Here is a 72089-nt window from a genome sequence, read left to right on the forward strand (position 1 = left end):
CAGGAACATTGTATTTTACAAGCAGATCAATGCAAATAACAGTTTTAACAGGGCTTCCGTCGACAACAAGAAGACCTGAATCGTTTGTCAACGTTGTTAGATATTGAGTAATATGTTTAGTTCATAGACATAGTTGCACTACCTTATACAGTTCGAAGTGACAAATAATCATGAGTGCTTGAAATAGTATTGTATAAGTTTTCCTATCAAAGGTCATTAACCTTTAAATGTCACATAACTATATGCTTAGCAAACTACGGTTTCAACTTCTCCAGGCGAAGCTGGTATTTATGAAGTGTTGTTTCCGTTTTTATTCCCAAATCAAACAGTAACTATTATTTTATTCTCTTATATTACACCTTTATGGAATTTGTTACCAAATGTGTGCTAGTTAACATGTGTGAAATAACTTGTGTGAAATAAACTCATCATAAATACCAGGATTAAAATTTTATATTCACGCCAGACGCGCGTTTCGTCTACAAAAAACTCATCAGTGACGTTCGAATCAAAAAATGTTTTAAGGCCAAATAGTACGAAGTTGAAGAAAAAGACAAAGACAATTCCTAGAGAAAAAGTTAGGAAATTTTAAAAGTAGGGAACAGTTTTATAATGGTTCTCTTCTAACATTTATTATCTTTCGACCGATTTTGTTATCTTACAATAGCAATCAAAGGTTAAGGATAATAACTTTATACACCAGACGAACGTTTCGTTAAAATAAGACTAATCAGTGACGCTCAGATAAAAATAGTTATGAAGCCAAACAAGTACAAAGTTAAAGAGCATTGAAGGCCCAAAAATCAAAAAAGTTGTGCCAAATACGGCCAAGGTAATCTATACCTGGGAGAAGAAAATCTATAATTTTTCGTAAAAATCAAAGTTTCGTAACAGGAAACTTATAAAATGACCATATAATAGATATGCATGTCAACATCGAAGTGCTGACTACTTGGCTGGTGATACAAAATCTATCATTTTGCAAAGGAGTAAACACGATGATGACATATTTTTTCAATCAGTTTAAGTGAAGTCTGGAGCTGGCATAGTAAGTAGTCTGATGTTATTTATGTATTATTGTCATTTTGTTTATTTTCTTTGGTTACATCTTCTGACATCAGACTCGGACTTCTCTTGAACTGAATTTTAATGTGCGTATTGTTATGTGTTTACTTTTCTGCATTGGCTAGAGGTATAGGGGTAGGGTTGAGATCTCATAAACATGTTTAACCCCGCCGCATTTTTGCGTCTGTCCCAAGTCAGGAGCCTCTGGCCTTTGTTAGTCTTGTATTATTTTAACTTTTAGTTGCTTGTGTACAATTTCGAGTTTAGTATGGTGTTCATTATCACTGAACTAGTATATATTTGTTTAGGGCAGGGATAGGCACGATTACTGACAAATGTAATCGATTATTAATCGATTACATGAAGGATTTTTGTGCAATCGATTATTAATCGATTACTCAAATTTTCGTATGTAATCGATTACAGTCGATTACTTTATCAAAAGTAATTACATTACTTTTCGATTACTGTTAATTACATGCTTCAACATTTCAACAAAAAAATAACATGAGTAAAACACAAATTATATTGCTCAACATTTGTATAGTGGAAATTAAGAAATTTACCAAATGTATCATTTAAAGCATTGTTTCTAAATTATAAGTTAATAGCTGTTTTTTTAGATCAAATCTCTTAATGAAGATTAGAAATATTTAACAAATCTTAAAATTTTGACTGTCAACAAAAATGAAAGATGTCATCCCATTACAACAATCACTTATTCATAACTAATTGTTTTTCAAAAATTTTGCTTTCTTACTGACTTACTTTGGCTTTATTGTTTTTACTCTTTAAATAAAAAATATTATAGCATAGTTAATTATAATGATAAAGGAAATACAAAAAAAAGTAGAATAATTGATTAGTTAAGGTCAAAAATTATGTTTATAATGACATGCATGATTTAAACCTTTTGTTTGGATAACCACCCTAATTACAGATTATTTAACTACCACTGGAGTACAATTTATAACCTGGGCTAAATATTGTAAATTTCCTTCTTTATTAGACATAAGATAATTGAAATAAAAACAAAGTATGTTTGTTATTGATTAGAAGACTTTGATCATCTCATTAGTAAAGGCAAGAATGTTGTTAAGATTTGTTAACTTCTCCAATCAAATTATATACGAAATATATTTATAGTGTCAAAAGGATACATGTATCTCTTTCTTAAAAGAATTGCAATGCATTGCTATTGGTTCATTGTTAAAAGAATTTTGTGTTTAGATTGAATATGATGTTTTCAGGAAATTTAAGACAAATAAGCTTACTTTTAAAAATGTAGTACAGAACTTAACGAAAGACAGACACTTTTTTTATTTAAGATATATTTTATTATTTCAAATCTATTTTCTTATTTTAATATCAAAGCTTTTGAATTATTGACAAGCACATACATCCATTTGTTTCAAAAGCTAGATATAAAGTAAATTTAGGTAGGGGATTTGGTTGCTCATAATGCAGCTTGAGACAATAGATAGAAATAAGGCAGTTGCTTAACTCTCAAGTATTGTTGATGCATAATATTTTATCTGTACTACAAAGTGATAAAATACATATTTTCCTCTGAAATAAGTTATTTTTCATCAAGCTATTTTACTTAAGTAATCGAAATGTAAGCGAAAAGTAATCGATTACAGATTACTGTCGATTACTTCAAACAAGAATGTGTCCATAGTACACGGATGACCCACTCCCACTATCATTTTCTACGTTCAGTGGACCGTGAAATTGGGGTCAAAACTTTAATTTGGAATTAAAATTAGAAAGATCATATCATAGGGAACATGTGTACTAAGTTTCAAGTTGATGTAACTTTAACTTCATCAAAAACTACCTTGACCAAAAACTTTAACCTGAACTTTGCACTATCATTTTCTATGTTCAGTGGACCATAAAATTGGGGTCAAATCTATAATTTGGCATTAAAATTAGAAAGATCATATCATGGGGAACATGTGTATTAAGTTTCAAGTTGATTGGACTTCAGCTTCATCAAAAACTACCTCGACCAAAAACTTTAACCGGACGGACGAACGGAGGCACAGACGGACGGACGGACGAACGAACGGAGGCACAGACCAGAAAACATAATGCCCCTCTACTATAGTAGGTGGGGCATAAAAATATAATCAATTACAATCGATTACGATTACCCCATTCCTGGTTTAGGGGGCAGCTGAAGGACGCCTCCGGGTGCGAGAATTTCTCGTTGCATTGAAGATCTGTTGGTGACCTTCTGCTGTTGTCTGCTCTATGGTCGGGTTGTTATCTCTTTGGCACATTCCCCATTAACATTCACAATTTTAATAGTCGTTTCTTTGGGCCGTCTTAGATTTTTATTTTATACTTTATTGTAGTTTTGGCATGGGTAGGCATTATATTCGTGATTATTTTTGCTGAATAATAGAGAGGGCTGAAATACGACGAATGTTATGCCTACCCTTGTTTAAACTACAATAAAGTATAGCTTGCATCAATTATTTCGATTCTGATTAGGATAATAACTTTAAATTTTATGTCCCATATGTATAAGTGTAGAGCATTTGTGCAGGCTTTTCCATTAATCTCCCTTTTCTGTTTGTAAACAATGAGATGAAACACAACATTTTTTCTTCAGACTAGAGGGAGGGGTTTTGACTAGCCAACATGAACGTTCCTGTATCTATGATAAAAATGTCAATTGCGAATTGCAACACATTGTAATAATTGTGTATGTATAAGTTACAACATGTGCATCATTTAATAGTTTGAACGTATTTTAAGGTTACGAAATATATTAAATGCATGCTTATTAAATAAAATTCATTTTTCTGCAGTAGTCAATATATGAATGTGCAAACAAATTTTAATGAATTTCGAACATGGTTTTGTTCACAAAGCGAAAGAAGCACGTCATATTAGAAATGGTAATTTGGTAATTTATTGTACGAAATTTTGATGTTCCATTTGCCTCTCATAAATATAATATCAAATGAATTAATATTATATTTTATACACAGGTCTCTATACTATTAAACGAGAAGACCTAATTTTGTGTGTCGCTTCTCTTCCTTTCACGATAAATTAATCATCATGTCTCTGTATTCTATAGGTAACATGCGAAGTCGCATTTGTCATCCATTCTTATGATTATTCAGAAAGAGTTATTTTTGGAGAAAAACGACAAATAAGCAGTCCGGATATTGATTCCGTCATCAGACTGACTTTTAGTAATAGATAATACTTCCAGTTTGAAAGATTCACAAGTCCAACCAATCGTATGATAGATAACAAAAATGAAAAATAAATATGCCAATCAGAGCGTTCTCTATATCATGGTGTTTAGATCGTAGGAACCACAACTATTTTACCTCCTCAGAGAGGACAATTATTTTTCGCGTTTATCTACATGTAAACTACGATTATACTACTTTAATATATATAGACTCTCTGTATTCTGTCTACGTTTTCTTTGAATTGTTTACTATTTTAGGGGTCATACCAGTTGCATATATATTAAAATAAGTAAAACATGTGGAAACAAGAATGTGTCCATAGTACACGGATGCCGCATCGGCAGTATATTTACTAAGTTTCGAGTTGATTGCACTTCAACTTCATCAAAAAATACCTCGACCAAAAACTTTAACCTGAAGCGGGATAGACGGACGGACAAACGAACAAACGACTGGATGCACAGACTAGAAAACATAATGCCTATAAATGAGGCTTACAAATTTATTGTTGAAAATGAAAATAGGGAGAAGGGACGTCGGGATCGTGTGTTTTTAAGTTCGGGATTTGGGGATTGATCCTTACGGGATCCGGGAATATATTTTTCGATTTCGGGGTTTCGGGATATGAATTTCTTTAAATTCTGCATCTCGGGGTTTCATGTTTTTGAACCCTTGATTTCGGGATCTGGACCCTCCGCCACCCCTCAAATTAGCCTTAGTCGGTCTTAGTCATTTATACAAGATTAATATCCAACCATTGGCATGTTAATTAAGCTTTCAAACGAAAAAGCACTGATTGATTGTCCTAGAAGCATAGTTTATTAGACTAATATTTCATGTTTGAAGCGGTGCAAATGTTAATCTAATTTAACTTTTACCAAAAGATGCATTGTAGCAAAGGAGAAAACTAATTGTGGTCTTAGGCCAGAAACACGAAAATAATTGATTTTGACAGAAAGGAAACAAATATCGGACTTTAGAAAAAGGGAGAGGGCTTTTGATACCTTTTTTTAAATTCTCCATACATATCTTTTACAAAAAATCATTCTACAGCAGTTCACAAGCTGTATCTGCCCGCGATTTCGCGGGTGTGTTGTAGTTACCATTGATAATTCAATACAATTTTATCTAATATATTTCAGTCTTAACAATTTTAACATCATCTGAAATTTCGTGTCCTTAGACTAGACGCTAATGTTTGGTATTATATCAGATATTTAAAAAATATGTTACTAGTGTAAATAGTCGTTTGCAGAATCAGCCAACGAAATGATTCTTCCCGATGGTTAATTTGTTTCAGTTTTCAAAATCAACATTCTTTTCTTTTTATCAATACAAAGACTGAGCATATGCGTAACACCTTTTCACAGTTTAGAGTCAAATTGACGTTCACATGAATACGGAATCAATATTTATTTTATTGACCTGCATGATACCATGATGTTGTTTAAAAACTAATTTAGACAATTTTGGACAAACTGACTGATAACTACAAGATTATCATATTATATTTCCCAATTCCTACGTAGTTAATGGTCTCTTAAACATTATTACCAATTTAGACAATATCAAATAGTTTCTTGTAATAAAAATAATAGCTATTTAACAGGTATATGACAGCAACAAAATAATCTGAAAAAAGTCTACACAGGTCATGATTGACTGAAAGTGGGTCTACACAGGTCATGATTGACTGACAGTGGGTCTACACAGGTCATGATTGACTGAAAGTTGGTGTCCAAACAACATTGAGTTACCAATAAAATGGCTAAAAGTAAAGAGAACGACTAAAATTGTATATAAAAATTCATTGTTTAGTCCTTTTAAGACTAGTTCAGATTAAAATGGTCGTTTCAGTTGCAAATGAGTTTACTTGTGATAAAGCTAAGATAATTGCCCTTTAAATATATCATTCTGATGACTGTTATAATTTTACATTGTTAGCTCGATCATAATGTCTTGGCTTATTAACGACTTAGATCAGTTCACTAATTAATAATGCAAAACCAGACTAAGCGTTCCATCTACTAGTAAAAGTTCAGCTTTGTAAATATTGACTTAATTAACTCTGAATTAACAAGAACAAAGTTATTTTTTTCTGAAATGTTTACGAAATCTGCAATATAAAATATATATCTCAATCGTGGATCACAGATTATATACAACAAGGAGACACATCAACAGGTCGATCATGTATTGAGCTTGCTTTGGTTCAAATATTTTATGAATCGATACATTTAATCATTAAGCTTGATACTGGTGTTTCTATCCACAATTGTGGTAGAACAGATATTTCCATGGGTTTTGTTTTAAGCACTTGTTTCACAATCCTTCCTTTTCGGTTAGATGTGTTGACGTTGTTTGTATTTTATCTTTGAAGGTTTAAATTTGGTTATTAAATACTTAATAATTAACGATTGGTTCCTTTAAAACACTATAGTTGTTCGAATGCCGTTTTAGCACATATATATATTTTTCACTTGTATTCCATGGTACACTGTATCGTTTACCGTAGTTGATTTTCTGTATTAGTTTTATGTTTGTCATGTCGTTTTTCTCTGATTCTCTTTGAATTTCCATTGAATGATCTGTTATCAAAAAAAAAATGTTATATATAAACCTTTTTGATGCAGTCAACTTAACGTATTGGTAAGGTAAGATATTTTAAAGAGATATTTTGAATATGCATAGAAATATTTACAAAATTAAAAAAGTTGCTGAATTGAAATTATTTTGATATCAATCGACACAGTCTTCTTATTCATTCGTAAGAAATTGATAAGTATTTTTTTTATCTTTATCACCTTTGCGTTTTGACTTATAACTTTTTATACATTGTGACTTGGATGGAGAGTTATCTCATAGAGTATATCATATCTCATTTTGTTATCTATATTAACCAGTGATTTTAAGAAGACAAGTCATATAGGCGAGCGCCAAAACAAGGATTCGGAGGTTTTTAATGCACCTACCTAACACACGGCTATATGATATATCATTTGAAAGGTCTTTAATAGTACTATTAGAATTGCCTGGTCGTCAAATTGGGAAATGGTCACAATTTTCTAAAAACGGCAAAAAAGGGGGGAAAATATAAGTCATAATTTGACGATATTGTTCGAAAAATGCAGTTTTAAAAAATAATTCATCTGCAAAATAAGATAAAATATATCATTTAATAAACTATAGTCTATCTAATTTTTGTTTCTGAAATAAAAATTAAAAAAAAAGTGGTTAAAATGAAAAAATCTCGGATTTTTGTGAAAATCATAATTTTTACAGGTATTGACGCAAAACGCTCGGTAATATTTAATTTTGCACCGAAAACACACAAATTCTATTGATTTTATATTAATAACATATATAACTAGTTTTATAAGTTATAATGTCTCGCCTAGAATGTTTTTTATACCGACAAAATATTGATAAAACTATATTAAAACACAACGTAAAACTGCTTTAATGCGCACATTTACTATGTTTACAGGACAGTTAAAAATCTATGTTATTTTGGTCTCCTGTTAGTTCGACAAATATAAATACATTATGAATTAATTGTCTTAAGCTTGCCAACCACGTCAAGGTCGCAGATCAAAAGCAAGGGAGTTTTTTTTTTTTTTTTTTTTCTAAAAAAATATTTTCAACTACCATTTTTATCGCATACGGAATTTAAGTACACAACCATTTATTTCAACTGGTAGAGTTATTACAAAAACACAAAATTGATAATAATATACATTTTTACATTGAATAACAGTGAGGCAAATTAAACTTTATGTTGCCCCTTTGCTCAAATGCTCTTTCGCTATTAGTCACTGGTATCGTTTTCATCTTCATCATCGTCATTCATTTGATCTTCGAGGTCGATGTCCTCTTTACAATATATATTTTGGCAGGTATGTATATACCCTGACATGGACAAAGCTCAGTGGAAGACATCTGCTGCTCTCGGCAAATACATGACGTGCTACATATATATTTCCCTTTGCAAGAAAATAGTAAATCTTGCAGGAAATCGGACGTCATCATGCCGAAAAGGTAGACTGGATCCGGGCCAGGTGAACTCTTCTTCCATCCGTATTCATAAGGAGACAAATGATTATGGTGATCGAGATGTGAGGACATCCACATTTTCTTTTGAAGACATGACCGCAAAACATGTTCCTTGAATGCAGGTTCGCTTGGTGGCAATCGCAACAAACTTGTGTCTTTGCATGTTGCAAGTTTAACACATAACTTGTTAAAGTCAACATATGATGAAGCGAATTTGTCTTTTGGGTTATACAAGCTTGAAATAAGTTCTCTGGCTGCTGACAATGATGAGGAAAAATCAATCGTGTCAAAGTTTTGGAGATTTGTAAACTTACTCGGAGATTTTCTTATCAACTTGAATACAGTCTTTTTGCCGAAAATAATTATGGCGGTAGTGGTTTCACAACCAGGTAAAGCATGAACTACAGGGAGAATGTTAGCTAGTAAAAGTGAAAGAGATTTACTTAACTCATGGATTGGTATGTACCTTCTACAGTCCCTAAGAGAATTAGTTGACCCCGTCAAAAAACACATATGTTCAGTCGACACAAGAACCTTGAAATAATGAACACAGAGCACAAGCACATCTGTATCGGAACACTTGATTATGATTCGTCCCCTTATATTCAACTGCTGAAAGATTTTATCAGAGTGTATAACATGAAGCAAGATTCTTGTTTCTACTTCTTCGTGCGAACAGAAAAGGTCTGTGAGAGCGATTACATGCTCATTAGAGAGTTGTTGCACTATTTGTGGATTGGAAAATGCACCGGCAAGAACCAATTATTTTCCTCCTTGAACATATGAGACAAATTTCTGCTCAGATAATCACCAAGGAAAGTAATCAGAGCTTGATTGATTTTGTTGCCTGATAGAAATTTTGTCCAGTCTGGAACAGTTCGGCCTTCAGCGATTTGATAAACTTTTGGCGTAGTTGTTGTTGCCGATCGTCTATGTCGCTCTACTGATTTTATGTAATGTTCAGTGTCATAGCGATCAAAGACATCAACAACCTTGTTTGTACCTGCATAATGTAAGATTTGGTCAAGTCTCCGAATGTGGACATCCTTTTAAAATCAAATGACTGAACTAAGTTCATGCCATCTATTATTAGTACGGTAACACTGTGGTCGAATGGAGGAATGTAAGGGACTGATCCTACTAAATTTTCCAATTCATGGGCAAGATCAGACTTATTTGTCTTCCTCAAAGTTCCAACGTCATGAAATAATGCAGTGGGAATGGAACAAATCGGATAGGACAAGTCAGTTTCCACAGATACGTCATCTCTACATTTAGTAATAGATAGTGCACGTCTTAACACAAGCTTGGGATTCAAATGACCTTTTACAACTTGCCCAGATTTGCATTTTAGTTGTACTTTGGGGTTCATATCTTCAAAGGTCTTCAGTCCTGATATTTTGATGGGATGGTAAAAGCTACCTGCATTGTCTGTTGATAGAGATGACTCAACAAATATCTTCATTTTAGTTCTTCCAGTTTCAACTGATTTTAACAGTGAATATTCAATGTCGTGACTTGCAAAGAGACCAGTTGAAATGCAAATGAGCTGACGGGGGTGATTATCAACGTCAAATAGATTTGTCATATTTTCTGTTATATAAACAATTAGGTCTTGTACATGTTTTTCATCCCTTTTCATTGCAGCTGGTTTTGCTGCATCGTGACATTGGTCATCAACCTGGACAAGACACGAACGTGCTCTCATTGCCGATGTTATCTGACTAGGCACATGCCTTGTAAGATTCCATCTTATCAATGTAGCCTTCTTCCTTGTTAAACCAACAATGCCTCTAATGTATTAACCTCACTCAAAAACAACCTAAACACATCATCTTGTCTTTTCCTTACAGCATTCATTAAGGTTGTAAAACCTCTATCAGTTGTCATACTGAGAGTCTCTTGTGTAATATTTTGACATATTAAACAGCGTTGCCAATTTATGGACATGCGACCGCGCTTCATTGGAGGTGACGCATATTTCACAGGACTTGGACACTCATCCATGATGAGAAATTATGATAATATTTAAGAATATACTATTCTACAAAATGCAGTCTGCTGCTTACATATCACATGCCAATATTGTTAGTAATGCTTAAAATGGTCTTTCGGTAACACATATACGAATATTGATTTAGTAATATGTTAAAACACGACTTGTGTTTTGGGGCAACTCAAATGTTACCTGTGCATATTAGACACTCAATTTATATAAATTTTGAGCTTGCGGGATAAACACGATACAGATCCGGAATACCGTTTGAAAATGCAGATTTTAGAGAAGTCGTCAAACATTTATTATCAGTCATTGAGCTTTGATGTGTGTCTTTTCAAGGTATATGGAAATTCTAAAAACAAAACATATGAGAGATTTAATAAGTCATTGACACTGACAATCTTAAAAAATATGGTATTTATTTTTACATTTTAGGGTTGGTCTGACAGATGCCTCTGAATTAACTATTTTTTTTATAAAATCTTCTTTTTTTTTGATTCGATGTCTTTTTAGAATGTAGTCAAAGCTATCTTAGATAAAAATGAAAAATATATTTACAACAATGCCGATATATTCAATGTTAAATGTCACCGTATAATCCAAATCATTTCGATATGTCTGTGTTCTCGCGAGCTTTGCAAGAAACGTGACCATAGGGAACTTTGACGACCACCCAAATCGTACGCTCTAGAAGTTTTTCTTTCAATTGATACCAAAATTAGCTGTGTGTTAGATAGGTGCATTAAAAACCTTAACGAGAGGCTTATTCTCAAATCGGCGCTCGCCTAATATAACGATTAACGTTAATCAACTATGAGCATCAAATTATTGTTAAACTATGTCATCAACATTAATCATTTCTGTCAAGTATTATATTGATGCTGAGTATATTTAGAAAATGTTGATGACAAGCGAAAGATACTTAATGGACCTTTACACACACAGGTCGACGACAAACTGGCAAAGTCATGAAAATAAAGCGAAAAGCGTAACTTTGAATCATTTTTTTGGGCAATGTTAACCTTGAATGGCTACATTATAGGTACCTTTGGATAATTTAACTATTCATGAACACATTATAATAAAACAGATTATAATTAGGAACTTGAGACGACCATGTTCTCAAAAAACTCATCAAATAGGCCAAATTAATTCTGAAAGTGAAATGCATTGAAAACCCTAAATACCAAATTTTATGTGTATGCCTTTAGTTCAGATGCATTTGATTGCTTTCATTTGGACCTTTAAGATTTCCTGATGAAGGTAATTCCAGAGGAGTGAATCGGACGAACGAATTAATATTGTTATTGTCTGTTTAAATATAAAATCAAATAAGCTGTTTTGTATTTTATATCCCATTATCAAGTGTGTTAAGTTTATTATTTGTTAAGCAATCGAAGAAACATAGTACATCTTATTTTCCAAAATTATCTTTAATGAAGTGGCATATGTAGCGTTTCTTTCAATTATAATATACAAAACGACAACATTATGAAGAAGTTGAACTGCATTGATAACCCAAAATATCATTTTATATATATATATATATATATATATATATATATATATATATATATAAATATCATCAAATGTTATATAATTTGTTTATCAATATGAAACTTTCTAAACTTAGTACCTTTTTGTTTCGAAAACAATCTTTAATGAAGTGTTGTACTTAGTTTTCTTTCAATTCTTATATCAATCCTATTTAGTGTATATGTTTTCAATTAATGAACTTCTAAAAAGTTAAATAAATACAAAAATCCAAGGAAATTTCGAAGTTAAATCTGAAATTCCATTATCAAAAGCTCAAATACATCAAACGTAGAAAAAAAACTGAAACCATTATAATTTTGACTTATTACTTATGAAACAAATGGTAGGTTAAACCTAGTTTTATAGCTAGGTAAACCTTTGAAATTTTACCTTTGTAATCAATTTTGTTACACATAGAGTAAATTGTCTTTTTCAATAATTATAGATTATACTTTAACTAAAGATATATGTATTACCTTATATTATGATCAGTCTGGTGCCTTTTAAGATTTTGGTTTATAAGGGTGGCCTTATTTCATGTTTTAAGTTATTCAAAGCAGACGTAAATTATTTATTTATGTGAATTACCATTACATTTGGTCATTATTTTTTTTTTTCGGAAGGTAAGTCTTTAATTTGAATCATGGATTACAAATATAATTTTTTAGTTACATTACGGTTCATTTGGACCATTTGGACGAGCATGCCCTAGATGAATAAAATTCGAATACATTGTATATTTTAGAAAAAATAAATCTTTTTTTTTTTTTTTTAACAACATAATAATATTTATTCATCTAATCTTGCTTGTTACAAGTTTCACCAAGAGTCCAAGCTTCTCTTGATTTACCCTGTTACACTCCACTGATTATCCAGGGAAATAAACAGCTGATCAAACTTATTAAGTTATAAAAAATAATATAAAGTTGTATAGTTGTCTTATGCAGAGATTTATCAATGCTAAAAATTCTTTCTAATTGACAATAATATTGGACATCTTGATTTATATGCATCTATTCTTTTATTAAATTCATTTTCAAAAATGCTAAAGACATCAACAGTTTTTGTTCTCTGCTCGGATACATAGTATGACTTATATATAGAAAAACTTAATACTGTTAGTATATAATTCAGAAAATAATAATTATTATCTGTGATTTTATATCCAAATACCAGATGTTGCAATTTAATATCAAAATCTATTTTTATTCTTCTAAAGAGCTCATAGATTTTTTGCCAAAATTTATTCAAATATCTACACTTCAAAAAATAGTGAGCATAATCTTCTTCTTGCTTACAAAAATTACATTTATCTGTCTTAGTTACTTTTCACTGCAATAACAGTTTTTTAGTTGGAACAATATAATGTAATAACTTCCATCTAAATATTTTTAATTTATTTTCAGTCATATATTCAAAAATAAATTTGTACAATGAATTCATATTAAGAGTTTCTTGTATTGGTAGGATTCTAAGCCATCTGTTTATCCATATTGACGACTCTAGTTTTGTATTTACCAAAGAGTTGTATAACATTTTATTTGTTAATAATGTAGTCTCAATAAAATTATTTTTCCATACGATTTTATTTCTCTGAATATTTATTGTAGTTTTGACAGAACTCTCTTTTTGAACAATTTGAATCCATTCTGCTGGTATAGATTTTTTTAATTTTTGAAATTCGGCGATCAAGTTTATTTTTAACTTTAATTTGTTTAGAATGTAGATTTCTGATAATGACATTTTATCATCTAAGATATCATTTATGTAAATTAAATCACTCTTAATCCAGTTCTCAAATATGATTGGTTTATTATCAAATTTTATAGATTTATTTCTCCATATTACTTGCTTTCTAATATCAAAAAATGTGTCTGGTTGTTTTGTTTGCCCCCCGCCAGTCAAATTCCAAGACTTTATTACTTCTTTATAAAACACAGGAATATCTTTAAGATATCTTAAAGATTTGATATCACTAAAATTCATATTAAATATTGACAAAATATTGTTTGAGACATTTGGTCATTATTGGTGCAAGTAAAGTATTGGAATATTAGTCTATTTATATATTATTTCTGTAATGTCCAGTGATTTTCTCAGATCTTGAGTAATGCTTTGGTTAATTTCTTTCTAATCTCTCAAGCTTTACTTGTTAAATTCTGAGCATTGTGAGTAGCATGGTATTTGTTTTTTATAAATCTTAATGAGGAAAACTGAAGTTAGGGCACTGAAACGAATTTTTCAGACGGATAAGGGGAAGTCACTCTAAAATGTAAGAAATTCAATCTACTAGGTTTTTAGTATCGTGTATGAGTTTAATAAAGTAAAATTTGCATGAAAGGGCGAACGAAGGGAAAAAACGAACGTTCATGAGTTAAACTGTATGCTCCCTTAACTTAGTAACGGGGCATACACAAATCCAAAGCATTGTTATTTTTCTTTTTCTTCCAATATTCTATTGAGATTTTGATTGAATGGTTGTTGTTATTAATATTGAACTCCGTGGAAAATTCATCACGGAAAGTCCAAAATCAAATGGCAAAATCAAAAGATGAAACACATGAAAAGAAAGTTATATCCTGACTTGGTATAGGCATTATCTTATGTAGAAAATGGTGGATTAAACATGGATTGAAAGCGCTAGTATGACAGTTGCATCAAATGCCTTCCTATTAATACAATGTGTAAATAAAACCAACAGACACAATAGGTAAAAATATCACAAATAGGTGTACAACAGCAACATGGAACCCACAAAAAAATGGATTGATTTCGTGTGCTCCGGAAGGGTAAGCATGTCCTGTTCAACATGCGGCATCCGTCGCGTTGGTTATCTTATTATAAAGCCGGTGAATAGTCAAACTTGGTAGTTACACTTATGAAAAGGGAACGGGATTGTAAATACGACATGACATAAGGCCGATATCCGATATCATCCGTGACATGGATATTCCACAACGACCAACCAACCTGTGATGACGTCCGGAAAATTTCAAAAATGATGAATTGAACTTCTCGATTTGGAACTCTTGTTTTAAAAATTAAAATTCACAATTGAAAAGCCGAAATCATCTCTTTAATGCAACTTTCTGCACTATATTTGAAATATTGTTGGTGCCCAGAGAGAACAGCTGACATTTGATAGGAAAACTGACACTTCTCGTCATATGAGATTGGAGTCTCACGTGCAGGATTTGAATTCACAAATTAAGTATATACATGCTGGTGATACAGATAGCGCGAAATGTATGCATGCGGTTTTATTTAGTTAAACATAACAGTTTAATGCATCATAGGCTCTTTTAACTTTGTAATACATTATTCATTTCATGGGAGTTTGGCAATATATATAATGGCAATAAACAATAAGACATTAATAGTCAAATTGTTGAATATTGTTGAAATTGAGGTACCAATTAAGAAATTTCCTAATAAAGAAAAGTGTACCAAAGGTCATTTAGATATTGGACAGAATGTGTTAAAGCTTAATGTGTTAAAGCTTTACATAATGTATGATCCAATTTGATTTAGGAGCACTAATCAATCAAAATCAGTAACGATGCACTGACTACAGCGGAATGTATATTTACTAATTGGACAAACCGCCTACTAGTAGTGTTATTGGTGTGGTATTAATACAACGTAACTGTGCCGATAGCATAGTGCATGGTTTTCTTTATGTTTTAATCTTCATAAAGAACCCGCATTACATAATTTGTAGATAAAACCTATTAATCAAATAGAACGTAATATTAAATATTTGGAAGGCAAAATGAAAAAAAAAAAAAAAAAATTCCGGACATTTGTTCCAAATACGGCTAAAGCCTCTATGCCTAGGATAGCAAACACATAATTATATCTAATTTCAAATAAGACAATATTTAATGAACAGTACATTTACAGCAAAAAAACATATCCATGATAGTTCATCTCAAAAGTACTTCTTTTTTATATTTACTACTAGCCTTGTAATACCACTGGGGACAACGATTTATCCTGTAATGACATCGACGTAGTTGTTTTAAAAACTTATCAATATACTTTCCTTGGTACGTAATACATGCGTTTCGTCTGCATATGACTAACAAACCCAAAGGAATACAAAACTTGGCAAGTGGAAGAAAGATACTCTGTTATTTCAAATAAGATATTTTTTTACGTTTAATCACTTCAATCACGTGAAACAATTGAGCCTAAAAAATGTTTATACATACATGTGATATGACATTAATAGTCTGACTAGCATGACTATTAGACATTTGCGGATACTGTTACATGTATAAGTTCGACTTGGATTTCAATCATATGTCTTTACAATGTGTAAATATAAATTGTCGTTTAAAACAAAGATTAACTCCTTTGATGTTGTATTTGATAGTTGAACAAAGGTTTTTTAAGAGATACCTATAACAAGATCTTAACATGGGGACTGAGGTTGGATAGTCTTCTGTTCTTTTCATTTCGCTTTCTTTGGATTTTGCTGCTATTGTATCGCATATTTCACTAATGCTTTTATATCATTTATTGTGCATTGGGTTTATTTTGGTTTACCATGCTGTTAATGTCTCGTCCGCCTTTATACGGATGGAATTAGTAATACGTAACAATGAATGATTGATATTTATAATTTGCTAATTTTTTTCATTATATCGTCATTGCTGAAAACACAGATAAACCATGGAAGAATGACCTACCCTAGGCCTAATGCTAACGCCACCTTATGTAATGCATTCAATTCATCACCTGATGCTGTTCCTGGTAGACAACCGCCTAACCAATATGTCACGATAAGGGAAAGAATTATAGGCTATGATGTACGCTTTGGAATGTGAAATATATAATTACATTTGGGGCAAGCAAACGATACTCCTTTTACAGGTGCAACTCCTATAAATGCTTTGTCATGTTTTAAACGAGGTAAATATGTTTTGCATACAGTTAACCGATCGAAACCATTAGCTATCCCCGTGAAACAGAAATAATCCTTTATGCTATGGCTTCCATCGGACTTGTCTTATCATATGCTTCTGAAATAGATGATATCATTTTTGTTTTTACTATCAAAGAGTTAATACATTCACGTATAACTATTTTAAGAAATATTTGACCGTCCAATTGTTGGTCTTCTGTGTGTGATTGGTAGAGCTTAATTGCTGGATGCTAAATTTATAGTAGAGGCAAAAGATGAACCTTCAACTGAAATGTATTGGCCGATTACTTGGACAAGCATTATTTAGAACACAGACATTATCACTGCATTCACACTTAATAATTACTACCGAATGAAGACAGGATGATTCATGCTGTGTGCACATTTTTTTGGCATCACCAATATATATTGATGAGTAATATATAGAATAAAGAATACCTTTCCCGAATGAACTGTTTTTGCTAGACGACAAATGTACACAAACAGACATCTAGTGTTGACTATTTATACAAGACAAAGTGTAGAAACTTAAACAAACATATTATGTATCATAGAGTAGATGCAAAATACAATGTACGCCGTCGGAAAATTGAAAACAAAACTCAACGACCTTTAGTGCGATACAAATTTTTTTTGATCTTACGCAGTGTAAAAAGACGTACTTACATGAAGGAAAAATCTTTTAGTTAACTATGTTTTACAATTGTTCATTATTATTATTATATCTAAAAATGATTCATGGTTTTTAAATCCGCTGTAAACGTTATGCTTAGTGTAATCCCAGGTAAAGACCTTGTTTTTCCAAATGTCTCTAATGCCTATGTGGGTATTAATTATATCTACTCTGCGATCTACCTTTTCTTTAAAACTTGGAATTATTATTTTTGTTTTTAATAATTATATTACTCATATACCGTATGGGATTGATACTAACTTTGGTGTTGACTGATTAGTGATACAATAGTTTGACTACTTTTTTCTATTAGACCACTCAGCCATTGAGGTCCCTATTTATAATTAATATCTATTCCTGCAATATCAAGCAAAAATAAACACTAAATGCCAAACAATATTTAGTTTTAACAATGTCGAGAGAGGCAAAGTAGTAGTTACTCCAGAAATGATACAATAACATGCTGCATAATTTGCTCTTCTTGATAAAAGGCAATCAGTATGCTTATCGTTAGAATGTTTGGTCATATTTTGAATAACTAAAATGTAAGAAATTATTTATTTAAGATTTGGGTACTGGGAACGAAAAATCATGAATGTACATGTGAACCAAGTAAAGTTTTTTATCTTGAATTTTATAAATGTCTGCAACTATAGATAACAGATTTCACACATAAGTGTATAAATATAAGTGATATTTTATGCAATTGGTCAATTACAACCATGAATATTGGGTTGATACGAAAATATCCAGAGGGTCGTGAATAAATAACATATTGAAGTGAGGAATTATTTCTCTATAGCTGATTACTTGACAACCCTTTATTATTGTCACCTTTTTAAACATTGATTTGAGTGATAAATGTGTACTGAATTTAGCCAATCAGTTATGCTGAAGATTAGGTTATAATAATTTCTGCTTAGCAAAGTGGTATCCGAACAGAATTTTCCAATTACAATTACTTGTCAATCTCTTTTATATACTGAATAACAAATGTCGGAAACATGCAATTAACCAATGCAATGGAATAAGACATTAAAAATCTATATAAAGGATGAGCTGAATGTGGCATATTGAAATACTGACATAATTAAGACTTGAAACCTACTTTTTTTGAGAAGTGCACAACTGCGTATTACAGTCTATCAAGTAGCAGATAGACGTAATTGAACTCGAACATTTTACAGAACGTGTAATACAACTGCTGAGGTGTAAGCAGAAAGAGCCCCTCACACTCTTTTGTCTCATTTGTCGATAAAAAAATCAATGACAAATTAAATCCACGAAATTGTTTGATCAGTACACACGGCACTACTCTTACAACAACAATCCTTCTAATCAGAGCAAGATTCAGGTGCTTTCAAAGGGAAAGCAATTCGTAAAATGACAACTGTCGATACTTTCAATTAAAAAGCCGGTGATTTTGTTAAGTAATGAATAATTTATACAGGACCTAATTGTGGTTACTACATGTGAAACATATTCATAGTTTTCCCAGACAAAGGCATTGCATAGTTAGACGTATCAATCATTTGACACAAACTTCAAAACAAAGATATCAATATTACAATAACTTATCTTGTTTCATATAGTTCTGAAAGAGAAAACAAACATAATGACTAAAACCGCAACACCTAGGAACAGTGCATCAATTGTCAGAAAAATTCTGGGTAGGTGCTCTAATAATGAGATTCTGACATAAGAAAACTTTTCAATCATTTCGTCATCAGTTACATTTCAAGATGTAACCCTGATTTTCAGTTCCTATATGATATTAAATATAACGTAATAAAAAAAATACCTGTAAGCATGTTTCTCATTTATGTTATACTGTAGTTGTACTCGTTTGCGAACATATGAGTTTTTGATATTTCCGTATGTTCCCGATGTTGAGAGGTGTCTGTTTGCTATAACGTTTGATACCCTTTTTACTTATTGTGCAAGTCCCAAAGTAAATTACATATCATAAGAGAATTCAAAAATGATAACATTGAATTGATATTAAAGCAGAAACACATTGTATATTGCAAATCAACTTATACTTATCGCCACACACAACAAACAACTGAAATTGATGGCTTCCTTTTAACATTAAAGGCATATTATATTGAATGATTCATTTGATGAACGTCCACATCACCATTTTATAGTAGTTTTGTGTCAGGTACTCACGTATATTTATTCTCGACTGAAGGAATAAGAAAGTTGAAGCACAGGGTATATATATATTACTGCTTCGACACGCGAATTGAAAATACAAAAATGAAATCATCTAAATAATGGGAATTCATTAATTAATATTCTATATCTGTCGAATAATGTTACCTTAGCTAAGGACTATGCCTTTATTGCTTTGTTTGATAAATCTACCACTCCCAACGTTGTCCGTACCTACACAATGAGTCTTCAGTAATAAATTAACATCAGTGGCTCTTCTCTACTGTTTTAAATACTACTCTAACAGAAATAATAAATTAAATAAAACCAAATGGCATGTTGTATGTTTCACAAGTAGGTTGGTTGACTAAAACCGATGAATTTATATGACGTCAACGTTATCGATGATCATAGACAATGACAGCAATAACGTGTTCTTCTGTACAAAACATTTGTATGCAGATAAAATAACCACCATAATTCCTTAAGTTTTTAGAAATTTCGAAAATAACCTCAGTCAATAATCAGTTCTTTTTTCTTTTTTTTTTTTTTTTTGATTTATTAGTAAAAATGAATATTCCATAATGAATGTGTCCACAAAACGGAAAACAACATTTATTTAATTATTAACTTCTTGTAAATCCTGATCTTCTGCACCATAATTATGGCAGCAGTATCCGGCATACATAAATGGACAAACTTGAAAGTTTTCGTTGTAATCGGAATAACGTCTGGCGTTACCAATATCTGGTGAAGTTTTCTCGGCCAAGCAAAAACATTTCCGTAACGTTGTCTTAAAAGCTTTCCTAAATTTGCTAGATATTAATCCATAAATAACTGGATTCCCTGCACTATTCAAATTCATTAAAATTCTTGCAATGGAAATGATATTCGTATAATTAACTAAGCCTAAACTTTCCTTCGATTCGGTTGATCCAAACACTGACCAAAGAGCAATTATTCTAATTGGAAATAAAGATATGTAAAACAGTGCTATGATAGCTATAATCATGGCAACGATCTGTTTTCTATGTCGACTTGGACGATTTTCGTCTAATCTCTGAGTTAAATATATTGTTCTAAGAATGAAACAATAAATTACAGTAAGAACTATCAAAGGCAGTACAAAACACGTCAAAAACAGTAATACAATATAAAACTGGTGTAAAGATGTCTCAATTTTTGTTCTACAAACCATAACGTCACTTCCATCATAAAACGTAGCCGGTTCATGGTGTGTTAGGAATACAAATGGCAGAGAAATGGCACTAGCGGCAATCCATATACACAAGATAGATTTTCCTGCTGTCACTGTGCCGACACAAGAACTGTTTTGCATTGCTCTACAAATGGCTTGAAATCTTTCACAGCTTATTACCCACATGGTTATAACTGACGAATTTAAAGAGGCGTTTTCTAAAAATGGAATCAGCTTACCTGGAAAAGAAATTGTAAATAACAAAATAATACGAAATGTCTTCAGGAAAGTAAAAGTTAAATACTTTTTGAATATAACAAGTGTTTCTATTGTTTTATTTTTTTTTCTATCATTTGACAATTTCGAGTTTAAAAATCTTGTCAACTGACTCAAGTTAACAATGATATTTATAAAGAATATTACAGAATGACTGTAAACATAATGTCTTACTGCTTAGATTCTCTTGACCAATATCGGTATATACGTAGTTTTTACCAAACAGGAACCTCCTGTCATAGGCATTGTGATAATTAATTCGTTGAATCAGGTGATAAAACTTTTAGTTTTGATTACAAGTCATGCACGTGTTTTTGCTTAAATGTGTCATTTTGTTTCAAATTGATTTTTTTCTTCAAAAATCGAAATTTAGATATATGCACATGGAAAAAAGTATTGCAACACCTTGATTTTTTAAATTTTTTGGATGAAATATAATAAAATATTTGTATAATATTATTGAAACATAGTTTATGATAACATTGGCATTGAAACGAACAAAAAATGTTAGAAAAAAAAATGATTTATATAACCACAATTTTAATAACAAAATGAAGTGTTTTTTTTGTACAAAAAAAATGCATTTTACAACTTTTACTGTAGTCAAACTTTACAATGTCAGACATTTCACAATTAATCTTCAGATGACTGTTCACATCATGGTTGATCGTTATACGCCAAAGAATTAGTACTTTGTGCGCAGCCTCCATTCAAACGGATAACCGCATCTAAACGTCTTCTGATTCCTGCCAAAAATCGACTAATTTGTTGCTAAGGTAGCAGCAACCATTTCTGATGAAGGGCATTTTATTTCATGATGTGTTTGAACTGGGGTGTCCTTTCGCGCACGTTCCGCCCAATAGTGTCCCATATATGCTCGATATGGTTCAAATCCGGGCTACGATTCGTCCAAGGAAGATGAACCGAATTCCATTGAAACAATGGATCTTCCTCCACGATGCTAATTTTCAACTTTAGCGAGCTTTGCACTACATTGGATACGGAAAACTGTGTGTCTGTTCGTAAGCAAAGGTCTCCGAAATGGTCTTATCGCACAATAACCAGTAGCGATGAGTCGATCTCGAACAGTTCTTGCTAAAAGGCTCCCGTATGCCCACCACTCTCTTTTTAGGATTGTATTGTATGCAATGGGTTTCCTTCTGACCAACCTTCATTATGCTTGATTTTCCCTAGCAAATGGTATAGGGGTCTTCGTTATCTCAGAAGGTCTTTAACATCGTTTAGTGCCTTATTTTTATTCTCAAAACGACTTATAGTGGAATGGTGATGACCAAAAATACGTGCAGTTGTTTCAGCGACATCCCTGCTTCTCTCATGCTGATAATCTGCCATCTTGCTGCAGTTCAGAGTTGTCGAGGACCCATTACAAGGTGTCAATCACATAACTTTAAAAACTTGGTTATTTAAAGTGTTGAAAACAATGAGGATGAAAACATCTGTTTTGCTGTTTACGGGTACAGTAGCTGCATGTGCAGATAAAAACTTATCAAGTCCATATTTATTGATTAAACTCAGGTGATACTTAAATAATGTTTAATAAGTTCTATTTTACCAAATTATATCACAAAAAAATAAAAAGTGTTATTTTAATTTCAATTTCAATTTGGTGTTGCAATACTTTTTTCCATGTGTATATTTGTTTCGGTATATACGTTTGATAGCATACTTATGCCAGCATTTATTTGAAAAATTTGAAGGTCGCTCAAAGACGTCGGTTATATTTAGTCTTGGTTCAAATATACAAATATGGAAGTAAACACAAAGTGATAATACAACTATCCATTGTAACAAGGATATTTTACAATGGATAGTTGTAAATTTTGTACGATTATTTACGTTTGAAGTTGGATTCATAACAAACTGGACATATATATATTACAGTTAATTGCTATTAATAAGTATTGCAATATGCATTTTGTTTAAATGAATTATCAGTATTTAGTTCTAAATCAATCCTAATTCTATCTCATTTTTGAATGATAGTTTTTCATATGTGACGTCATGCTGTTTCTAAATTTTATAAATTCAAATGCGGCATAACGTTTTTGCCTTTTCGCCATCGTATGTGACGTCACAATTTTTTTAATTACGTTGACGCTTGGACTGATTCGGATGTGTGTCTATTTTGTGATAAACTTGGGTTTAGTTTTCTGTAATTAGTTAATATTTCAGTTTCATTATGTATATCTCTTTCATATTCATTAGTTAACATTTACTGTTTGCAATAGCATTAAGTATTCTATATAATAAGGATGTTCTTATCCCGTGCATAAAAACAATGCCGTATTTGTCAAAACCTTTTCAACTTTTAATCTTCAGTGCTGTACAACTTTGTACCTTTTTCACGTTCGATCTTTTATATCTAGGCGTTATGTATTCAGGTTTAGTTTTCTGTAATTAGTTAATACTTTAGTTTCTTTGTGTATATCTCTTTCATATTCATTTGATAAAATTTACTGTTTGCAATAGCATGAATTGTTCTATATAATAAGAATGTTCTTATCCCGGGCATAAAAACAATGCCGTATTTTGCGAAACCTTTTCAACTTTTGATCTTCAGTGCTGTACAACTTTGTACTTTTTTCACTTTCGATCTTTTGTATCTGGGCGTCACTGGTGAGTCTTGTGTGGGCAAGGCGCGTTTTTGGCGTATTGAATTTTAAACCTGATGCTTTTTGTTATCTATTAATCATGTTTTTCTGTGTCTAATATGTTCTCCTATTTATTTGTATTGTAGTCCTGTAATATTATGTTGTCATTTCAATGTTATATTTAACTTTGCCATTAAAGTGCGAGGTTTGGCATGCCTTAAAACCAGGTTCAACCCACCACTTTTATTCCCCTTTAAAAGTGTCCTGTACCAAGTCAGGAAGATGGTCATTGTTATATATTGTTCGTTTCTCTTTGTGTTGCATTTTAACGTTGAGTCGTTTGTGTTTTCTCTTATTTTTGAGATATTGAGATAAGACGTGGCACGGTACTTGTCTATCCCAAATTCATGTATTTGGTTTTCATGTTACATTTGTTATTCTAGTGGTGTTTTGTCTGATGATTGGTCTGTTTCTGTGTGTGTTGCGTTTCGATGTTGTGTCGTTGTTCTCCTCTTATATTTAATGCGTTTCGCTCGGTTTTGGTTTGTTACCCCGATTTTGTTTTTTGTCCATGGATTTATGAGTTTTGAACAGCGGTATACTACTGTTGCCTTTATTTATAGAATGCAATCAGCAGCTCATTGACTTAATACAGAAATATAGAATTGATATTTGTTTGCTTTTCTCGTTTTCTAACATATAAATGACCATTGAACTTTGCAGCAAGTTGTCTTAACTACAAAATTATTTTGCTCGCGTAAGGACATAAACCATATCTGGATTCTTTAAAATTCTAAAGAACTTCTGGATAATTTTAAATCTTGGTCTGTTTTGGAAATTTGTTTTAAAATAATTTTGATTTTTAACCTTGTATACCACCATTCCCTTTGTGAAATTCTAATTTGTTTGAAAAAACATTGAACGGCAAAATTATTTTATATTTCTTCATATGTGACGTTTACATTTTATGACGTAAAACACGTTAAGCAATGCATGTGTTTTTTTTTAATTTGATAGATGCTTTTTATGTTTTTGTTAAATATTTGTTTGTTGTAAATATAATGGAATTTGATGCGACTGTCATATAAGTGATAGACTAAGCGCTATAAAATCAGGTTCAATCCATCATTTTCAACATTTGAAAATGCCTATGCCAAGTCAGAAATAGGCAGTTGTCGTTTATTCGTTTGATATATTTTATCATTTGATTTTGCCATTTGATTAGAGACTTTTCGTTAAGAGGTTTTTTTGTTATTTTACTTTTTAATTATAACACGAGTATAAATACAGTTTAAGTTGTTTTGAACATGACAAGCTCAAATCGACAAACTGACATCCAGTTTGTTTTTGTTTAGGGACTTAACTATATTTAATTGCATTGTAAATTGTTTTTTAAATGAAATAAAAGTTTTCTAGAAAAACACAAACCAATAAATGTTTTGTTTTCATAGCCAATTGATGGCTTAACAAATACAATACCATGACATTCTTAATTTAAAACCAAATGCGCCAAATGTTACATTCTGAAGATATTTACAAACATTAAGTTCAACGCTATACAGACGATTTTTTATTTGTTAAATTAATGATGTTGCATGTTAGAGAACCATAAATGCATTTTCTGAAAGAATTTACGCTAAAATAAATTATCGAAGAATTCCCATTTTCAGTTACGTTTATATTTACTAGCTTATTGTGTTCATGTCTCTGTCCACCAATTGCTCCCTCCAATTTAGAACGTATGTAAAAGTAACCCTACTCTGACACAAAATAGTGGTTTTGATGTCCTGTTTACTTAAACGTAAGCCTCGGTCACACCTTACCGGATAACACGAACGGACGCCTAACGGATGAAAATAAAAGTTGTCTGTTGACAAAATTGTTATCCGTTGGGAGTCCGTTGATGTACTGACCGAATAAAACGGACGTGTAACGGATGCATAACGGACACACACCGGATGTGCAACGTACGAGAAACGGAAACGTACCGGACAAAACGGATGTCGAACGTACATCCAACGGACGAGTACCGCATAAAACGGACACCTAACGGAAGCGTACCGGATAAAACGGATGAACAAGATATACGGAAAAATTAAAGGCAACAATAATAATACATGTAAATCGCATAAATATTCAAAATTTTTCTGTGTAACTGTATTTGGTTTGTTCTTAAATATGCCGACAAAGGGCAGTGTCTGGCCTTAATAAGAGCTACTTGATTGTGAAGACGTGCCCTTACTCTGAGATCGATTATGAATAATAAGAATTCATGAACCTTAAGAAATCTGACATAGCAATAATTGGCATTTCTGACGCGAAATTTCCAATTGGCATTTATCCGTTTCAAATCCGTTCATCATCCGTTTTATCCGTTATACGTCCGGTAGAAGTCCGTTTCTCATTCGTTCAACATCCGTTTTATCCGTTAAACGTCCGTTAGAAGTCCGTTGGTGAATTTATCTTCCAGACCTCCAACGGATGTATAACGGACACGTAACGGATACAAAACGGAAACGAAACGGACGAGTACCGTACAAAACGGACGCCTAAAGAACGTTCAACGAACATTTTATCCGTTGGACGTCCGTTCACAGTTTTGAAGATGCTCAAAATTTTCCACCGGACAGAACGGACGTCGACGGATAAAACGTACGCTAAACGGACATGCAACGGATTGAAAAAAAAGTTATCCGTTAGGCGTCCGTCCGAGCTATCCGGTAAGGTGTGACCGAGGCTTAACCGACAAATTTGCAGGAATGAAACTTTTGATGAAAGAGAAATATATTTAAACCATTTTGAGCCAAAATTTGATGTTTGATTTTATGATATTGGGTGGTTTTACCCATATTATCCAAGTGTTCCCCATCGCTAAAATTTACATAACAGTTTTTAAATGAAATAATGACTTGTATTAAAATTTTTGAATCGGTAAATTCAATCAATCTTTACGACTATTTTGTATATGTCTTCCATCATGCTTCTTCCCTTCACAATGCATTGTGTTTAATTGTGCCGATTGTTAAAGACGATTTGTTTTGAAGGTCACTACATACGGATAGTTGTAGTCAATTTAGAGCAATAAAAACAAAAACAAAAATGTAGTATGTATCTGAAGAGTTGGATACAATTGATGTTGTTCAATGGATAGTATATGCACATGTGTTTTATAATAAAGTCATTCAAGTTTACTAGTTACTTAAATTTAAAGGTTTCTCTGACATAAACAATGTGCTGTTTGCCATTAACCGGCTCATAACTGTCGCACTTTTGTACATATTTATACTTTTGATGTATGCATTGGTTTGCAAAATTTTAATGTCGTTCTTTATACTTAGCCTTTGAATAATTAAAAACAAGTAATTGTAAAACACACCATGGTGAAATCAGTTACAATGATAAAATCAGAATCTTCATGACGTCATACAGAAATACCATATTAAAAAAATTTGCTTCTCTTGGCTTTCAATATTTAAAAAAAAAATCGAGCTTTGCAGCGAGATGTCTTAATTATATGTAGGAATTACATATTTAATTATTTTAGAGCTGCTTTGGTTAAATCAAGCTGAATACAATATATATAGATTGTCTTCCAATCGATGAATTGACATATTTTTTGTTTAACTAGGGATTAAACTGTATCAAATTGCATTGTAAATGGTTTTATATGAAATATTCTCAAATTTCCAGAACACTGCAAACCAATAAATGTTTTCTCCTCATTGACATGTTGTGTCTATACAGATATGATACCAAGATATTCGAATTCTAAATGAAAATAATTGAGCCAACAAATGACATTTTTGTAGCCATATACAAACATAAGATAACACTAAACGAACGAGTTGAAAATACATTTCAAAATTAACGTACAAAAAATATTAACTTTTACAGAACATGAAATGGTTATTAAACATCGGTAGTGATGTTGAAATTGCAAATAGTTGTATTAAATTGGAACTTTAAAATGTATCAGCAGAGAGATGTATAAATACATTATAACACGATCCTATTTCCAGTTACTTTTAGGTGTAAAAGATACTTGTGTTCATGTCACTGATAAATTCATCTATATATATATATATTAAAATCAATTTGATAACACATGAATTCAACCACGTCACGCTTCCATCAGGAGAGTCATAGCCTTTCAAAAAATTCTCTTTTAATATAAATATTGCATAACAAATAACTGGTATATTAGGTTTTCGCACGTTGCTTTCAGTGAAAAAGTATCGCAAATGAAATAATGTTCAACTATTCATAGGATATCAAAGTATACGACAAGTATCAACATTCGTAATAGTGTAGCCTTTTGACATTCAATCTGTTGTGAACAAATTTAGAAGAGAACTGGAGTATAAGGTCACACGTCTCCTGTAATAATATGAGTTTCTTCAAATTTAGCACTGTTCTAATTAAGTTTTGAGGAGAGAAGTATTTTTAACGCTCCTGCTTCATCAGATAATGTGAGAGAATACTAAATTATGTCCATAACGGATGTGATGGGATGATTATATTTGATGAATTGTGTAAGTGTTTCCGATAAGAAATATGATCGAATGTATATCATATAAGAAACAGGAAGAATACTTATTGTAATGAAATAGTTAAATATAGTTAGGTTAGGGAATTTGCACGACTTCTTCTTTATCTTGTATTACAAAAGGAAGTTATTTTACCTCATCATTCTTGAGGAGACGAGGTGAATAAGTATTTATCTTGTTGGCCAGTATTATAGCATTCATATGCATGAACAGAACACTTTATAATTGTTTGCTTCCGAAGCAAAGATTAGCTTTCAGTAGAAACTGTCGAAGCTCAAAGCCCCGGATAGATAAGTATGCAAACTCTTTATAAATGTCTAACTTTATATGACCAAAGGAGATCTGAAAATGACAACCAAATCTTTTGAAGGTCTTCTTTGCCTAATAATTTTGTAGCTAAATAATGTATAGGTTTATAAATTGAGATTTGAGGAAAAGTATGTTTCTGATCATGTTATCAACGAAACATTGATTATTAAGAGGATGATACATTAAAATGTTTCCTAAGGGACGTATGGTAACAAAAACCAGCTGTATCTACCAAGTGCTTGAAAAAATATTAACATTTTATACATTTTAGACGGTCATGTTTCCTCAGGGACGTAAAGTAAAAACAACATGTGTATCTACCAAGTGCTTGAAAAAATATTAACATTTTATACATTTAAGGCGGTCAAGGTTGGAAACACTTACACTTCTAAAGCACATGTTTTGTATAAAAAGTAAAATCAGAAAAATTACTGAACTCAGAGGAATATCAAATCGGAAAGTCCCGAATCAAAGGCAAAATCAAATGACAAAACACATCAAAAACGAATGGACAAGCACTGTCATATTCCTGACTTGGTACAGATATTTTGAAATGTAGAAAATGGTGGATTAAACCTTGTTTTATAGCGCTAAACCTGTCACCTTGTTGATAATCTCATTTGTTAATCTTTAGTGAGTTCAAATAATACATGAGTTTCTTGTGATAATAATGTTTGGGTAATTTTTAAAACAAAAGAATGCATAAAATTTATTGTGAAGAAATTATTCTGTCCTGGTGCTTGACATTTATAACAAATTCCTAATTATTAATCAACAACAACAATTGTATTCAGTTATTGTTAGCCGAAAATGCTGACGTGTAATTAACTTTCTGGTTGATCATTATCTCAATTTCGAATGAACATAGAATTGTGGAATACGGGTTCAATAATAAGAGAGATAATCAATTGATGACATTGGAGGTGTTTTATATAATACTAGAACACACCCGTGATATCGCGGGTCCGTGACTGAATTAAAGTATTTAACTATGCGCAAGCCTTATCTTAGTATTAGTACTGTCATCTGATAAAGTCATGCCGATTATAAGATACACAATTTTCTCTGCTTTCAAATCTTTCTGTTTGAACCCGTCGAACTGGAACTTATCAATTATTGGTAATATTAAATATTTGGAAAACAAAAGGTCCTGGAATGGAGTATTTTTTAATCAACAGCATTGTCCAATATTAGTTATAAATAAAGTTGAATTCTTTGATTCGCTGTTTTACGTCATGCCCGCTAACAAATTGAAACTTATTTTTAGGCCAGATTTTTAGTATTCGTATTGTTATCTCAAAAAAATCTTACGGATTAAAATACTACAATAGGTAACAATTTGACAATTTAGTAGTGTCAACCCTGTGATTATGACCCGTGTATATAGCATATTAATCCTGAATACATCGTTTGGTGGTGCGCCTGTTAGATGCGGAACGTACAGATAAGGTAATAGGTAACAGGTGATTATACTATTGATATCGATATCGGACTCGACCCGGAACTTCCTAATTATTGGCGATATTAATTACGTGGAAAACAAAAGGGCATGGAGTGGTGTAATTTTTAATCTACACCTTTGTACTATATTAGTTGTATATAAAGTTGAATTCTTTGATTCGTCGTTTTTACGTGATGACGGCTGACAAATTGGACCTCGTAATTTTAGTATTATAGATTATCGTCTGTTAATAAAACTTCTCCTTTACAAATGTTTAATATACTGATGTGTTAAAATTCAGAATCGGTTAATGGCGTTGTTTCTTTTTTTTCCATTTATAGTTTAAGTTAAAGACAGATTTAACCTTCAAGTAAAAAAAACTAATAACAAATAGAAAAAGAAATAAGAAGATGAGATATGATTGCAAATAAAACAAACCTTCACAAGCGTCCAGATGACACAGAGTTTAGCAACTATATGTAACTATACAAAGGCCTTCACCAATGATATCTTTGCGACAAAAAAATAATATGACAGAGACAAAAAAAAAACATAACCCCCTTCTAAATTAAATGATTTCTCCCTTAATACTCTGGGTGATTTCTATTTTCTAAGCTCGATTAAAACTTAAGGATGTACTTAGGTGAGGTTTTGGCATTTGTATCAAATGTTCGGACTCCTTGGCGTTTTTCCATTCAATACAAGGTAAACTATTTCGCCCGATAACACCCCTTTATTTTTTTATACAATATTTTATAGCTCATACTGGGTCATTTACCAAAATTATAGCAGATTGTTAATTTTCTTTCTCTTGATTTGAGACCCAAATAATACCAATGCAAATATAAGGTAAAAGTCCGAGTCAACCTTTTCCCGACATATTTTAAATATCAAATATCTCGAAAAGGAGGTCCATGACCTATCAAAATTTTTTGCTTATTTCGATTCTTAATCAATGCTCTTTTGACTTATAGTATCAATTTTTAATTCTTGATTTTTTTAATTTCACAAACCCTCACCTAAGTACATCCTTAAGGTCATTGCATACAGAAAAATGAAGAATGAATGGAGAGAAACATGAGAAAAGTAACATGGCGATCATTTCGGAGAGTCTCTGAAAAATTAAAGATTTTTATCTGAATGTTAAATATAAAACATATTCATGGTTTGTGTTTTATTGGAAGGTTATTTTTTTATGAATTGTTGGTCATTAGCGGGAACAGAATTGTAGTCTTTTTAATTTTCATCATTCGATTTCTTTATACATGTAAATATCAGGTTTTTTCATTGTCTTGTTTATTATAACATTAATTTTACTACAAATGCACATCTATTCACAGCGGTACTAGATAAGAGATTTATAAAAAATAGAAAAATATGATTTTTGTTTGTTCAATCATTTCTTAAAGTGAAGGAGTGAAATGACAAATCGCTTATAGCAGGCAGGATGGTTCAATTTTGTCAAAAAAGCTAAGAAACATCGAAAATAAATCTTTAACTTGCAAGTGAATAATTCGACCTCGTCGATTCCGTGTGTGACTTTCAATTCGACCCCTTACCTGAGATGGATTACGTATGAATTATGTGTGTTCAGTTATTAATAGAAAATGAATGTCAACATTGAAAGGGAAACAAAGTTAGATCATATAATCGTGTTAATTGACTATTTTGATCTACCAAAAACCCATTCTTATACAGGTACAACGATAATTTACTTATAACATAATATCAAACAGACATAGACAATTCCAATTGCACAAGGTCGCTCTCCGATTTTGTTGTCATTATATTTTATATTTTATTTGCATCCAATGGGTCGATGCAACTGCTGGCGGAGATTTATTTCCCCGAGAGTATCACCAGCAAGAAGTCAACACTTCTGTGTTGACTTGAATTATCATTGATATGTTCATAATTGTAAATTAACTATTAAAAAAACTTTGAATTTTTGAAATACTAGCTGTATTTGGCAAAACTTTTAGGAATTGTTGGTCCTCAATGCTCTTCAACTTCGTGCTTTATTTGGCCTTTTAAATTTTCTTTGATTCGAGCGACATTTACTGTAAAAAAAACATTGATTTGAGCGACACTGATGGGTCCTTTGAAGACGAAACGCACGTCTGGCGTAAATATGAAATTTTAATCCCGGTATCTATGATGAGTTTAATTGTCACAAAATAAGCTAAAGCAATTTTCAGATTGAAATTAAATTAAAAAAACACTTTTTTATTTTATTATTATGTGAACATTTTATTTTTAAAAAAGTATAAAGAAAAAATACCAACAACTAAAGTGTGTTTATTCAATTGTGTGAAAAATACATGCGATATAAACTAACCGAAGAGTTGTATATCAATACTAAAATAGAAATCAGTATATAAGGTCATCTTCCCTTATATGGTGTGCCTAAATATTGAATTACATTAGGGTGGTGCTATCATTGCAAACATCTTTTAAAAGTATGTACCATCTTTTCGTGCCAATGATTTTCCAAGGTCAAATCCAATCAAAGACCAATAATTTTTGTATTATTTTCATTAATTTTGTTGTTCAGACGTGGCTTATTTGAGCAATTATAGCCTCGATCTAATCATGTAACCTTAATCACGCATGCAGTCAATCAGGCTTAGAAAAAAAGACATTAGTGTACCTTTTGGACTTCATGAGATTCAGTATTTTTTATGTTATTTTTACACACATTTGTAAAAATGTGTTTTTGTCATGAGATTTATTTATCAGTACACTATTACCTCTACTTTAGACAATCATATTTCAATTATTATAATTACTTATATTTCGGGCAATCTCAGTCCCCATGTATTGGCAATTAAATGTTCTTCAATCATTTTGATATGGCATTTTTACAAATTATTTATTTCCGTTACACAAATATCCTACATATGGCAATAGTTTTAACATTAATTATAAGTCAAATTTAGAATTTCTAGAAGATTATTTCTCATTCAATTCTTAGTTAGTAGTATAATCTCCCGGATCTTTATCCTATCAAGTTGAAAATATTTCAACATGTTAAGGAATATCTTATATTCTTCAAAACGAATGCACATGTTCTTAATCGAATTTTTCGTCTGTTTGTTTTTTGTTAACTTGTTTCACATTTATGAAATATTTGATCACGCACGAAAACTCACATATTGCACAAAGAAATGAAGAATGATAAGTCCGAATTTTAAATAAAATTGAAACATAATAAATGTTAACAACAAACTAAAGATCAAAATACGAACTTTAAATTTCGTTTCAATGAATCATATTAATAAAATTTGATTACAACTAGTGTAAGACATTGCTTATAGTTATCAAAGCTACAAGGCTTATAACTGAAAATGTCAGACGTGCGTTGTGTCTACATACGAATCAGTGACGCTCAGATCAAAATAGTTAGAAAGCCAAACAAATACAACGATGAATAGCATTTATGACCCAAAATTTCAAAAATTTGTGCGAAATGCGGATAAGGTTATCTTTGCCTGGGATAAGAAAATCCTTAGTATTTCGAATAATTCATACTTTTGCAAACAGTAAATTCATAATAATTACCATATAATTGATATGCATGCCAACACCGAAGTGCTGACTACTACATATACAAGACAATCTTAATTCGAATATTCTTTATGTAATATACCCTTAAGTATCGTTAACTTATTATAAACTTTGAAAAACATATTATGTTTTTTTAACTGGCATCGCAGTGGCATTTTTTTCTGGTAAAATACAAAAACATGATTGAGTGCTGAAATCAGCACACTTCGCTTTAAATAATGCAATTTTATCTAATATAGCTTTTGAAAGTCTCTCTACAACACAAAGCTTATCGTTCAGCATGAATCGAGAGGTCCGCTCCTCTACTTACACAACTAGGTTTGTTATATGGCTTTCTTATCTGTAAACCTTAACTTCTATTTATTGTTACATGGTTATTTTGATCGTTTTTCTTAATCTTAATTTGATAAAATACGTACAGGTGATCACATGACAAGAGCACAAATTCAAGTATGTATCATAACGAAAACAAATTAAAATGAACTGCAAGATTATAATAAGAAATACAATAAATAAGGGGGATATATTTAACAACATAGCGTCTATTTATAACGAATACAACTGTACGCCTTTCAAAGGACGCAATAAATCTGGCTATATATTTAACTATGCAGAGTTTTCGTATTTTGACGAACATAAACGAAATCCTGAATTAATGTATTGTAAACAAATGAAAATGAGGTCGCCATATTTAAAATAAATAGCAGTTTATCTATTGAATTTGAAATCGTCTATTAGAATTTTATTTATCATAATGCCAAAAAATGTATAACAAGTCCTTGACACAATTTCAACAACAAAAACAAAATCCAGTTATGTCATCATAATGCTTTGTGTCTGTCACATGTCATGCAAAAGTCATTTCAAAATAATAATCGAAATATCATCAATTCTCAAAAACATGTTATACTGATCGTTTTTTTTTTTTTTTTTTGTTAACAAACTCATTAACAAAACAATTCATTTTTCACCAACAATTAATCATTGTCATCGAATTGTTGTTTGTTTTCATTTTTGATATATCAGTAATAAGTTCTGTTTCAACGAAACTTAATTTGAAAACTTTTTTAAAAATAAAAATGATATGAAAGAAAGATTTCGTTTCAATGATTCAATACAAAGTGACATTTTTTAGTTGACGAGGTATTCCTTTGATATTTGTTTTTATAAAATCCATTTCTGTATAACAACAAGGAGATGTGATATGATTGTCAATGAGACAAATCTAGTTCAAAGTTCAAATGAAGTGGAAGTTAGCGAGTATATTCAACCATGAAGTATCTAACAATGAGAAAACCTAAACAGTACACGTATGGTCGGCTATAAAAGGCTTTTTATGAAGATATGAAATAATTCAATTGAATAAAATATCGACCTAACATATATTAAAACTGCTCTCGAAAAACAAATTTGACAAACATGAACCAACGACAACATATGGTATATCCATACAACAAGCCATGGCGTTGTCAGTTTATTTTCAATTTATGAGTACAATGTGCTTGAATTGCAGCTAATCAGATTTCATTTTGGTAAACCTTAATCAAAAGAAAATTTTCAATGCTCTTAAAATTCTTCAAATGTGTCTATTAAGATAGGCATGACGGCTGCAAAGCTACATATATGGGTTAACGCATAGGTCATGTTTACATGGTTGAGAATTGTCTCAATTACAAGCAAACCACATCATCTCACTTTAAACGACACCATACATGTACATGTACGTGTATTTAGAGCATTGCACATGTCTTACTGAATGGTTTATATTAAAACAAACAGTGTGATTGCCAATGAAACAACTCTCCACCAAATGACAAAGAAGTAATAAATTATAGAATTAACGTAAGAATTTCAACTATAAGCAAAACCCTTTTTTTCAATATTTTGTTATGCAATGTTGAAGGTATACATAACATGCTATTGGCAATATAATCTTCTTGATATTTCAGTTTTTGATAAATAAACAAAAACAACAACTACTGTACACCTTTCAAAGGACAATTGATTCACGTATAATTCATAGACAATGCTATGCTTATAAATTGGTACGAACATCATGAACGCGTTTTGTCTACATAAGCTACCATTTGGAAGTTCAATGCAAATACAAAATTACACACAAATACAAACCTGAAAATCCAAAAAAAAGTCTCAAAAACAGCTCAGGCAATGTTAGCCTGTGGGGTTAAAGGCTTCATGTTTCAAATAATTACAAATTTCATCAACAGTTAATTTACAGAATATAACACATCCTTGATATCTTTCAGTAAATACAAAAGTGCTGACTACAAACTCATTATCGTCGTTAAAGTTACATTACAATATAGCAAACAAAATATAACTTTTAATAAAGAAAACAAAAACTATATGTTGATTGAGTAAATTGAGCAGATTTGTTGTTGTGCGTCTTATTTCTTGATCCAATTCAAGAATCATCTGTTGGTTGGTCCTATAAACGTTTGTACTGTTAACTTTGTTTTTGTTATTCCTGTCATCTTATTTACTAATCATGAGTGTCAATTCTTTTCGATGATGTATAACATATTCATAAAGATTTTTTTGTAATGAAATTTCTCATAATGAAGCAAGAAATCTAAATATGTAAATCTAATATTACTTTGGACGGTACATTTTGGTATTTCTTAAGTGGATTAATAAAAGGTTGCGTCTAAAGGGGAATATATTATCAACAAAATGCTAAAAGACATCTTCCGATTACTTAAGATAAGTAGTTCAGTCATTCCATAGTGTGTGCCAATATACACCGGTGTATAAGGAGATGTTTAAAGAAGTGACACTGACAGATTAAGGGGAGAGAGGTTAAGCTACCTATAAAACCATGATAAATAATTGTTTACATAGAAAATGCCTGTACTGAGTCAGGAGTATGACAGTTGTTATACATTCGTTAGATGTGTTTGAGCTTTTGAATTTCACTAGGGATTTTCTGTTAAGAATTTTTCTCGATCTTCGGTATTTGTTCTCTTTTCTGTTTAGGAGATGATAGCACTGATCCTATAAATGTTCTTTGCTAACCCTATTTTCATTATGCAGTATTTTCTTTTTAAAACACATTTATTACATTAACATTTTTATGTTTTTTATGATGTTTTCTAATATCGTTCTTTTATGATAATTATTGCAAATACCATGTGATGTATATGAGTTGTTTTATGTGGCGCTTACATTCATCCCAATGTTGACGATATCATACATCATTCTTACCTTTTACATTCCCTACAGATATATATAATATGAAAATAAAACTTATACATAATCATATCAGGTAAATTTGGTAATTTCTAATGTGTATATGCTTGTGATGTCATTAACTCTTTAACATTTTTACTTCATTTTTAAAAGCAAATCAATATCTAAAGATTCATAAAGGAGGGACAAAAGATAACAAACTGATATATAATATAGCATTTCGAAATCGCTCTGAAACCACATTTAACATTTTTACTTCATTTGTAATATATAACAAATCCATATCTAAAGATTCCTAAAGGAGGGGCAAAAGATGCCAAACTGATAGATCGCTTATAGCATTTTTAAATCACTCTGAAACCAAATTACCAACCTTCAATACTTAAAATCACTAAGATATTTTACTCTGATACTTTTGCTGTCTCGCGTTTGCGTTAATTACATCGAATGCGGGAGGTTGTGGCTGCGATCTCGATCTGAATCAACCAAATTATATTAAAATACTAGGTAAATAATGCCTTCTATTAAGTGAAGTCGATTTATGAGAAAAAGTAAAATCAAAATAGTCAGCTCGAAGTGAGAAGTATGTTTTCGAATAGGCTTACATGTGTTATCTTGTAAACTAGAATTTGTAAATCCTACAAAGTGCATCGTTTTCATCCAAAGCATAGTTCACATTTACACCGTATTAACATGTTCTCGGACGTCAATTTGAACTGCAATTCATTAATGTATTTGTGAGTTCAATCATGCTATAGTTGGGAAATGCTTTACAAATCTGTATGATTTACTGTAATTACTCTTTTTTTCGGCCTTGATTTATTTCTTATTTTAGTATTTTCTTTTGGCATTGATATGACTCTTGGTATTCTTGTTCTTCGCGTTGACTTATTTCTTTTTGTTTTTTATAGGCCCCTTGATAGGTTCATGCATTGCAGCATAATTGACTGCATAATTATTCGATTGACAGTTGTTGTGTATTTAATAAGATTGGGTGTTCTATGACAAATATTTGTTTGGTTATGATGATTGTTAATTTTTTTATTTCAATTACTATTTTAGAATTTGTTTACGATTATTATGTTTAGTTAAACAGTGTAACAATGCAAAATTTTACTATGTGTTTATAGGCAATGAGAAAAAAACACAACAGATTTCAAAGTACTAAATGGATGATCAAAAGTATCAAAAAGTATGATAAAAAACAGAACTTCCAGACGAATGCACAAAAGACTATTTATCAACGAAACAAGTGATAATAACCTCAGTGGGTAAATGCATTTTCCGCTTAAAAAGGAAGCAAAACATTTTACTTGTCTGGCCGTCGCTTATAGTTCCGTAATCTTGACAAATGTGGGTGAGAAATCGAAATGGATATAATGATTAATGTGACTCGACAATAACTGTATTTCAACAGCCACAACAGTGCAAACATACATCACAACTTACTTGCACATTCGTACAAGTATACGCATGAATCTAAAAATCTAAGAAACACGCCAACCAGCCGTTCGTAGTATAAGATCTTTAATTTGAAAAGGACGTCATCCAAAAACGCATTCATTTTCAATTTACGTTCAATTTATAGTATACACTTTCTTGATTAAGTGAAAATTAATTGAAATATCGTAAACCAAAATAAAAACAACATTGTTATCACACTCTGGTATCCGAATAGCACGTCAAGACCACACCAGGATGTTTTAGGTGAAAACCCAAAATAGGGATACATAAATAACAAGACACGTAAAAAGTCATACAACCATCAGAAATATAATATCACGAAGACAAATTACGGTTAAATAAAAAGTAATTTAAAAAGAAGCACAACGTTTGCATCTCAGGAACAATCTGCATTATTAGTAAAAATTTATTTCTTAGGTTTGGTACTCTCCGAAAAACCTTTGGAAGCACTTGAACATAGTATGGGTTGTGAAATGTAATCATACGCGAGTAAAATGTGTGTGCAAAAATGTACTGCTATTACGGATAGGAAATTTTATGGATTCATCATTGAAATTGTCTCGTTTGTCATTGATAATGGTTCTGGGATGACTGTTGTTGTCAATTACAATGTAAGTATCCAAAATTGTGGAAGAGTAAGTTGTATTTATGATTTCTGAAATCTCTATATAATTAGAATATATGAAAGGTGATATTTCATTATATTAAAAAAACAACGTTGATTTTTATTACATCTGACAGGATAAAGACAAAAGGAGAATTTAAAATTTCGTAAACCATTCTTAAAATGTAAATGGAAACAACACATCCTTGAAATATGTAAAATATCTGCTTTATTGTAATCCCCTTTAATTGATTGTGCTAAACGATTGATATTCCAAGACGATCAATTTGCAAAAACTGTACGCTATGTTAAGGATTGAAATGAATGTCAGTGAATTTTACCTTAAATATGAGAAATAGAATTGTCTTGAACTAAATGAACAATTTTTGAAAATATTTATTGCTTATAAACAAAATTGAGTTCTTTATACTTGAAATATTAACAATTAGCACGCAAAATTGTAAACTGTCTATGTGCATGATTGAGCATAATGATGGTAAAATGCAAGTCCTTGATACAAGTTCTTTATGTAAAACAACAAACATATCAATTGTGATTTTGTTTCCTGTCACATTCAGTAGAAACCCAATTAAAAAAATCATTATCTGTAGAAAACTGATATATTGATTGCTATATTTATCATACTTACACTTGCTTATTTTATACAATACAATTAATTTATGTAGTCAATATCGTGCTTGATTTAACAAGGTGACGTTCTATAAGTAATACGATTTTGTTTCAACTTTATGTCTCTTGAATGACAACTACTTTAATTATAGATTTGATACGGATCTTCTCCTACATATTAAAGAGGACGAGCTTGTCCTTTGAATTTTATCTGATGTACTTAATGTTTATATACAGTTTGTTCATTTTACGCCTTTTTCGTTGGAGTTCATTTTATCACGGTTCGGTAGAACTCATACTAATTTTAAAACAAATAATGCTTTTACCAGGTCAGGAATATGACAGATGTTATCAAGTCATTTTATGTGTTTGAGTTTAAACTCTCAGACGTTTGGTGCATATACATGTTAAAATATGCTGCATAAACTTTTCAATTAAGAAGAACACCGTATCATATTTCCATTCTTAGATACATATTTTTTACGATTCTTCAAAGTAAGAAGTGCACAGTTTTAGCCGCAACAGGAATATCTATGAGAAATTGTCTATATTTACAGAAGTGAAACCGCTAGTTGGCGGTACATTAATGTGTTCAGAAAAAAAAACAGCTACAATATTGTTCAATAAACAAATTTGCTTTTGAAGAATAGTGTTTTCATATCTCCTGAATATGATATAAGATTGTAAACTTTGTAATAAAAACAAACATTCTTAATATAACCAATTATTGGCCCTTGAAGGTTTTTAAACTCATACAATGATTATTATCTTTTATAAGATAAAGACTATTTGCAATATGTTTCTCTCAACGAATCATAGATACCAGTATTGAAATTTTAGATTTTCGCCAGACGCGCATTTTGTCTACACATCACCAGTGAGGCCCGTATCAAAAAATGTTTAAAAAGTCAAATCAAGTACGAAGTTGAAGAGCATTGAGGAACATAGATTCCTGAAAGTTTAGCCAAATACAGCTCAGGCAAATTTTTCCTGAGGTAGAAAATCGGTAGTATTTCAACAATTCGAAGTTTTGTTAATAGTTAATTTATAATTATAAACATATTTGAAGTCAAATCATAAATGTTGACTACTGGTCTGATGATAACCTCGGGGAATTAAAACTCCACAAGCAATGGTTCTTGGATTTCTGTCTCATAGAAATCTAGTCTGAAAAGTACTTTATCGTAATCAAAATTAATGTGCCCATTATCTTATATCCCAGGATAACATTCCATTGGAAAAGCTAACTAAATATTACTAAAGTGTTATATACATATACATATTCATGGATCTACAATCTGTCGATACCTGTAACTTGCCATTGCACAAGGTCATGTTTTTCTCTGGCTGTTTATGACGTCTTTACTAAATCCATTGGATGTTGTATGTGTACGGATTGATAGTTTAGTCTTAGATGACTAATTTTTTTATTAGTTGTTAGTCGCTTTGAATTAGCTGTCAGATAACTGCAAGTACTCTCAAATCTGTTCATTGTGTCTTTTTGTCTCGGGATGTATAAGTACCCGGCCACGTCCACTTGTATTTTTGTCCATCTGATGAGTTAAGCCTTTTTCAACTGATTTTAATAGTTCGTTATTATGTTGTACTGTTATACCACTGTCCCAGGTTAGGGGAGGGTTGGGATCCCGCTAATATGTTTAAATGTTTATTTATGTATGTGCCTGTCCCAAGTCAGTAGCCTATAATTCAGTGGTTGTTGTTTGTTTATGTGTTACATATTTGTTTTTCGTTCATTTTTTTTATATAAATAAGGCCGTTAGTTTTCTCGTTTGAATCGTTTTACATTGTCTTATCGGGTCCTTTTATAGCTGACTATGCGGTATAGGCTTTGCTCATTTTTGAAGGCCGTACGGTTAACTATAGTTGTAAATGTCTGTGTCATTTTGGGCTCTTGTGGACAGTTGTCTCATTGGCAATCATACCACATCTTCTTTTTTATATTGCCTGTTAAAGACGAGATAATTTACCGCAATTGATAAATGAACAATTACAGCAATACATATACATTAAAAACAAAGACAATTAATTTGAGTAACAGAAAATACACCAACGATAGTATGCTTATATAATTTGATAAAGACAATTTACAAATGTTTTGTCAAAGTAAGGTGAATCAAGTCAACTAGAATCAAACAAGTTGAAAGGCCAAATTAAGCAAGTCTTAGAAGATGAATACAATTAGAAATCGGAGATTTCAAAACAGCTGTGTCAAATACATCGTATGTACATCTGATTGTGTGTTATCATTCAAAATTTTATCAATGGTAAATTTATATCAAAATATTTTTTTGACATTTTTAGACAGAACAAAAGTGCTGGCTCTAAAACATATAGTATTCTACAAAGTTACACTGGAAAAATTAAGCCTAAAGTAAACAGACTAAAGACTGTGTATGTACTATCCTTTGTTTTGGAGATAACCTTGTCATCTTAATTTAGCATTTAAGCTTATTTGTTAGCCAATCGGCTTTTTTTATTAACTTTGAAAATTAAGGCAAGGAGGTTATATTAGAAGGGGATTTAAAACTCTGCTTGATACAAAATTAACATCCCCAGGATAGCAGTTCGATCAGACAAAAATGATCAAAATATAAAGAAACCGACATGTTTATCACCCACTTGACATGGTCCTCTGATGTACCGGGCTGTTACCGCGAGCAGTTCGGGCTAATAGATAAATCACATATGTCACGTGGTTGTTATCAGTGAGTGGGTCATTAAAATTCAGGTGTATTTTTGGTAACAATGCAGTGTATAGGTGTTTATGATATGGAAAAAGATTGGACGTGCAATTTCAAAATCAATCGTCTGTCTACCGTGAAAAAAGATCAAGAAATGACAAAGTCATGAGGGTTTAAAGGAAAGTTAGTGTGCGATTTTTATTCAACACTACATTGCTTTAAACAAATATTTCCGCTTGTCACCTGTCAATTCCTGTTGATGAGAATTGGCAGATAATAATCATAAAAAAAATATACGAATATGCAAAGTAATTTAATTACGGTGACCGGAAAGAATATTTGCAATGAAACATAGAGAAATTTATCGGGAACAACGTAACAGTGCTTTCTGTTGGTATTAACATTGACGGCAACAAGACAAATATTCGTTTCATTTCTATTGGTTAGAAGTTAACTTTTAACACAAAATTTTAATTTTTAATTACTTAATAAAAATATCACAAAAAATCGTATTAATATGTCAACAATTATATTTCCGGTCAGTTTATGACACCTCGGGTGTTTCCGTTCTTACTCGGGTATGTAATTAGGACAAAATCTCCCTCTGTGACAGAGTCGATCTCAAGTAATTAACACCCACTTACAGAAAAGTCGGTAACATTTTATATGTAATTATCGTCTTTCGTCCTCTCTCCTTCTAATGTAACCTCCTTGATTAAGGCAACCATCTATGTAATCATTGGGGAATCAATGACAACTGCGTCTGTGATAAGGAAAATACAAGGTAATTAAAACGCTGGCTTAAACCCCTGATGTATATTATAGTCTACGTTAGCCTAATCCGGTCAATTATTACCATAAAATATGAGTTTGGGAAGCCATGCTGTATTAATTCATTTAGATGTATTCAATAAGACTCTCGATTGTTATTAAATAGCACATTATAAAAGTGGACAACTCAGTATATAAATCGAATATTAATTTAGACGTTACATATTGATATTTCCTAAGAGCATCAATAATAGGATGCCCCTTATTGAGAATAAATCATCAACAAAACGCTAATACAAAAACACAGTTAACCTAGGATACCGTATACGTATTCCAGAGACTCGACGTCAATAATTATATTTCCGGTCAGTTTATGACACCTCGGGTGTTTCCGTTCTTACTCGGGTATGTAATTAGGACAAAATCTCCCTCTGTGACAGAGTCGATCTCAAGTAATTAACACCCACTTACAGAAAAGTCGGTAACATTTTATATGTAATTATCGTCGTTCGTCCTCTCTCCTTCTAATGTAACCTCCTTGATTAAGGCAACCATCTATGTAATCATTGGGGAATCAATGACAACTGCGTCTGTGATAAGGAAAATGCAAGGTAATTAAAACGCTGGCTTAAACCCCTGATGTATATTATAGTCTACGTTAGCCTAATCCGGTCAATCATTACCATAAAATATGAGTTTGGGAAGCCATGCTGTATTAATTCATTTAGATGTATTCAATAAGACTCTCGATTGTTATTAAATAGCACATTATAAAAGTGGACAACACAATATTTAAATTGAATATTAATTTAGACGTTACATATTGATATTTCCTAAGAGCATCAATAATAGGATGCCCCTTATTGAGAATAAATCATCGACAAAACGCTAATACAAAAAAATAGTTAACTTAGGATACCGTGTACGTATTCCAGAGACTCGATGCAGTTAAGTTAAAACTGTGTATAAGGCGATGTTGTGTGTATTGACACTTACAGGTTCTAGCAATCATAAAACTTACACAAAAACAGTAATAAGTACAGAACATAAACTTTTACCTTAAGATACTAAGAAATAACAACACAAACATGACTGAAACTAGAACAAATACTGAAATGTGTGCACACTTGATATCATATACACTAAACAACCACCGATTATCTTTCCTTTTTAAATTTTCAACGTCCATAAAATAAAAATACAACAGTTTATGATACAGTTATAGGGGAAGTTATGCCAACGCAACTTTAACGTAAAATATTATTTTTCTTGACGTCAAACTGTGACACCGACTGATTTTAATCATAAACTTCAAAGCGTGTACCCATATTTGTTAAAGTGGTAGTTGGTCTATTATTGTGTATGAAATTATTTGTACATATTTAAAGGAAAACTGAACAATGATATTGTTTTAGTTAGACGACATATGTAGTTTTGTTTTCTAACATCATGAAAATTTATTAAAAATTAATACTATAGGGACCATAGGTTGTTTTTATGCTCTTTGGTCGTGTTGTTGTCTCTTTGAAACATTCCTTATTTCCATTCTCAAGTTTCCTTTTAAAAGAATTGTTGAACATATTCATATTATGATTAAGGAATGAAAATACTCAAAAGTTTTTCAAAAATATGTTTGTGATACTCTTTTGAAGAAACGAATTCGGGCGGGTCTTTCCAAAGCGCAGTCCCCCCAAGGGTGACTGGGGTATAGAAATATGGTCACTTGGTCTTCTCCCGACCGGTAGTAAAACGCTTGCCAAAGTGGGGCGTCCGTTTGGCTGTGCGGGATGTATCAAGTTCGCAGTCACGTTCGGTCAGAAGGGGGACGTTAAATCCGATGCCTCGTGTTAAGAGAGTGTCACGCTCTTTGCACGTTAAGAACCCTTACAACAACTCTTTGAGGGGTCCGTAGGTGGCCTGTTGCAAGGCAAAATTTATGTCCCTATCCAATATACCCTCATTTACCAGTGGCATTCCAAATTTCTCCGACCATCATCCCAGATGGCCTCTATTGTATCAACCTACCTATTGTATTTATTGTGAACTTGTTCTCGTCCTGAATGTGCATGAAATATTTGCCACTGGACGTTAAGCAACCAACAATCAATCAAACCAAAGCGCAGAAATGTGTAATAAAAATTAAAAAATAAATACTGAACTCCAAGGAAAATTTTAAACAAAAAATACCTTATCAAGTACATGTAGCAAAATCTAAAGCTTATACTCATCAAACACATGGAAAACAACTGGCATGTTCCTTACTTGGTACAGTCATTTCGACATTTAGAAAATATTAGGTTCAACCTGACTGTTTTGCTTCTTACTTGTTAGACAGGCACATAACATTACCCACAAGAATCTAAAAGTTTGAGTTAAAAACTAAACTTTCGATCAAATTTATTTCTAAAACTAGCACCGGAATTGTCACATTATTGAACGAGTGAAAAAATCATGTATGAAACTTCTCGTAATCAAAACTGTATCGAATGACCTTTAATTATGTTAATATAACAATATTACAAAATGATACAATTTATATTATTAAGTTGATAATTCAAAATAATTTGAGGTGCAATAGCAAATTTCGCACAGTTTTTGATTTAATAAAAGGAAATAGTGCTAGTAACAGGAATAAGTCAAGCGAAGAACATCGGAAAAAAGAATTTTAAATGTGCTTTTTAAAATCTTATGTAGGTTGTTCGTTACACATTGACTGTTGAATTGTTTTGTTCAATCTTAACTAACTGTATTTCATGCGATGGGATTACAATTGGCAATCAAACAGCCTTGAGTAAACGAGACACTCTGTTTTCAATTTAATACAACGACTACATTGTTCTCGTAGATAATGATAGTCAATTTAGTGATTTAATCATATGAGATTGGTTAAACCTTCAAACACATTATTTGTCGTGGTTGCAAGTCTTTGTTCCGTTATCAAATTACATCGTTAGAGAAGGTTCCATTAATTTAAGAAAGTGCGTGCATTAGTATTCTGAGGACAACTCGTGTTGATAAATGATCAAATATAAATAACTCTCTATTCATACAAACAAAGGATCGAATGAGCAAAAGAATTGAGTGACAAGTGTATTTCAGGAGAGCATGGAACTAATTCGAACACAGTATTTCCGAACACCAAATTATGCAATTTTCTTTTATAAGAACATTTGTAATATAAAACATAGTTATATTCGTTTTTGGCGCTTTCTTTAATACGGTTGATTTATGTTAAGATCTGCAAATGTCATGTCAAGTATGGATGTTGTCATGTACGGGGCAGTGAAATATCTTTTCATACACTTACATAATCCTTTAATGTCATTCGGTTAATTTCTATGGTGTATATTTAAAGTTACAAATTGCAAAAATAGTAGCTTGTGGGATTTGTTTGCATTGTGATGAACACACCATTTTACAATCATATTGGAAAACCTTGACTTCATTTTAAATAGAAAATCAATGTCGTAATTTTCGCTATCTCTCGTTATCGCTTTTGAAAATAATTCTGAAACCATGTTAATAATCTGTTTAACTTAAAAGAGGGACGAAAGATACCTAAGGGACAGTTAAACTCATAAATCTAAAACAAACTGACAACGCCATGGCTAAAAATATAAAAGGCAAACAAACAACAGCACACATGACACAACATAGAAAACTAAAGAATAAACAACACGAACCCCACCAAAAAAACTAGGGGTGATATCAGGTGCTCCGGAAGGGTAAGCAGATCCTGTTCCACATGTGGCACCTGTCGTGTTGCTTATGTGATAACAAATCCGGTAAATAGTCTAATTCGGTAGGTCACATTCATGAAAGGGAAGGGGCTTGTAGTTACGACGAAAGGAACATATCCGATATCATTTGTGAAACGGTTATTCTACAACGGTCAACCAACTCATGATGGCGTCCACAAAATTTACGAAGGGATGATTTTAACTTCACCATTTGGAACTCTTGGTTTAATAGCTTTCTTGTGAGCAGAAACCCTCTATCAAGAAAATCATGATAGGAAATGCAAGCACGGGAATATCGTATCAAATGGGAGATATATACCCCGTATACAGGTGCTGCTGGAATGTTGCTACTTAGAAAAGTTCACAATTTGAAAGCTGAATTCATCTTTTTTGTCGTAAAGTTTTGTTTTCAACCTCATTGTCAATTTATAGATGTAAGTCAAGATATGAGGTCGACTTAACTGTATCTGTAGTATCCTTTATCTCTAGCTCAATGGGATAGATGCGTTCCACATAGTCACCAAATTTTGAATTATTTAGTGAAAGAACATCATCTATATAGCGGAAAGTAGAGTTAAAGGATATTGCTAACTTCTTATCTTTCTTCCTAAGAAGTTCCTGCATGAAGTCAGCCTCATAATAATAAAGAAACAAGTAGGCAAGTAGAGGGGGACAGTTTGTTCCCATTGGAATGCCGACAGTCTGTTGAAAAACACGTCCTCCGAACGTAACAAATATGTTGTCAATCAAGAAATCAAGCATCTTGATAATATCAGTTTCATAGAATTTTTTGTTTGAATTAGAGTGATCCTAAGTGATACAAAGAAGAATTTATCCCTCCCTAAGACAAGATACTTGTATCTACGTTGGCCATTCTTTGTATGAAGCAAAGCAATACCAACTGTTTCAATTTGTCTCTTAGTTTGGAATGTGGAATACTAGTGTAAAGAGTAGAAAAGTCAAATGTTTTAATACTGTTACAAGATGAAAGAGAGTTAGATTGTATGTACTATAAAAGATCTTTGGAATTTTTAAGTATCCACATCTGATTCACGCTCCTTCTAGAATAGGCTGTTTCACAATAACTTTGAAGCCCGTCTTTGATTGCTGATAAAATAGATGTTAATAATTTAGAAAGAGGTTTCGTGAAGCACTTGGAAGACCCAGCAATATACCGTTATTTGTAAGGACACGTATGTAAAACCACTTGAAGTTGAAAATATTTCTTGATTCTTATACTTTAACTTCCTCGCGGTTGTGTTTATCATTTCGAGTGCGAGAGATAGTGGTTTCATTCGTCAGGCAAGTGAACTCAATATCATGATAATTGGTATGTTCTGATGTTCTCTTTGGTATGTTCGATGTATGAGTAAAGGCAAAGACTTGTTAGCTTTGTACGAGAAATATGTTACGGTTCTAATGACATATGTTACCTTTTTAACTACCAGCGTTTGTATTTCGGGTCAATCTAGTTAAAAGCAGGCTTCATATTCAAACCATAACATGTAATCGTCTCGATATGCATAGTATATATGGTCATTAAACAGCAATACAAACTTTATTCTTTATTTAAATATGGCTTTCGTAGAAATCTTGTTTAAAATGTGGGTTTGTTCCTGAAGTGTTGTATCTGTCCTTGTTTCTATCGTTTAGTCTTTTTTCGTGAAAGATTGATGGTCCTCTTGGTATCATTCTTCATTTTCATGAATACCGACGCAATTACAGGAGAAATAGACTGATAAAAGTTTTGGTGTATTGAATATGTTTGAGTGTTTTTAGTCAATCATTGCTTAAGTTGAAAACTTTGCTAGCCATAAAAACAGGTTCAATCCACCATGTTTTCTTTAAATGTCATGTACTAAGTCCGGAATATGGTAGGTTTGTTTTCATGTATGTTGGCGTTTGGTGTTTGGTTTTGTGTTTTTATTTATTTGTTTTTTTTTTTTTTTGTAGTTCAGTGTTTCTGTTATTTCGTTGTTTCCTCTTACATATGGTGTTTATCACCGGTTTTGATTTGGTAACAGAATGTTTTTCGCTTTCTCGATTGATGACTGTTGAACAGAGCTATATTTCTGTTGTCTGTATTCATGATGATGAGTATGTCCCCCCCTTTTTTTTTATCTTTTTACAATAGTTATGTTCAGGTTGAAAGTTTAACAATGCAACTTTTATTTTTTTTTTAATTCTAAAAAAACAGAATAAATAACATGGTGAATGGAGAAGTAATACAAAAGGTATATACCAAACTCCAAGGCAAATTAGAACCAACTTGCTATGTCCTGACTTAGTTAAGACATTTTTCGAAAAAAAATGGTTGATTTAACATGATTCTGTATTTATTCAAACCTCCCATTTGTGTGACAGTTCTTTATAGTTCCATTTGTTTTACATTTCTGGATTAAATTGTTATCATAACATACGGAACTAAATATGCAATAAATCTAACCTGCCGCGAATTCCATTCTACTTTCCCGTAAGTAGGGAGTAGGTGGCAGACGGAAGGAATATTTTGTGATTTTATCAATTAATTTTTTTCAACGTATATGTCTCACGACTTGTGTTTACCTGTAAATTTTGGCAAAATAAGAAAATTCAAATGAAGTGATACTGGCGCAAATGCAAAGCGCCAGACTTAAAATGTTCAAATGTAACACGAAATATAGCCAAATTTAAAGGTGGAAGAACTCTTTTCAACGTTTAACAAAAATGCGCATTGGCATGATACATTGTGAAAACCTTTTGTTGTTTATAATGAAATTATTCGAAAAATATAACTTTGTTGCAAACCTATGTTAACGAATGACACGTTACAATTATGTAAGTAGTTCAGGTATTTTTTCATTTCGACTGTACTAGACCCTCGAGGGAGGTCCATGTCGTTAGATATTATTTTAGAAAGTATAATAAGGCATCCCCGTAGTATGCTTTTTCAACTTTTTCCATTCCAAATAAATCCCTATGTGAACCGAATAAACCCTCTATATTTCCACTCGTACACAGTAACCCTTCATAACGAAGCCTCGTCAACTTAGAGCTTGTGTAAATGTCTCATCTTATATGTTTGTTGTGGTATTTAACGGCTCTATATAGTATACACTACAAACCATTAAAGTCTGAAATGGCCTATATCTGTACTCGACTGTACTGATTTTTACTCGACCAGTCTGAATTGGTCTGACTTTTACTTGACATTACTCGACCCCAGTCTGAACCGTACTTGACTGTACTGAATCTTACTTGACCCTTATCTTTGCCGTTGAAAATAGTCTGAACTATTACTCGACCAGTCTGAAACAGTCTAAACCCATTCTCAACATGTACTCGACCTATTTTTCTAGTCTAAACCATACTTAACCAAAGGTCTGAACAATACTCGACCAGTCTGAACCATACTAGACCAAAAAACCTCTACTTTTTTAACTGTTAAAATAAATTACTTTTTAACTGACATATATAACAACAGCCAACAAAATTTATGAAAAATTTAACTTTATAAAAGAAATATATCTGATTATATTTAGGATAAAAAAAAAGCATTTTATATATAACTTCTATCAAAAAGGGATAAAATTAAATAATTAAATAAAATTGTTTTTCTGATTAGTGGTGAAATATAAAGTATAACCTCTGCTTGGGGGCAAACTCATAAATAAGATCACACCTGGTCAGAGGTATTAAATTCTAAATAACATGATTCAAAATTGCAACATCCTGTTTAAATTAAATAACAAGGCCTTTCGAATATATATGTATGTACTAGATAAGTAATACACGAATTTAAGAAAATAGGGCTTTCTTTTTACCTGCAAAACACACATGTACTGAGGTAATTAGAATATATTAAAGTGCTTTATGTATGCCATGTTAATTTGACAAAAAAAATACTTAAATTAATTGAAATTTTTTTTTACTGTTTCTTTGGAAAACATTTCCCTTTTAAAAAGTCATCAAGGATTGCTATGGAAATTATATTATCATGATTATATCAAATTCTTGGTTTAATAAAACAAAACAATTAAGCTCTCATTTTTTTAAAATTTATTAAGTTGTTTTATATACTATTTTATATATATCTTAATAAAAAAAACATTCACTGCGTTATTACCTGAACTCAACTGACACCATAAATCTATACTAGCCTTAAGTTAATGGGGAAAATAATCCATAAAATACTTATGAAATATTCATAACATTTTGAATAATATTGAAAATATGAGTCACAATTATTTTTTTAGATTATTTGATCAGCTTGTTTTATTTATATTTTAAAAGTTGATATATATTATTATGTAAGTGTTGATTAATATTGAGTTGAAGTTATATTATGATTGATTTTTGTGAAATAATAATTTCAATACTGTATTGAATACATTTTTAATTTCAAGTTGTTGTTCAAATTTCATTTTTATTAAAAAAAAATCCTAAATTGATAAAATTCAGTTGATAGATACAAAGAATAGGTCTAGGTTGGTTAAGACTTGGTCGAATATGGTTCAGACAGGGTCGAGTACAGTTCAGACTAGGTCGAGTACTGTTCAGACTAGGTCGAGTACGGTTCAGACTCGTATAAAATGGTTAAGTACTGGTCAAGTACACATTCAGACTGTTAAGTATGGTTCAGACTACAGTCGAGTATTATCAAGTAAATCTCAGACGAATTAAGACTGGTCGAGTAAAAATCAGTACGGTCGAGTACAGATATAGGCCATTTCAGACTTTTAATGGTTTGTAGTGATATGGTAATGACATCGGGTAATAACATGTTACTTCTTTTATCATTGTGCTAGCCTCTTACATAACTATGAGTATGAGAATATAATCCATATAAAAGTAATAATCTTTTAATAAATGCTCTTTTTTTTAGATACACAGATAACTGAATGTTCAATACAGAGTGTTTGACGTTTCGCTTACAACTGATATTCTATACGGTCCTGAATGATTTGTTCATACCTTATTTCTATATCTGATGTTATGTAAATAAACTCATCATAGAAACCAGGACTAAATTTTATATATACGCCAGACGCGCGTTTCGCCCACAAAAGACTCATCAGTGACGCTCGAATCCAAAAACGTTTAAAAAAGCCAAAAAAAGTAATGTATTTAAATTTTCTTGGTGTAATTATTGTTCTTTTAAAATCCTTATAAAATTGAAAATGAAATGGGGAGTGTGTCAAAGAGACATCAGCCCGACCAAAGAGCATAAAACATCCAAAGGCTACCTATTTTTTTTTGGTTTAATTATGCTTTATTCGTTAACAAAATTTAATGACAACAGCAACAATTGCTAAACAGTGATGATAATTGCATTTCCTTCCTCACATTGAATATGACATATATTCTATTTGTAAGCATGTTTTTGAATTATCTTAATCTTTTTGTTCTAAGACGCCTTAATATGATGTTTTAGCACATGTATTACACTAAAATCACCAAATATTGATACTACTTTTATTTAACATTTGAATGAAGTTTCAAACGACATTGCAGTTATAAATATGTGAATTTACTGGTTTTGTTAACACAAAGAAAGCGTAAAATTAAAGCATTGTGGTGACGTCATTGTTTATATTTATTCCTTCATTTACATTTATCTCTTTTTGGATAGATTCAAATTTTCTAAATCTGTCACTGAATTAAATTGAATTGTTTTCTTAATGTGCTGAATTTTATTAAGTTAGAATTAACATACTTACCGATTTCAGTCTGTAATGTATGACTAATATCAATACACATCGATGCAACCTATCGACGTCCGATTGGTTGATTTTTCGATGGCATAAATATATATACATATATATATATATATACATGGATGCATAAGACTTGCGCCTTCCATATATATATATATATGTATATATATATAAAACAATTTTCGTATACTGTAAGGTGATAGCCGTGATATAAGATACAAGTAAAGTTAACATTTGGGATTAAATACGTTTCAGTTGAATGTCGATTAACTGTCTTCTCTTTTTGATATTTTGTCCTTTTACTCTTAATGTTTTGTTTTCCTTTAGTTATTTCACATATTTTCAAATTGGAATAGTTACACTCAATTTGGCTTTTCATTTTTTTCTTCTTTTATACCCCATGCGCGATCTGTTTTTCCTGTCTTTGCGATTTTCCCATCTAATGACGTCGAATTTTCCTCAGAAACACAAATCAAAGCTTCCTAATATTATTTTTATTGATTAATGTCAGCATGGTTAATCCAAATGTTTTGAATTATGTATCATCTTTGTATGTTTGTTTTGCGTCACACATTGTCAAAATAATGGAATTATACGCAACTGTCATAAAAGTCAAGTTATCTAACCAATATTTTCTACATAAGAATTTGCCTCTACCACGTCCAGAATAAGAAAGTAGTTATCGTTTCGGTAATTGGCTTGAGTTTTTTATTTTTATTTTTTGATTTGCGTTTTTCCAGGATTTTTACTATCAATAGATTCCGATCAGTCTAACAAGTCAGCTGACAGTTTCCTCAACTTCACCAGATGTTAAATTTTGAATGGAAAACTATTTGTTTTTGCAAATAATACACAAGACAAATTAGGGTACAAACAAACATCGCCAAATGTAAAATAGAGCAAACCAAACTAACTTAAAGCAACAGCAACACGATTAAATGGGCATCCTCAAATAGCATCCCAATCAAGAATATAAGTATACAATAACTTACTTTGTCATATGTTGAACTTACTGAAGACCATATACAAAAGAATACTTAATCAAACTCTTAGAAAAACATGATTAAAATTATGACAATGTTCTATACGGTGCAGGAAATGCTTACCCTTCCGGACCACCTGATTTCACTCCCGGATTTTAGTGGAGTTCGTGTTGTTTCTTAATTATTATTTATAACTGTTAATGTAAATGTTTTGTGGTTTGGAAGTCTTTGTTTACTCCTTGGTTTTGATTGTTATTGTCTTCTAGACATGAAATGTTAAGATGACACTGAATTTTAGAGGACCAGAATTTGTTCTGTGGTATTCATTTTAAAGAGATTCCTAATGTAAATCTTATGACGTCTTCGGATTACAATCGATTATATCTTAAAAACGTTGAAGTCAAGCATTTCACTTAACGTTTTTGTGAAAAAAATGTTCATCAAGTACAAACATATTTAAAAAAATTTGCATGACTATACGGTATGGTTTTTTTTTTCATTGTTGAAGGACGTACGGTTGCCAATAATTACTTATGTCCACTTCGTTTGAACTTTTGTGGACAGTTGTTCCATTCGCAATCGTATTGCATCTCCTTTTTTATAATTTACTATCCTTGTTTTTATTTCCATGATGTATGTATAAGCCAAATCTGTTATTTGAACAGTAATAGTTTATAATAAATAAAAAAAAAAAAGATGTGGTATGATTGCCAATGAGCAATTTCTCCACATGAGAACAAATATTTTAGCATGCAAATTGCATTAAAGAAATCTGATAAGTTAATGACTCTAATTAATGATTTCGATAAACCCTTCTCATAAAGGTTTTAGGCAATAGCGATAGAATGAATGTTTTACAGTCATACGTCTTGATCTGTTACATGCTCTTTTTATATAGTAGAGTAACTATCACTACATTTGTGTCACTTTAACCTATATTTGTATTTCAATACCAATAACTTTGTAGTAATACTTTGACTACATATAGATGCATATGTCTTATGCATATTTACACAAATGTTTTTTTATTCACCATTACCGGATGTTAAATTTTAAATTTATAACAAGATTGGTTTTTAGGACAATGGATACATTCACCGACAATTTAAGGTTAACAGGACAAAATAAATAACTTAACTAGAAACCAACCAAATCATTAAAAGTATTAAGTTTTGATAACTTACTTTATTCAATTGTAGCATTCTCTAATCTTGTAATTCAAAATAGGTAGACAGAAACTTACATCAGGAAGATGCTTAGAAAAACAAGATCTACAAACATGTCAATATACTTAATTAACTACCATTTGTATTGTCGCTCAAAATCTGTAAATTGACATTCGGATTAAATTAACTCAAAATTGAAATTTGTACATCAATAGTAAACTACACTTATTTAAGATATTTTATATACGTTTTAAAAGGTTGATTAAACTCAATGTAACAAATAGATGCCAACAACAGAGACACATACATTCACTATAAAAAGTTCGTGAAAGAATATTTGTGACTTGTGTTTACAATGAAGATGTCACACCATGACGGGGTAACTTTTTTTCCTAAATATCAAACACAATGAGAAGAACGAGGAACAGAACTGTAACTGTAATAAACAGCTAAACATGCTATGTGAGTTTGACGTTTGAAGATGGATTTGAGTTAAATACTGTCCGACTGGTATTCTCTAGTGCATTTTGCAGGAAAAACTAAATTTTCTAGTCCGGGACAAATTTGTAAAAAGATCTTCATATAATTCCTGTTAGCAGGTGCACAACTTTAATATGTGTGCCATCTTTCTGTGTAGTTTAGGGGATCCGGGTAAAAAACTGCAGGAGGAATAGATTACACCAATCAGTTGCATGTACCCATTTTTGCACGCCTGTCTGATATTCTTTAACGACAAGAAGACCAAAACGTGCTTTATTTTTCTGATATATACTTGACCTCACAAAAAGAGTCCACGAAACATATCACCTTTCAACACAAATACTCCATGACTGTATGTTTATTTTATATTCTGATATAAAAACCATGATAACAGTTATACTTTTCTCCATATATAAGGCACATTTTGTTTCAAACAAAAAAGAAACAAAGATAGAAATCTTTAAAATTTTCAAAAAGGAAATATACGACATAATAAAATTAAATGTGATAAGAAATAACCTATTGATTTGAATTTAACATAATTATTCACTTACCTATATGTTTATTTCGATAAATAAACACAATCATGCATGTAAGCCAGGAAAAATAAATCCTTAATATCGTAATATAAAAAAATAAGTTAGGCTAACTCCAATACACAGATAACCTGTCAGAAAGTAAACACACATAATATAATAACAAAACGGTACGGCGTAGATCCGTATCGTTTCCCGATTTGTAAACAGATACACAAAAAAAAATTTAAAATGAATGAATCTATTTGTAACAGTATTGATGTTTATTTATATGATGTATTATGTTTAATTGTAAAATACTAACATTAATATAATATTTTATTATATATTCTCCCTGGATATATAATAATTGATATACAGGGATAGTAAGCCAAATGCTGTAAGCTAGGTAAATTTTTAAACAGCATTTAGTGCAATAAAGATGATTTAATTGTTTAAAAAAAAATGTTTATTTTCGGTAGCTCCTGATATAACGTAGAACCTATTATTTCTTATGGCAACGTCCAGACACTTCTGATCAAAGATTCATTTCATTATCTCCATGAGACCACATTAACCTTTTGCTGATACACATTGATTACCCTGACAATTAATCAGAATATACTTGTTTTCTAACTGAGTTAGTCTAGAATCTGTTTAGGGTGGCATTTTTTTTGCATGTGAGCGATGTGAGTTGGATTCTTCAAAAAAGAGTAATTTGTAGATTTCATTCTTATAAAGTCTCCCAAACAAAGTTTGGAGACTTACAGTTTTTGCTCAGTTTTTATTATTTTTCGAATGTTAAATTAATATGTCTAGGTGAGCTATCAATCTTTCGTTTTTGCATTGGGGTCTATTAAGGGGTATTTTGGGGCAGAAAGAAGGGAGGGGTTTACTATAGAACCCTATGGGATTTTTTTTCTCTAAAATATTCAAATGAATATTACTTGACAACTGTAAGTGATAGACACAAACAGTCTTCAGAAATGATCATAGGACAATAAATAAATCACAAGAAATATAGGGTGAGTCCCTGGGGGTCATTCCCACCCCTAAACCATATATATATTCTTGAATGGCACGATAAAACAAATGAAATTAAATTAAAAGGAAGTCACTGGGGGTCATCACCACCCTCTTTAATTTGAGAATTTGGTATTATCTTGTAAACGGTCAAGAACCCCACCCCTACACCATATACATTCTTCTCGGGGACAATAAAACAAATGAAATAAAGTAAAAAGGAAGTCCCTAGGAGTCACCCTCACCCGCTTGTGTTGGAAAACATGTAAACGGTTCAGATCCCCTCCCCTAAACCATATGTATTCCTGTATGGAGCAATAAAACACATCAAATGAAATATAAGGAGCGTCCCTAGGGGCTGACTCCCACCCCCTCCTGTTTAAATACTTGTAAATGGTCGAGATCCCCATCCCTAAGCCATATATATTCTTGTATGGGACAAAAAATCAAATCAAATGAATATGGGACCATAGGAATGGCGAGTTATGGAAGCTTTGTTTGGGAGACTTCGTAACAGCATCCTGTTACAATTATTTCTTGTTCTAAAAATGGAATGATACAGTTAAATAAGTTTGAAAAAATAATATAACTTTTAAATAAATCATCAACGACCCATATTGTGTGACAGCTGTTGATATGAAAAGGCATAAAAAGGTAAAATCACTTTCCAAACATTTATAAATTTCAAATTAATGATCAAAGCTTGTATTTGCAGTTGTAAGACAGCTGTTAAAAAAAACAGTATAAAAATGTTTTAACATAATCATATAGCCTTTGGTTTTAGCAAACTTTTGAAAAAAAAGATGTGCAGGTACAATTTGACTTTAATTGATTTTACATACCATTTTATTTTCATCTAGTGAAGAGAATCATACTAATGCTAGGGACCATATCAAACGTTCAGTGACTTTGAGATGAACAACGAAAGTAACAGCGCTATCCCTTTACCTTTTCTGTATGTATTTACTGGTACAGTGTCATTGATACATATAAATTTGTTTTCTATTACAACACGATGCATAGTTGATGCAAATTTCAAAAGTAAATCATGTATACATGATTATGTCGTATTTTCAGCTGCAAATATTGTTTCATACATGTTTTCAAAGTTAAATGTATTAATTTCTTTATGTGTATCACCATTACAACCGTTTTTTCTAGTTATTTTATTTCTGTAAATCATCAAGACATATCAATTGTTTTAAGTGCCGTCACCATCACAACGGTTTCTTTAGTGTGAATATAGAAGACCAATAATAACATACTTAATATTTACATTGACGGCTGATTGTGTTTTCTGACTAATTACCAATGTTCGTATCATTATTTTTCTATCACTAGTACTGAATGCTATGAGAAACAAATAGTACAAAAGTGTGTTACATATCATAGATAGAAATCATAGATACATTATTTTGTAATTCAAGTATTGTTATGTCTTTACATTATGAATTATTTCCTCATTAATTTATTCCCTCATTACATTTTGAGCGGTTTCATACTGTTTATTTAACGACTACAAGTCTAATAAAAAACAATTTCAATTAGTGGCATGTTTTGTGACATTTATTATCGATGCTGCCCGATAACACATTTTAATTCAATTATTGAAGCGTTCACATACTTTGATTTGGCTTTTTTCTGTACTGATAGAATACATGATAATTACTGGCAAACATGATAAAGTATTGTCAACAAACCAACTTTGAATAGCAAATTCTACAAATAAAAAGAAAGTGTACGATTGGCATTTGTGAAAAAAAAAGATAGAGAGGTTAATTTTAGTTCCATAAAAGGTGGAATATACAAGTTGTGGATGACATGTTTCCTTCTAGATTACCCAATCAGTTGCCTTTACAAGCCGTTTCCAAATGCGTGTATATTTCCAATATTTTAAAGTAACTGCAACGAGAGATAATTTGAAATTCCTTTCTTTTCAAAACAACTTTTTAACAATACAGTAACTCCATGCGCAACTAATTATATGTATTTTCCAATTATGTTTTACTTTTCTTGCTGTTTATTCATTATATTTCAAGGTTGAGACTAATACTTCATCAAGTTCTTCTTACGCGCTTTCTGGAACAAAAACACTGTATAATCTATGAGGGTATAATGTTTGACCATCAATTCTCGCAACTTGTTTAAATTTGAATTATTTAATTTCCTCGTGTAGTTTTTTTTATTATAAATTTTAAATTTGAATGAGTTCGAATAAAAACCAATTGTCCGATTGATTTATCGTGTACATCGTACAAAGATTCAGTACAAAATGTCTGACCTTCAAAAATTAAATAGATCAGTTTGTTAAATGAATAAAGGAATCAACGTGCTACATGTATTGCCCCATTGACCCTTTACATATATATATATATATTTGATTACTGCGTCTTCATTTAGTCATCACGTTGACATCGTTTTCTGTTATTCTGTTCCATTTCCTTTCTATGATCAAGTGTTTCTTTGTCATTTTCTGTATACTATTATTTGTCAACATATGTGTTTGCAGCTGTTAATTTCTGTGACATTTGGTCTCTTCTGGAGAGTTTCTCATTTAATAACCTTACCATATTTTCTTATTTCATATCCATCATTTTTGGGGTACAAAATTATCAGACTGGTAACTATGATTAGTTAATTTCAATTGTTTGCAATTTTAATTTAAAAATGCTATAAATAAACTCGTAACAAGTACAAGTAATAACATTAATTGTAATGCCATGTTTAATAAACACATGCATATTATAATTGCATATTAATGTATAGCACTTACTCATATAACTAAGTGAAATAAAAATAAATACATGTACGAAAATTCAAGTTTCATGTACACCAAAACACTTAAGATTCTTTTTATTATTCTAACGTTCTTACTTGAGCTTTCTTACTGTTGTTTTACTATATCATATATCAACAAAATAACTTACATAAGGTTTGACCAAGAAACCATCTGTCCTTCCCATAAAATTCAATCATTCCAGCTGGTTGACATATTAGTAACACTAGAAGATCTGCTACGGATAAACTGCACAGCAATATATTCATATGTGTTTTCATCGCTTTGTTTGTTATCACAACTGTCAATACAAATATATTTCCCGTTACTCCTAATATAAAAATAACAGCATTTGCAAGACTAACATACCAGAATATATACGGCGGAAGATAATAGGTTCCATTTTCTTTGACAATTGTGTCGTTTAAAGTTTCAAACGTTTTAACTGTTTCCTCCATGTTTAGTTATAAACTTTTTTGTAAATTATGCTGATTGATCATAACTATCTTTGTTACATACTAGGTGTAACATATGTCTTTCGAATAGTCAACATGTTGATTATGCTGGCATTTTATAAGGTTTTATAAAAACATATCGTCACACTGAGGAATCTTTCCATCAAATGAACGACGTTTTATTGATTCCTATGTTTTCATTTTATGGATAGTCCAGCCTTTTAACACTAGAGAGTTTAAGGAAGGAAAATTGATTTAACTGAAAGTCTTAGGGGCAATAAACAGGTGCAATAATTGTATTGATTATTAAAGAAATAGGATACACCTTTATGTACCAATATGAAATAATTAGTTCTATGTTCAATTGACATGTTAGTATTATTGTGCACTGTTGATTTAACTTGTCAGTTTTATAAGATTAATGCCTTAATCGAGATAGAAAATTCGGGCTAATTCCAATCTACATATTTGCATGCATCCTGTGTTAAACAATAGTTCAAACTTATTTACCGGATTTATAATAATACAAGCAGTTTATTTTCAATCTATGAATTTGACTGTCCCTCTGGTATCTTTCTTACCTCTTTTATATTGTATATAAAATATACTAATTCGATCCTAACTCAAAACAAATATCTTGAAATAAACGTTTGGTGGAGTATCGTTATAGTGCTTATATCATTAGGAGTCAAATAATTCATGCGCCGTTTGTTTATATGAAACAATTCGAACCTAACAAGAACAGCTAAAACATTCCATGGTCGACTATACTGGTTAGCACAATGATAAATTAAACAAAGAAAATAGTAAAATGACAAAAATACTGAACGTCATAGGAAATTCACAATGGAAACTCCTTTTAAAATGACAAAATTAAAAGCAAAAGGAATTAATAATACAAAACAAAAATGTTAGCTTTTAAAATTGATAGACCGGTTTAATGCCATTAAATGCATAATACACATCTTTCCTTTTGTTTTATTTGCATCGATTTACTCAAAGGAAAGGATTCATAATATATATATTTTTTTAAATACTTAACTTCTTGTTGTTAGTTGGAGAATAAATACAAACTAACAATCATTGTTGGTATTTCGTCTAGTTCTTATTTTATTTCAGCGACAAGGCTGTGTCCTTTGTAGACCAAATGCGCGTCTGCTGTACAAATATAAGCCTGGTATATAGGATAAATTAATTCACAGTCACTGGGTCAATGCCATTGCTGGTGGTGGTTTCCTGACCGAGTTAAGCACAAAACTAGTGCTAATGGTCAGCACTTCTGTGTTTACATAAATCATAACTGATAAACATGTATGGTCTTTATTATAAATTGACATATTTAGAAATAGTTAGAATATTTTACATCAGGAATTATATGGAAAGCCAACGATGTGAAGATTCACGTAAATTGTCAATTTGTAATGTGTAACTGTGTACTTTCAGAATGCTTCATTCGTGTAGTGTCAATGGTAATTTGTAACTGTGTTATGTGTATATGTGTGATATGAATATTTGTAATTCTCGAATTCGCGATTGTCAATAGTGCTAAATGTGTGATATAATCATTTGTAGTTGATGAATTTAAGATTTTTACCTCGTTAGCTTTCGTCGAATTGTGGGTCAACAATTAGCATCAACTTTGGTCGTATCTTATAAGTTATATGGTTCGCTACTGACGCCCTACGCATCCGTAGAGGGTGAGTAAAATTCATAGGGGGTGAGGCCGAAGGTCCGTAGGGGGTCAGTAGTTAACCGTATAACGAATTTATCGCAAGCTTGACTTTTTCTGCTACGTTATGTTGAAAAATAAACAATGAAACACAACAACATTAATAGATGACGTCACCATTAACGCGTCAAGAACCCCTTATGAAATTTACTACCTCCTACTACGGTCTCATTGGGGGGTCACCACGTGACGGCGTTAATCCAATCACAATGTGATATTTTACCCCGCGGTGCGATAAGGCCTTTTGAATTGTTTTAATTTAAGCTTTACTCAGGTTGAGGTAGTGTTAGTACATTTCGATGAGGTGTTTTAAGGAATAATGATTTTCTGCCCTACATTTTCGTCTTGGTCGTGCTGTCTTCTGTTTTATTTGACTATAGTTAGAGACTGTCTGCTTGTAATTGTTTGTCCTTATTTCAACACATTTAAAGAAAACCAGATGACCAAAAATGTAAAAATAAAAAAGAGAGACAATTAAACATAAAACACAGATATCAATGGATGATATGAAAAACTGGAAAACGTCAAAAATACAGATTTCTAATATGAATTAAATTGGACAGTATCTTATCCATTGTCTAAACCAAAAGCTGAAACACATTAAACGAATGGAAAACAATTGTCTTAAACGTCGTTCTCCTCTCTCTCTCTCTGTCCCGTTATATACTATAGCGGAAATGTGAGACTCATCTTGTTCTTTTTTTCTATGTTCTTCGCATTCATATAGCAATTATAAGAATAATTAACACACAATCAAATATGTTATTTGGTGAAATAGTGGAAACTTATTGAATCACAGATAAAAGTGTTGGTTTTTAAGCCTTCTTTGTCACTTTATCAAGAGGGAATTTCTTAAAAACGGCGTTATTTATCAAAGTTCCGATATTGATATGTCAATGTGCTTTTGATAAATAACTATTAACATCAGATATATTTTTTCTATACAAAATATTGTTATTCGGTTGAAAGAATATGCAAAACTGCTGACATCTTGTAAAATATGAAATTGTCTTTACGAATATATATTTTACGGACGCCTTCACGTGTTGGTTGACGGTTATGGAATATGCGTTCACAGATGATATCGTCTATGTGCTTTAGATCGTAAATACAATCGTGTTTCCTTTTCAAGAATGAGACATACCGGATTAAACTATTTACTTGGTTTATATTTACATGATCAACACGAGAGGTGCCACATGTGCAACAGGATTTGCTTACCCTTCCGGAACACCTGCGTTCATCACCAAATTTTTGGTAGTTGCTTAGTCTTTATGTTTTATGTTGTGTCTTGTGTAATATCGTATACCTGTCTGTCTGTTTGTCTGTCTGTCATTTTCTGTGTTTTCTCTTCATTTGTAGCCAGGGCATAGTCTATTAGTTTGGGTGTCCCTCTGGTATATTTCATCCCTTTTATAATGACCGAGCAAAAAAAAAAGTACAGATGATGTGTTTTGAATTGTATTAGATATAACCATATGTAATGTCGGTGCATTGAAAATTAAAAAGAAAATGTTAATTTCACATGTCTTCTGAGTCATTTAAACAATTTAACACAGGTTTGGTGTTGATTATGCGAATATTTTCGATATTTCATATCATACCATCTTGTTCATAATAGTTTTAAACGCTAAAAACGGTAAATGGTCGTATTTTATTAGCTAATATTGAGTCAGTTTAGTTTCCACTCGTTTTGATCGCTGTGTTCATATATTTTTGTGGTGAATCGTTGACAAAGAAAAGTTTGATATCATGAGAATTGCCTAAAGTCAATATGATCACATTAAAGCATTTTACCATTACGTAGATTTTTTAAAGTTCTTTGAAAGGAGTAATCATTTATTTATCAGATGTCATAAGATTTCTGTCATGTGTTTCCTGACATAAATTTCATCTATATCTTTTTCTTTAGAAATTGTTTAAAAGTGATTAATATTCATGATGGGTGTTGTATTATAATCAATGCATATTTTTGCAAACACATGACAATAGTTATTCTACTGTTGGAAATGTCTTAACTATGGTACTTTCGTCGATATGATAGACCGTTTACTTTACAATATGACTTCCATTGTTATATTATAGTTCGTTTCTGTGTGTATTACATTATAACGTTGTGTCGTTTGTTTTCTCTTATTTTTTAGTGTAAATTCACATTGCGATAAGACGTGTCACGGTACTTGTCTATCCCAAATTCATGTATTTGGTTTTGATGTTATATATATATGTTATATTTGTTATTCTCGTGGGATTTTGTCTATATGTGTTACATTTTAGTGTTATGTCGTTGTTCTCCTCTTATATTTAATGCGTTTCCCTCGGTTTTAGTTTGTTATCCCGATTTTGTTTTTTGTCCATGGATTTATGAGTTTTGAACAGCGGTATACTACTGTTGCCTTTATTTAGCTATAGATCATACCAAGTATCAGCGGTCAATAACTGAATTTTAAAGAAAGCTTTAGTACGTCTATCAAACCCTAACTTTCTGAATTACATCAGAATCTATAAAAATAACTTTCTTCCTAGTTTGTGAGAAAAAAAAATATACCAATTATAAACAGAAATATGTTTTATTCTTAAAACATTGCATTTTAAATAACCACAATCACATGCCTACACACAGAAAAAAACCTTACCAATGTATTCCTAAAGTTGCGAAAACAATTCTTAAAAAAGTCATTCAAACATGCCCATTCACTGTTTAATGCCCTTACTGTTAAATAAAAATTATGTGTGTCTCGTGCAAACGTGAAATGTTTTTTACGCAAACGTAGAAATTTGTTGCGCAAAGCTAACGCGCCGGTTTACTTTTTTTTACCATCAAGTGTTTTGTGGTCAAATGTTTACAAGTAGCACCGACTTACATGGAAGTAAATTGTAATTGCTATCTATTGGCTATGCAATATTCGTGTTGCCTCCATAATTGTAATTAGAATTTGTCACCTTGTTACTTGCATAACCTGTACAAATATACATGGAGGGATCGGGGGATTTTCATCAAAGTGAGTTGTTTGTCTTATAATGTATACATAACAAAAACGAAATAATGCACTAATCCTTCGAAAATGTATAAAATTACAATTAAAATAAAATTCCGCGGAATTCCATGCAAAACACAACGTCATACGACTGCTAATTTCCAAGTGATAGATTATTCCGTTACTTGTTTGTTTAAATTCTGATAATATTTCATTAAAACGCAGTTTTATAGGTAAGTGCTATTTCATTTGTTGTTCTGTTCTATTTTTCAAACATTTGTTGATTTTAAAAAGTTAATATGGTGGCCACTCCTTACTTACGACCTGTCAGGTGTGCATTTGATGTTAATTATAGTAGCAAATTCACAAAAATATATTGGTGGCCCTGATTGTTGTCTGTCTTTTTGTCGGGTTGTTGTCTCTTTGGCATATTCATCATTTCCATTCTGGCGAATATTTTGCTTAGGAATTATGAAGATTAAACTCATTTTTTCTAGAGGTTATGGATGCGTAAACTTGTGCTCTTACGCAAAAACTTAACATAAACATTATTCGGACTTGGATTCAGTCATTGAGTTGATAGTTCAGGTTTATACATCAATAACCTCTAGAAATAATTTGTTTAATCCTATAATTCCTATAATAAACTCGTAATTATATATCAAAATATATAGATAGTAGTATCTGTTCTAAAATCAACATGAAAAGAATGCCATACCTTTATAATAATGTTACGCAATATAAAAAGGTAGTTTTTTTTTTACAGTAATTATGTTCTAAAGGATGCTTTTCGTAAACAAGTGTCGTCGTACTTATGGAAGATTATGCACTGATAGTTAATTTTCTGAGCACTGTGTCTGTTCAAACATTAAGTAATCTTATTTCTGGGAAATCAATTGTACTATAGTTACTGAAATAATAACGACCATTGAGATAGCATACATGAATTCCTATTATATTAAACAGAATTGTTATTTATTTTTACCTTCAGGACATACAAGGTAATAGTTGTAGCAACTGTAGCTTTTTAAATAATATTATTAGGAAACATGAGATGGTTAAACAAGAAGGAGAACAAAATGTTTGCTTTTGAGATCCTACTTTTTAAATTCAATGATAACATAATCGTCATGTCTTGGCCTTTTATTACGGTATGGGTTTTTCTCATTGTTGTCCAAAAGAGAGGCGGACATTCAAACTCATATGTAAAAAATAAACATACAACACGATGGCTAAAACATTAAAGACCAATAGACAAACAATAGTGCAGAAACCCGGTAACAGGTACAACTCAGTAGGTCTTAATTGGATAGTGTCTGTGTATTGGTCTGTATTTTCTAGTAGAGAAATGCTTCTCTGTTAATATAATCTGTAGAATATATTGCTTTATAATATGTTATTATCAATTTAATATTGTGTTGCCCAGACGTCACCAGCTGTCAGTAGTTAGTAATTTGTTATTTGCATAATTTTAGGTACATTTAATCAAATTAATTGTAGATTTTATGCTGGAGATAGACTGGAGAATTCCTACACGTCGAAAATTATACTTCAAAAAAACTCGTCGTAAAACCGCTATTGATTCTTAAAACAATTATTTATATAGTAAACATAAAAAGAATACCATGCTTTGGTGTAGTAACGAAATATTACAAAGGAAACTATCCTAGAAATCATTCTGTACAAACATGTATCAATGTCAAGATACATGGTAATTCTTTTTTATAACAGTTACTAAAACGGTTGGATTTTGTAATGTAACTCCTATTGAATGAAACAGACTCTGACATTAAGAGTTACCTTTGGGGCCATCAATTTCTTCAATAAAAATTGTGCCGAAACATCATTTAGTTTAGCAACAAGAAATTGATAGGATACACAATATTTACCACAAATGATATAAGGTTTTCATTTTTGATACTGAAATAGAAGATTACATCATATGCATATTTCATAAATGAAATTTCGTCAGAGCTCGAATTTCAAAACAAAGAAATCGAATATTTTAAAAATATTGAAAGTATAAATTAAAGCGTATATAAATTGTAGAGTAATCAAATGAAAGCAACACTGTTGGCTTACAGTTACTGATATTTATGGTCGTTTGTTTTAATATTCCCACGATTAGTAATTTATGTCGTTAAAAGATTGATATTTGGTTGCAAAACGTCACTTGTAAAATATTGCATACATGTACATATCCTTGTAATGCAAATACTTATGATGGACTGTAAACAGTGGGGAGCGAAGCAATGCTACAATTTTGTCTATACCTCGTCATTGGAACATGTTTTTGCAAGGCAGTACTAAGTCGACCAAAGAGTGTGAAACTTTTTAGCCATTATAATTCATACACAAGTACATAAAAGTAACAGTCTGTACCAGTAGCTTGTATAACGATTTACTTACTAGTGAATTAATGTGCCTGCTGTACTGGAAAACAGACGAATACGATTATTGTTTACATATTAAAATTTAAGGTCTGATACGAAAAGTGTACACACGGCAATCTGTCACAACAGGTTAGCTTTTGAACAGAAAAGTTCACATCCATGACGTTAACTTGCTTGTCTGCTTAAAATGTCTGAAGTTAAACCAGAAAGCTTCCACATATTTGTCTCTAAGTTAACTTTTCTTCAGGCTAGAAATGAGCCCATATGTAGTTCTAATTCTATGTACTTCAAGTTATTTAGACTAGACTGCATTCTATAGTCTGAATTAATGATCATAAATATAAAATCTGTCATACAAGTAAGAAGTATAGTTAGTTTTACAATCATTCTTAAATTAAGGCAACCATAGTATATGGTTGTTGAATAGTTATCAATCGATTCAAGTGGACAAAATACGGGTCACAATCCAAAATCGAGGAAAACACATACACTATAAGACAAGATATTCACAGGCCAAGTAATCTACATCTATTTATTTTTATATTCATAAGAAAGTACGAGGCAAACCTTTTTTTAGAAAGTGATATGGATTTTTTAAAATATCTCTTGAAAAGCTTCTGAAACTCGACACTAGTATTATATACCCTTTACCGGTCTTTTAGACATAGCGTACTTTTTATATCGCTTGTCAATTGTTAGATAAACAATAAACCATTCTTTTGCAAAATTTCAAATGGCAAATTCACAATGAACAAATAAATAAATGGGTTTGATGCTCCATTTTTCTCTAATATCTAAGAACAAAATTATTGCAAATAAACAAATATAAATTTGACATGCATTGTTTATATAAATTTGATCCTACATTTTACAAAAGGTTGCGACTATATATGCTTATTTTCGATTCAATAAACCCAATTTAAATTATAAGATATAACAAAAGCAGATAATATTGATAGCAACTGAATTTAAGTAGCGACTGAATAAAGAACTTCGAGTGTTTGATATGTATCGACAATTGTTTTGCATTGCTTTTCAATGAAAAGTAACAGTTATGAGAGCGATAAATTATGGAATAAATAAATGGACCGTAATTCTATCTTACAGAACATCAAGAACAAGGCGTTTTACTTTACTTAAAGTATTAATAATCATTATAATTTCTCCTTTCATCCTGAGTTTATCTTTTCTTCTGATTTATTTGTACATAAGAATACAAAACACTAAACATATATTCGAACTGCATGCCTTAATTTGGATACATCCATGTGGAAAGAGCAAGGGTGTTTTTCAAACAAACTAATTAAGCAAAAGATTATTTTGTATAAATGACTGCATAACAAGTGAGCTATTGAACAAAATGCTACACAATATTTGTGAAATTTTAAACTCATATTTTGTTAACTAGTAGATCGCTAATACCATGGATACGTGTTTAAAAACACCAAGCCATACAAGTATCAAATGTTCTTACACTGCCGAATTCATTTTATCTTTACTAGCCAAAATGAGAATAATTGATGTACGAGGTAATGCCTTTCATTGGTTTCATTCGTGCCTGGCTGTATCCAATCAAAAGACGCCTACAACATGATTAGTTGTGAATGTAGATTAAAGTAGATGAACTAAGTGCTGATTGTGCCTCAAGTCTTTATCCCCAAAAATATACGACGATATTTAGTGATAATTGAAATGTTTTAATTAACTAATAAAAGATCTTGTGTATGTTTCATGTGTCTCATGCACAAGAGGTGAAATGTCAACGTATATTTTTGTTTTCTGTTTCATCAAGTTTGTAACCACTATACTCTATGTTTCTACCTCCATACTGAAGAGAGTTCTAGTGTTTCCATTTGTCATAATATTTTTGGAATGGGCGGGACTTAAATCAACCGATAGCTGGCAAAACACTGGTATCACAAATATTGACCAGATATAATATGACACGGTTGGAGAGGATGTAAGTTGATCGTAACTCTGGGCTTGCAAAGATGTGTTCATTTAAGAATTGAAAATTTGGTTTTCAAGGTGAAAACATACAAAAACTAAATTAGTTAAATGCATCGCAAACAACAATTGTTTTGTCATAAAGTAGTTCTTTTAATAAATGAGAGAATTTTGGCTACAGCCAGCAATACATGAATAAAATCAGTAAGTTACCGACTGATGTTTGTGTAAGGTTACTAAAACTATAAGGTTTCTTCATATACTAGTATAGCGTCTGGTAAAGAAAAAACAAAGCATGCGATCATTGGAAAATTAATGCAGGTAAATCCAGCAGAGTGCTTCGGACGCATACAATTTCTAAAATGGTGGTTTCTCATTTTACAGCACAAACTGATACTGCTATTAATGAACTACAATGTATCGATCACTTATATTTTTTTATTCTGTAGTTGGTCACCACTTCGGTGTTAACATGTTAATCTATTATATATTCATTTGTATAAAGGAGAAGGTTCAGTAAGACCCTTTTTTTGGCCCAAAAATATAGCAGTTTTACAAAATTGTAAAAATGTAATCTTTAAATATTTATTGGAAAGAAGAATACTTCTGCTACACAAATATGGGCTGTTTTTGGCAATACAATGCACATATTTCGGGTAATAACATCATTAAGTCATGCTAAATTACTGAAATCTTTACAATTTTAGCATTTTAGTAAAATTTTAGACGGTTACCGTCTTAAATGAAAGTGGCTGCATTCGTGTTTATTCATAACATTGTAATGTAAGTTGTATTTGATGATAATACATAACATATATAAAGGTTGAGGATGAACACAGATGCGACCGCTTTCATTTTTGACAAAAACTATCGTCTTGAAATAGAAATGTTGACTACTGGGCTGTTGATACCCTCGGGGACGAAACATCCAGCAACAGTGGCATCGACCCAGTGGTTTAAATAGTTATCAAAAGTACCAGGATTATAATTAAGTACGCCAGACGCGCGTTTCTTCTACATAAGACTCATCAGTGACGTGGACGTGGAGGTCTTTTTTGTCATCATACCACGTCAAATTGCTTTAATGTTCTACTTGTTTATAATGAATCTGTTGCTAATGGGCATGTCATTCAAAATTAAAGAAATCACACATGCTCGAACCAGCAACAGTTCATGTAGACAAAATACTTTAAAATGCTGTAGCAAAATTTATCTACCATAATACGAACAAATTAATCATTTTAACAATATTAAGTCTAATGTGACAATTATGTAAATAAAAGGATCTCTTAGATTATTATCAATTTAATTTTAAAGTACCATTTTTATTTGAACATTTCCTGAATCTGACATAATGTTCAGTAGGAAGTTCTAGAATTAAATTAAAACTTTCAAACCATATAACGTGGAAATATCATCTATTTTTGTTCTGAATATGCGTTCTGTCCACTTTACGTGGAAAGGCCGTTTGATTTCGATCTTATAACGCTTTTGCACTTCTCGTGAAAGACCTTTTACTTTTGTTCAAATTTCTATTTTTCTCTGTCGTCTGAATTGTTAGTTTGTTTCATGATATATTCTATAAACGAATTTTGATACCTGAAATCGTACAGTGATAGGGTTTTCCTGTTTGACCCCGGGTAACCAAACAATTCTTCATTTTAGAGTTATTTCCATCCGTCCCAATTTCCCAGTTACTTTTATCTCTCTGTAACTATTAAATAGATCGACAATAGCTGATATTTTGAATTAATTATACACCATAATCCACGTTGACCTTTACATTTGTACACTCATCATGGTTCGTTGTACACCAAAAGGTCAACCTGAAGTGACGTATTAACCGGAAATAGCCATTGTTGAAAAGAGTAAAAAGAAAAAGTTCTTACATATTTTTAAAATCAGTATGAAGAATTAAATCAGATGACCAGAAGTGGCATACATACTGTATTCACATGAACTTAAAATAACCTTAAAAGAGGGACAAAACATACCAGAGAAACAGTCAAACTCACAAATCGAAAAATAAACAGACAACGCCATGGCTGAAAATGAAAAAGGACAAACAGACAATCAATAGTACACACGACACAACACAGAAAACTAAAAAACAACAAGACCCCCCCCTCAAAAAAACTAGGGGTGATCGCAGATGCTCCGGAAGAGTAAGCAGATCCTGCTCCACATGTGGCACCCGTCGTGTTGCTTATGAAATAACAAATCCGGTAAATAGTCTAATTCGGAAGGTCACATTTATGAAAGAGAAGGGAATTGTAGTTACGACGTACAGAACATATCCGATATCATTTGTGAAACGGTCATTCCATAAAGGTCTAACAACTCGCGATGAGAGGATTTCAACTTCACCATTTGGAACTCTTGATTTAATAGCTTCCTTGTGAGCAACAACCCTCTATCAAGAAAATCATGATAAGAAATGCAAGCACGGGAATATCGTATCAATTGGGAGATATACACACCGTATGTAAGAGCTGCTGGCATGTTGCTACTTAGAAATGGAAAGTTCACAATAGGAAAGCTGAAATCATCTCTTTTGTCATAAAGTTTTGTTTTCAATCGACCCTAGAAATTAGCTTCATTTGCCTCATTCAGACATTCATTGAGTTGGACAAACATCATTCCCTTCAGTACCTTAATGTATAACAAAAGTGACGATTTATTTTTTCAAACTATCGATTTTTCTTTCATTGGCAATTGATAATTTCGATATATCCCACGTAAGGTGTTTACATTTCTCAAAAGATATTCTAGAGTTTTAACCTGCTTCTCGGTCTTTGTAAACTGTCATTGGTGTCTACGTAAAAAGTAAAAGCACCAGAGTTTTGTTGAAGCACGTCTCGCCTCATTACTTTTATCGGAAGTTACGAAGACCTTAATTGAGCAGCATTAGGAAAACACATACTATATTTTCGGCTCTATAATGCCCCGACTAAAAAATATGATATAAGTCAATGGATAAAACTAAATAAATGTTTCGGTTGTTTTATTTTTGACGTAGAGCAATATTTGTCCAACTACCCATTGGTGTTTGGCTTTGAACATTGTGTTGCATGTGGGTCTGGAGTTGCGGTTCAGACGCCTTCGTTTTAATGTGTTGATTATATTTTATATACGCTAGTATTCAATTTGTTCTGTATCAGAACACTCTTATAAATGTGTTTTCTCTACTATGTGAACTATAAACTGCCATTTTATTTTATTTAGGCTTCAGATGAAGATGTA

General features: G+C 31.5%; 1 protein-coding gene across 1 annotated transcript; it reads right to left on the reverse strand.

Annotated features, from left to right (window-relative positions):
* Nucleotides 1-20187: 20187 nt before the first annotated feature.
* Nucleotides 20188-59992, reverse strand: LOC143071319 (QRFP-like peptide receptor). The gene is made up of 2 exons (XM_076245558.1): nt 59496-59992; nt 20188-21071 (listed from the first exon to the last, which is right to left on the reverse strand). The coding sequence occupies exons 1-2, from the start codon at nt 59800-59802 to the stop codon at nt 20254-20256; spliced, it is 1125 nt and encodes a 374-aa protein (XP_076101673.1). The 5' UTR covers nt 59803-59992; the 3' UTR covers nt 20188-20253.
* Nucleotides 59993-72089: the final 12097 nt, after the last annotated feature.

The sequence above is a fragment of the Mytilus galloprovincialis genome, chromosome 4 (genome assembly GCF_965363235.1).
Source record: "Mytilus galloprovincialis chromosome 4, xbMytGall1.hap1.1, whole genome shotgun sequence".
In the NCBI taxonomy this organism is placed as follows: Eukaryota; Metazoa; Mollusca; class Bivalvia; order Mytilida; family Mytilidae; genus Mytilus; species Mytilus galloprovincialis.

What these genes read in the sequence shown, in the direction of transcription:
- LOC143071319 (XM_076245558.1), bottom strand. Translation starts at nt 59,802, where the DNA reads ATGGAGGAAACAGTTAAAACGTTTGAAACTTTAAACGACACAATTGTC. An exon ending in GTTTCTTGGTCAAACCTTAT is followed by an intron (nt 21,072 to 59,495) that starts GTAAGTTATTTT and finishes TTTCTTTTCCAG; the next exon opens with GTAAGCTGATTCCATTTTTA.